Source organism: Phaseolus vulgaris, chromosome 1, assembly GCF_000499845.2.
Source record: "Phaseolus vulgaris cultivar G19833 chromosome 1, P. vulgaris v2.0, whole genome shotgun sequence".
Lineage (NCBI taxonomy): Eukaryota > Viridiplantae > Streptophyta > Magnoliopsida > Fabales > Fabaceae > Phaseolus > Phaseolus vulgaris.
In genome coordinates, this window is record NC_023759.2 from 33,980,756 (window position 1) to 34,052,844 (window position 72,089).

A 72,089-nucleotide genomic window follows, 5' to 3' on the forward strand; every position below is an offset into this window, starting at 1 on the left:
CCAGGTTCAAATCTGATCCTCTATGAGTTTTGTCTCTGTTATTATTGCTCATATAAACTGCATACTAACTTTCTTTCTAGCTGGAACTGTCTATCAGTGAATAGGTGTTGATAACAACTGATTAAGCAATGACATCCTCTTCACATAGAAATAAGAAGTCCAAGGAGCAATCTAACAGCAGCCAAGGCATTCTGGAAAATTGGTTTGCTGGAGATTCTGAAGCTATGACAAGGTTCATTCATGAGACAAGCAAGAAGCAAATCAATGTACCTAAGGTGCTGGAATTCTCATGGCTGAAGGATGAAAATCTGACAGAAGCAAAAACCTTGCTCAAGCATCAAAAGCTGAAAAACTTCTTGGAAATGACTGGAAATATATATCTAGATCTAGTGAAGGTGTTCTATAGAAACCTTGAACAAGATGGCAAGAATTTTGTGTCCTATGTGAAAGGAGTAGAGCTGAATATCACTAGAGAAATCTGGAGCAGTGTTGGTGGAATCAAATACTCAGGGCTGAAAGTGAGCAAAGAGGACACTCCTGGAATTCAAGGGTTCAACAAGATGCAATTTTATAGAAGCTATGTGAGGAATCCTACTGAACCAGTGGTTAGGTTTCATGTAGGTAATTTGACTTTAATTCCAAGACTAATAGCTCACATCATTGTTTGGAAACTCACTCCTAGAGGGAGCAATCATGTTGTTCTTCATAAGGAAGATTTGATACTGCTTTACTGCATAATGAATCAACTCAAGGTAAATTGGGTGAGTACTATGGTGGAACATATGCTAAAAGTCACAAGGCTCCCTGATTATCGATTTCCATTTGCAATATTTGTGTCCAAACTAATTGACTATTTTGAAGTGGATACTACAAATGAAAAATGATACTATCAAAGCAGCAACTGAGATAAACAATTCCACTCTCATGAAAATGAGATTTCATAAGGAGGAAGATGGCTGGATTTTCAGAAGGAATGCTACTCATAGAGCCGAGCAAGAAGCTGCTCATCATGAAGATGGAGAGGAAGAGAATGCTGGGATAAATAGAGAAGATGAAAATGTGTAGCACATGGACGAATCACCTATTCACTCTTTCATGAATGAAGATGTTCCTGCCACAAACAACAATGCACTGGTTGCATACCAAGCACCTGAATATAGAGGTGAACCTCTATCAATGTTTGAAAGATAAGTGCTTGACAGGCTGAACACATTTACAGATGAACAAAAATCATACTTTGAAATGACTCAAGCCAGGTTTCAACACTTAGACTATCAACTTGAAGGGGTCTAGGAGCAATTAGTGTTGGGTTCAATATTGTCAAAGTTCAAGAGGGGGGGGGGGGGGGGGGTGAATTGAGCTTTTAAAACTTTCACGCAGATTCAGATTTTATCACAGTACACAGAAAATAAATCGATTTATTTAGCAATGAACAAATTTATTTTTACACTATTTATGTATCAAAATCATTTATATTAGTTAAGTAATTCTTGATGTTAAGATTAATTCTCAAGCTACACACACATTGATTTTAGAGATGAAACTATGAAAAGCAAAATCAGTAAACTTCAACTTCTAAAGAAAGTGATAAATGTTCAATTACTAGCTTGACAATTAATTGGGTAACCTTCCACAATCAAACGATTCCAGTTGTATTTAACAGTTCATATACCTTTTTAAAAGAACCAAATAGATTTTCCAGAAATCAAGAACAAAATGAATAAGCTCGAAAAGAACAAATTTATTTTTAATTGAACAAATTCAATTTCTAACAGATTAACAGATAAAGCAATAAAATAGTGCAGGGATGAAGAGAGATTGAACACACAACGGTTATACTGGTTCACTCAAATGAGCTACATCTAGTATCACCTAATCCAAGGTGAAATCCACTAAACAAACGTATCAAACACACTTACACAACCACTGTTCTTGAACCCTACAAGAAACTTGGCACACTAGCTGAAAAACATTATTCCAGCACACACACACTCTTGAAGAAAGACTATCAAGAAGAGTTCACAACCACACTTTACAAGAAATTGAAGTATGAAACGAATACACCTGATAGAGAATGCAGAAATCTGCCTTAGACCAGTAGAACAGATTTTTCACACAGTGACAACACCTCTAACCAAGCCTTAGAACCAACCAAGAACAAACACACTTTGTGATTTGGAAAATCTTTCAAGAACACGTTAATCCTCTAAAAATTCTTATTTCTCTGTTGTAAAACTTGTTTTCTCAATTGTATGATCAATCTTTAAACGCAGGAACAAACTCTCCTTTTATAGAAAAACATCTTATAACAGATTTTCAAAAAACAGTTAAAGTTGTTATAAAAAGAACATATTGAAAATAAAATGAACTGATTTATTTTCAAAAGCAGTTAGAGAATTTGTTATATGTAGAAGGCTTAGTCAAACTCTCTGGTGCAAGGATAAACCGTGAAAAGCCTTTTAAGAGAACCAAGGCACCAGACTTAAAAAGAATCTATTCATTTACAGAAGAACATATTCATTTTCAAAACAATAACAGAAACTTCTTAACAAGTGAAACACAGTCATTTTGATGGAATGAAGACTTAGTTAAAACACTTGATGCACAAAACATGATTTTCAAAAACATTTAATCAAGGCACCAGCATAAGAAAATAATCTATTCATTTAGAAAAGAACAGATTCATTTTTTATGCAGTAAGGATATTTTTGCAAAACATGTGAAAAACAGTTTTAGAAAACTTGTGCTTGCTCTTATCACATGGTCAGGGGTTAAGAGGTGAGTTACCTAGCAAAAAACTTACTCTAAACAACCTCTAAACTATATCTAAGACATTCTTAAAGCAAAAGTAAATACAAATGAAATTTACACAAATGGATTCATCTAACACATGTCTTGAAGGGGCAACATCCATCTTCAACAATTAGTTGAACGTTACTACAAGCACATGTGATCCTTTCCAAATCTATTTCTGTTATGTCCTGTTGAATAATTTGGTTTCTTATTTTCTGCACTGGTTATGTTTGTTTTCTGATTTGTAATAGAACTTTATACTGGTTTTATTTTGAATTATTATGTATGACAATGGTGTGTTCTCATTCTGTTTGATGAATCCAAAGGGGGAGAAAAATAGCTTGATACATGTTTTGTTAGTTGAAGAATACTTCATATAAGTTGCTGATGTGATTCAGACATCAAATCTGCAGGGAGGTACAACAATACTCAAATCTGTTATGTTCTGTTTTAACATCTAAAGGCTCTGGAATCTAGTGTTGTACAGGTTTTTGATCCTGATCTTTATTCAAAGGTATGCAAAGCAAAGAGGATTTGTCTCCATCAAACAGGGGGAGATTGTTGAAGATGGAGGAAGCTTCTTCTCTACTTAATCCTTGTGTGTGTTTGATGAAGAAAATAGCTAGTTTGCTTTGAAGTTGTAATGGGTTTAGATGATCTTGTATTTAGGCTTGTGTATGTGTAAGGTTGCCTTTTGCTACAGGACCTATCCTAGATGCCTAATCAAGCTTATATCAAGCACATGAAGTGGTTAAAAGTTTTTCAAAAAAACTTTGTAGAGTTTTCTCAAAAATCAGGATACTGCACAAAAATAAATCTGTTTGCTTGAAAAACAATAGATTTATTTTTGTTCTGCTAAAAGGATTTTCGAAATTCTGTTAGGGCACCAAAGGTACAACTCAGTCAGTTATTTCAGTTAGCTGAGTTGGCGGTTTTCCTAAAATAAATCTGTTTGTTTTTAAACTGAATTTGTTGTTTTCTTAACAACTTTTCAATTGTTTTTTTAAAACTAGTTAGAAATTGTTTTCTATATAAAGAAAGGCTTATCTCACATGAAAGGTTGTTAAGCAATCACGGTTTTAACAGAGATCAATCATTTTCTGTGTGAGAAGAAGGATTAGAATACTTTTTGTGAAACTTCAAGTGTGCTTGTTCTAGGAAAACCTTGATCTTGGTGAAGGTGCTGGTGCAGTTCTGCAGCAATTGAACTACTGGTTTTGAGTTCTTGCATCTTCTTTCAGGTGTTATCTTTCCTTTAGGTGTAAGTGTTAGTCACTCTTTCATAGGGTTTCTTGGAGTGCAAGGTGTGCTAAAATAGGGTTTTTCAACTTTGGTTGTATTGTTCTTGTAGGTTTCAAGACCTGCTGTGTTGTAATTGTTTGGAATTGGTTTTTAGTGTATTTCACCTTGGAGTGAGGTGAAACTAGATGTAGCTCTTTATGAGTGAACCAGTATAAATCGTGCTTGCATAAATCTTCTCATCCTGCACTCGTTTATGGTTTTTGTTTAATCTGTCAAGAACGAAATCTGTTCATTTGAAATTAAACCTGTTAATTTTGGGCTTAATAAAAACTGTTATTCTTGATCTAGAAAAGTTATCTAATCATAAACAAAACTTTTGAATATAAGTTTGTAATTGGTTTAAGGACGAACAATTTTCTTCATTAAATCCTTGATAAAGATTCATTGTCTTTGAAGTTTTGTGTTGAATAAATTTGATTGTTCTTTTGGAAAATTCTGTGTTCTTCAAAACTGTTAAGAGTGAACCAATCTGGTGTTATTTTTTTTCATTGTTTGATCTTAATCCTAATCTGGATATGTTCTGTTTGTGTTAAAGTGGTTTGAAGAATCAATTTGTTCATTCTAAAAAGAATTTGTTCTTTTTCTTTTGTTAAACTGTAAAACAGTTTGAGTTTCCGAAAATTTTATAAGTTCAATTCACCCCTCCCCTCTTGAACTTAGACACTAATAGACCTAACAATAACCTATACATTCCATGATCAGTGTAGAAAATTTAATTAAAATATTTTATTATCTTATAAGAAAAAAGTTTTTAATGGGGTTTATTTTAACATTACTCAGGGTTAAAATTAAATTAAGTCATTTATCCAGGGTTGCAGTTTCTCCTACTAAACCATCAATGGGGAACGTGTTTCCTGGGGTTTTTTTAAACCTCAGGAAAAGCCTTTGAGAACCCCTGTTAAAATTCATGGGTTTAAGAACCTTCGTAAAATCCCATGAGTTTCATAACTTCCGTAAAATACCATTAGTTTTAGAACCTCCGTAAAATACCATAGGTTTTAGAACCTTCGTAAAATACCATAGGTTTTAGAACCTCCGTAAAATACCATGTGTTTCAGAACCTCTTTAAAATATCATGGGTTTTAGAACCTCTGTAAAATATCATAGATTTCAAAACCTCCGTAAAATGTTTTCGAACCTCCATAAAAAGTACCACAGGTTTCAATCAAAACTATGAAAATTTATATTTGTATTCATTTATCATTTAGGGATTCATGTGTTTTTTAAATCACAATTATTTACATCTATTGTATTTATTTATCTATGTTTGTTAAAAGTGCTTACATGACCATCAAATTTAACTTCAAACTTAGCCTTCAAAATTATTACACAAGTAAATTTAATGATAATTGCAATATAATATCAATTAAAACATAGGAAAATCCAAAAATCAATTACTTTAATGGTTTTCTTAAGTAGATTTTCTTTGTAATATTTGGGAATCTTCCTCCAACTTTGATAGCTAATAGGACTTGGATTAATATTTCTTGCAACACGACCTAAAAACCTCTTCTACAATGCTCCACTATCATCAACTGGTTGGTTCTCGTTATTCTAGTTCACAAGAATCCTCTCATCAACAGATAAAAACCAAACATCATTCACTGTTAATTGTTTTCTAACTTTTGTGCCTTCATTATTTGTCAAAATTATTGTTAGTTTAAGAGGACGAACATAAAAAACAAATACAATGTGAGCTTGCAATGTTATTGATTCAAGCTTACCAAGTACATCAACAAGCCATGATCTTTTACGTGATACATGCTTTGATTGTTCAGTTTGCATCTCAATACCCACATTTTCTTCCTCTTCTTCATCAGATTGTAACCTTGGTGTAGGTTTATTTGTAGATTCATGGACAATTTCATTTGTATTATCAAATTGAATTTCAAATTCAGGTGCAAAATTGGTTACCTATGAGGTGCACGTGGGGGAGGAGACTTATTATTATTCTCTATAAGATGAGAATTCACATGAGGTGCTGCATAATAATTAAATGAATACATGTGAAAATTAAGATGTTTTTAAAGAGAATGCCAAATTAAAATAAAAGTACAAACATCTTACTAAATTCATATGCAAATTAAGGTGTTATGCTAGATTGTGGTACAAATGGAAGTTGAGAATGAAAAAAGGAAGACAAAAATTACAAACCTTTAGATTCAACCATGTCAACTTTTGATAATTTGCATTTGGTCGACCTCTGAGTATGTTATATCCACGTCATGTCCTGATTAATACAAAAAACCTTGTTAGTAGACGTTTAAGTATTATACGCAATAAAATTTATAATGTAATTACACATCAACTATTTGCTTCAGATGTGTGGATGGTTTCTCGTGCAGTGAACAAAACCACACAACAACGTTATCCACTCCAGTGACCCATACATCATCCATGAAAATAGTTAGTAAATATTTAAAACATGAAATACTAATAATTGACGACTTATAATTGAACTTACTCATTAATATAAGGGCAAAAATATATTTGTTTTCCCTCTTCACTCAGAGTGTTGGTGATGTATAATTGGGTTTCAGCTTTCTTTGCTCCAATTGGATTAATCAAATAGGAATCCAAGAATCTATAGGCATCTTGATTCCCGTCATTAATAGAAACTCCAGACAAATACTTACAAGTTATTAGTTAAAGCATAATCAATAATAATTTACCATAAAGTAAATTGAACAATAATTATATTGAGCTCCTGGTTTCGAGATAAAAATTCTAACACATCTGACATGTATATGTACAGGGGGATATCAATGTTTCTTACAAAAAAAGCATCATTCCATGGAACCTCGAGTGGGTTTGTACCAATATCCTTAGCCGCTGATAATAAAGAAGCTATAGAATCGTTAATGGAACCGAAGCTTCTTTTGTGGACTTGGTTTCCGACAATATTTCTACAAATAAAGAAAATTTGTATTAAACTAAATGTAATACATAAATATAATGAAATTAAATTCTTACCAGAGGTTCTGCAATAATTCGAACAAGGTGTCTAGATCAGACTATGAATGTCTGAACTGCCTCGAGCATAGTAGTTACCTCATCATTATATAGTGGAACACGAGCATTAACAACTCATGTTTTATCCATCGTCACCTTCACCACATTAGGGGAGAGAGGCACATTATGTAAGGTAGTGGCCTCTTGAAAGACTTTTCCAATGGTCACCACCTGAGAAAAGATGTCGCTCTCTATAAGTAACTCACATTGGCTTATCTCGCTAATAACATCCCCTGACGTTGTAGGAGTTGCACAACTCCCCTTTCTGCTCCTAAGAGTGGGGGCAACAAGCGGCTCAACACAAAAATGTTGCGATAGAAACTTTTGTTGTAACAATCGATTTTTTTCCTCAAACTCTAGCCGCATTCGCTCACTCTCTTGTTTCAGCTTTTGACTTACATCCTCCATTAAGTCTTGGCGCATCTTAGACACCATTTCTTCTTTGGTCTCTTTGGCGGAGGAGGAGGATGAATTTCGTGGTGCAACTCCAAAAATATCGTCGAATTCTAACCCCTTTTCTAGTTGCACATACACGACCAAGGTGCTTAGGTTGTCCAATAACTTCAAGTAGGATATCTTAACGACCTTGATGTATACTTTAGGAGCTTTACTCAACCAAGGAATCCTACAAGCAACCAAAATATAATTAATGCTTGAAAATAAATGCAAAAGTAGATAAAAATAACTAACATTTTTTTATAAGACTATTCGTCATTGCTCAAAACTATATATACTTGATTTTTTCATTTGAACCATCTTCCATTTTTTGTGGCAGGTGGTTGGAGATGGAGGTTCGTTCATTGATCCCTGTATCAATTTCAGAAGCAGTCCTCTATCTAGATTGCTCCTTCTAATTTATAAATGTTTTTTCAAGCTTACGATACCCCGAACGAGACAATAGGTGTGGGGTCACATTGTTAGATAAAAATAACTTATAATTTTTTCAAAGACTATTTGTCATTGCTCAAAACTATATGTACCCGATTTTTTTATTTGGGTCATCTTCCATTTTTTTTGGCAGGTAGGTGGAGATGGAGGTTCACTAACCCCTGTATCAATTTCAAAAATAGTCCTCTATCTCAATTGCTTCTTCTCATTTAGCAATGATTCTTCAAGTTTACAATACCTCGAGCGACACATTAGGTGTGAGGTCACATTCTTGGGCGTTATGTCTTGAGCTTTCTTCCTACGACCCTGTGATAAATAAAATAAACAAAGTGAATCAAATAATATTAAATAATTAATGTTATGATCCATAAATAAAATAATTAAGTAATTTCACTTACCGTCCACTCTTCAGATTCACAACTTTCCACAAATGATTGAATACGGATTTTGGCCTTTATAAGGTCCAAAAACATATTTCGTCATCAATTGTATAGGATAGATTGACGGAATTTAATGGCGATATAAGATAGAACCTTCGATCTTAGACTCTCCACATTAGGGATATCAAAATGCGTCTGCAAAAAAACATTATGAAATTAAAATTGATCAATTAATATTAAAAAGAAGTAACACTAATAATATATACATTACCAAGACATCCTCCAAAAGCATGTTCTGGTCGACCTCAATCACATCATCCAATGAATTTTATCAATATGGAGATCCTCTCATGAGTAATGACTCTAAGATAGTTGCTGAAAGTATCAACATTAGGACAAGAAGCCACTCCGGTGCTGACGTCAATGGTGACTGGTTCCTTCTCACCACTAGCATGTTTCAATGAGAGACACCTGAGTCTAGTAAGTTGGTGTGAATGAACGGGGGTCACCATTTTCAATATTAGACCACTCATCATCAATAGTCTCCCCTTGTTTTTTCTTGTGTAAAACAACATACCAATGTTCTGACGTAGGATCTTTGACGTTGAAAACATGAAATGCTTGTTCAAACATTATAAATGAGTCATCTCAATAACTTATCTTTTGAAAGTCCACTAACGTGAATCCCAATCCATCAATTTTTACCCCACTCTTATTGTCAACTCATTTACACTTGAAAACTAGAGCATAAAACTTAGTATAGTCAACCTCCCATATCTCTTCTATAATGCCATAGTATGCCATTTATCCAACTACATGATTTGTATCTTTTGAAGTGGAAAACTGCATTGACTCGACTTCAAGAGTAACACCACAATTGTGAAATGTACTCTTTTCATCCATAGACTTCGTGTAAAATATAAAATTGCTCACTTCGTAACCTATACAAGAAATGACATCAAACCTCAATCCAACAGCCAACTAGGTCAAAGTCTCTGATATCGTTGAATCCTTTAAGATTTCGTCTTTAAAACAAGGCATGAAAGTTCTATTATGTTCCATCAAGACCCATTTCTCTGGTTGTCTTGGGTTATTTTCCTTCACAATGGCTTTATGAGCATCTATGTAAGGTATAACCTCATTAGTGTTATTTAATATATACAAATGTGCTTGCAAGACTTCTGATCGAGATTTTCTTACCACATGTTCACCATGTAAACATTTACTTATAGAATGCATGTGGTGCCATGAGTTGGCTGGAAGACCTATTAGATTTTCTTTTGACATGTACTCAACAAAATTCAATACTTTCTTTAGCTATGTACCTTTCAATCGTTGAAGCTTCTGGACGATAATGATTTTTGACATACCCTTTCAAAATTTTCATATATCGTTCAACATGATACATCCATCTTAAGTACATTGGTCTCCATAATCTAACCTCTCTTACCAGATGCACAACTAGATGAACCATGATGTAAAAAAAGGATGGAGGGAAAAAGCATCTCCATTCACACAAGACAACAACAATTTCATCTCCAAGTTCATCTAACTTTACTGAATCAATGACTTTACAAAAAATGGAAAAGAAGAATGAGCACAAACGAGTTATGATATGTTTAACATTTTTTGGTAAGATCCCGTGAATAGTTAGTGGCAACAATTGTTGCATCAAGATGAGACAATCACAAGACTTCAACCCAATTAGCTTCAAATCTTGCATTGATACTAGGCTCTTCACATTTGAGGAATGTTCCTGTGGCACTTTCACACCTTTTAGAAATTGACAAAATCTTTTTTTTCATCTTTTAACATGGTGTAACAGGCTAGGGGCAAATATGCACACGTACCCATTTGTATTCGTTTCAATTTCCTCATATGTTCATCTCAATCAAATCTAAACGAGCATTTAGATCATCCTTCGTCTTCTCATTAATGTTAAGAAGTGTACTAATTAAACTATCAAACACATTCTTCTAAACATGTATTACATTTATACAATGTCTGACTTCTAACTTCGACCAATACGGAAAATCAAAGAAGATTGATTTTTTCCATATGTTTGTCACAGATGATTTATTTGTTGACTTATCAAAGGTGTGATCTATGTTATTTACCTTTTCATAAACCTCAACACCAGTTAATGGAGTTGGTGGACTGCCAGTCTTTTGATGTCCAATAAAGACTTTTTTCAACCTCTGAAAAAGATGATGACTTCCAAGAAACCTCTGATGCTGAAGATATATTGTCTTTCTTCCATGTTTCAATTGTTGAGAAACGATGTCTTCTTCGCATATTGCACATGCTTTATGACCCTTAACACTATACCTTGATAAGTTACGATATGCCGAAAATTCATTGATGGGGCAAAATAACATGGCATGCATCTTGAAAGTTTCATTACCAAATTCGTGAAATACTTCGTCACTTTGATCCTACATCAACTTTAAATCTTAAATTAGGGGACTTAGATAAACATCTATGTGATTTCCTAGCTGTCTTGGATCGAATATCATCATAAACAACATCATGTATTTTCACTTCATGCACAATCTAGGAGGTAAGTTGTAAATAAATAGTAAAACAAGCCATGAACTGTGATTCATACTCATATTACCAAACGGATTCATTCCGTTTGTAGCTAAACCAAGTCGGATATTTCTTGACTCTTTACCAATCTCTGAAAACTCGTCATCAAATTTCTTCTATTGAATATCAGCTGGATGGTGGTACATGCCATCACATTTCCTCTCATCTGCATGCCATCTATGATTCTTAGCATCATTTAGGTTTGCAAACAAACGCTTCATCCTTGGAATGATGGGAAGATACTACACAACCTTCATTGAGGGTCCGTGTTTTTCCCTCTCTTCAATAGTATCATCGTCTTTTTGTTTCAACTTATAATGTGATAACCCACACCTCAGACAATATTTGAACAATTCAAAATCCTTCTTATATAATATACAATTATTAGGACATGCATGTATCTTTTTACTCTCCATACCCATCAGACGAAGAATCTTTTTGGCCTCATAATTACGATTAGGTATAGTATTTCCCTCTTGAAGCATCTCCTTCAAAAGTTGAAGCAATTATGTGAAGCTTTTATCAGTCCATCCATTTATTACATTCAAATTCATCAATCTTAACATCGTCGGCAACCATGTAAAGTTAGTTGATCTCGGAAATAATAGAGTCTCTATATCGCTTGACATACTTCCATATTCATGTGCTTTTGCAAAAGACTCAGCTCCAACATCATGAATCATGTCCTGCAATTGATCATCATGTACTGCATGATCCATGGTGGAATGAACATATTCTTGGGATACGAAAACACTTGGTAAATTTAATCATTCACAATGTCATGTCTAGGTTGTATAAGATCATAGAAACCCATCACATAGAAGGTGCTCCCTGATTTTGTTAAAATTCAATTCCTTCCGTTTAAACAATCAGCACACGAACACCTAAATTTTACTGCCTCATGACGATTAATGTTGGTGTTATGTTGCGCAAATTGTATAAATTCTTCTACTTCTCTTCTGTACTCATCATTTATGCAAATAAATTTAATCCAATGTCAATCCATTATGTTCTGTAATGGTTATTGAGGTTTTCACCAATGTGTGTAAAATCTCACGTTTTTATTATAGGTATGAACATATCCCATTCAAGAGATTCACTTCTATTATAATTTAATAGTACACAACTTTAATCAACATTCCTTATATTTAACAAAATTTCTGAAGCATTTCGCATTAGTCTCAGGTGGCATGAAATGACAGTGGTGACTCAAAATCTCCACAACCAAATATGCACCCGAAGAACAACACGAAATGCTATGAACCAAAATTATGTAAAATATATTACATGTCAATTACAAGTTACATACTACTAAACTAATAAAAAGTTATTTTTCTTCTCAAACTGTCCACCTGGACAATTCAAGACTGAATACAATTACAGTCACTACAACATCCTCTACTTTTAAAAAATGTTTAAAAAAAATTACAATTGGAGGAGTAGTAGACAAATATATGTATTAAATCTCAAGCGGGAAACTAAGTGTCTTTCATAGGGGAAACAATTGTTGAGGGTCGAACACCCCCAAACTCAATATCAACACGTATCAAAGAATTATAAATATACCTGCAATATAAATCAACAAATTTAATCATATATACAATTCAATAAAGAATATTAATTATAAATCATTAAATTATTTATAAAATAATATTACTTTAATTACAATTTAACTAATTAATAATTCTATTGTAACAATTACAATATTATAAATTACCAAATTATAAATTAATAATAACTATAATTAACATAATATAAATTAATAATAATTACTAAAAAAATACTAAAATGTAAAAATTATAATAAATACTAAATATATAAATGATCATAAATACTAAAAAAAATATTAAAAAAATAAATAAAAACACACCAACCTCAAATGGCGATGGTGATGCTAGGAGCACTAGTGGAGGGCAGTTGCGGCGAACGAAAGCGGAATGTGGTGGTGGAAGCAATAAGCAGAGAAATGAATAATGACAATGGTGATGAAAGCTAACAAGAACTTAATGCAATCAACCAATGGAAGAATGAGCAATGAGGGTGGAGGAAGAATAAGCAGAGAACAAAAGCGGAAGAATAAGAAATGAGGGTAGGAAGAAATTACAAAGGCAATGAGTGAAGAGAGTTGAAACGAAACGAAGAAAGAGCGTGAAGAAGAAGAAATGAAAATGTAAAGAACGAAAGCGTAAGTGGCCCAGGCTTCGAATTAGGGTAATAACGGAGAGATAAACAGCGGTTGTAGGGTAAAACTGTCGTCTATATCTAAAGGCGTTAGAATATACAACGATTTTACAAAAACTATTGTATATTTTACACTAATAGACAATGGTTCTACCCCACAACTGTCGTCTATCCCTCTGTAATTTAAATAAAGGGCAGTTGTATGAGGAATTGCCATGTATACCTTCGTTTTAATTTAAAAAATGTCACCGTATTTTGATGGATAATGTTTGGCAATGAATCCATTGTATATTAGATGTCGTAAATGGGCTTTCTTGCACTATTGCATGTTCATTAAGAATAAAGTTAAATTATAATATATAAGTAGGGTGTAAATTTTACTCTACTAAATCAGTTTTGTGGTGATAACTTAAACTTAAAACCCAATTTTTAATATGGTATCTGAGTCATTAATGTTGAACCAAGTGGTGTTCAAGCTTTGAAGAATCCAACCCTTTGAAGGATGTTGAAGCCTTGGCTGTGTTTGGTGTTGCTGTGTTGGTTTAGTATAGTTACGGGTTAGTTTGAGTATTGTAATCCACCCCTTGATCGAATCTAAAGCATAAGCATCTCAATCTTTGTGAAAGTAAAATGTTTTCAAACTAAGTTAAAACAACTGATTGTTTTGTCGAAACGACCGATTGTTTATACTTAGATGTTTTGAGAAAAAGATTGAAAACTGTTTTTAAAATGGTTGAACTGTTAAGAACCAAAATAATCGATTGATTTAAAGAAACAACCGATTGTTTGTTTTGGGACCATAACAAAAAAACTGTTTTATCTTTGACTGAGCTTTAAATGATTTAACTGATTATGCTCCAGTCATTAAATGCTTTGACCAATATTTTAATGCAATTTAAGAGTTTGTTAAGATTTGATAACAAACTACATCTTTGAATAAATTCAGAAAAACAAATTTGAGAATTAATCTTTGACAAGTTTTTGCTAAGAGTTTTTGAGTTTTTCAAAGAGCTGAGATTGCTGAAAGTTTGTGATTAATCAAAGTTGTGGAATAGGATTTTGCTTGTATTGATTTCAGACTATCTTCTGTAACAAGTTTAATCCTTGTACTCTGTGAAACAAGTTTTGTTTCTGTGTTTGTTGAGATTGGCTGTGTGTTCTTGAGGGGATCAAGATCAACAATCTTGGTGTTGGTGTGTTGGCCAAGAAGAGTGTGTGTCTTGAGGTGTTCAAGGTATTCTCTTGGTTGTTGTGTAAGTGATCAAGTTGTGATTGCTTAGTGGATTTCCTCAGGGTTTCTGAGAAGACTGGATGTAGCTCTGGGTTTGGAGTGAACCGGTATAAACATCTGTGTGCAATCTCTCTATCCCTATCTCTTTAATTCAGTTTTGTTATTTGATAACTGGTATAAGCAACCGATTGTTTCGGTAAAACAACCGATTGTTTTTCCAGTGTTGTGCCTTTGCTTTATGTTTTGAAAAACTGATTTCTTAATCAAGGTTTTCTTGAAGTATTTTCATTCTAGGCTTAAAAGTTTACGAAAATCTCTCTTAAACAATTCACCCCCCCCTCTCGTTTAAGGCCATATATTCTAACAATTAAGAGCATATCTAAGTCAAGATTTGGATTTATTGTGTCAATCACTATCAGGTTCTTCGACTCTTATGCTCGATATCCTCGACGTAAGAGGTGTGTTGGAAATCTCACATAATAAGGTCAAATTAATATATATATATATACACACACACACACATAAGTGAGTATAAACCTCACCTTACCAAGTCTGTTTTGTAAGACTGAGTTAGGCTTAAAATCCACTATGTTAATATAATATCATAGCCTATTCTAGCGAGATTTATTTGTCTATCGTGCCACCCACTATCGGGTTACTATCGAACCACCCACAAATATCTAGTCTCACGTATGTCTTGGCGTAGGGGGTGTGTTGGAGATCTCACATTACGAGATATATGACCAATTTACAATGTATAAGTGAGGATAATCATCACTTTATAAGTCAAATTTGTGAAGATTTTTAGGCTTAAAACTCACTTCGTAATATGATATTAGAGCCTATCCTAGGTAGGTTTGTTGGACCTATTGTGCCACTCGTTATTAGGCCCCCTCGATTCTCACGATCAATGTTCTTGGTCTGAGTGAGTGTGTTGGAGATCTCACATCAACTAAATATAAGGTTAATTTATGGTATATAAGTGGGGACAATCCTCAACTTACAAATTGGACAATCCTCCCATCTCACACACACTATTTGCTATGAAATAGATTCATGAATTTATTATTTTAAGATTTTGTATTGGAGGTATTGACTCTCCATGATCACACTCAAAAACCTATCTTAAAGTTTTACAACAAAAACATATCAAAAAAGATGGGGTACTAGACCAAACCCATGCAAAGAAATAAAATAAAAAAATCTCCCAAGAGTAACCTAAGAAAAATAATACATTGGGAGTTTATATCTATTATGAAAAAAAATATAAGTAAAGACTAAAAGGCAAACAACCATACCAAACAAACTCAAGCCTATTAAGAAAACATAAAGAGACAAGCTTATCAATACATTGATTACCCTCTCTAAAAATATGCAAAACTTTATACTCAATCCTCTTGCAAAATGACAAACATTTATTCCATCTATTATGCATAAACCAAGGAACAAGATATAGAAAAGAGAAAACAAGACATACTAGGGTAGAATTTATATTCAGCCACAAGAGAGATGATAGCTTCCATCAGCTCAGTAAAGAGGGATTGGACCCTAAGAAAGGAAGAAACATTTCCAACAAACTTCCTCACACTCCCTCTAAAACTCCCTACACATGTAGTCAGACCAAGAGAACCTCTAGTAGCACCATTAATGGTAATTGTACCACCCAGGTAGTCGGAAGTGATGACGTGGCAGTAAGCGATAATATAGGCGTGTTGAACGGAACACCTGGCTGACAGAAGGGAAGGAAGTCGGGGAGCTCGTGTAGTCGCCAATCGTTAAGTTGGCGTGCTCCGATCTCTAGCATATCTAAACCGGCGGTCACCAGGTTTGTGTCGTAGTCGCCGGATGCGAACCCAGGCGACCAAGTGATCAGAGATCGCTGAGAGGAGGACATCGCCGAAAGATCAGGAAAGCTTGTTCAAAGCTTTCAAAGGGCACGAGTGCGAAGGATGAAGTTATCAGATGATCATTCCCTAGCTAGCCAGAGGTTGAGGCCAGGGAACAGCTTACCAGGACATGCACGGTGAAGCAAGTGAAGCAGATTATGATGGCGGCCGACGAGACCACAGGGAAGGTGTGCATGGTGACACCCCGTACTCGCCACACAGAAGAGATCGCGCTCCAAGGCAGCTATACACCGAGTTACTCCTTGCATGGGTAACTTAGTCGAACAACCTGAAGAGTAAGAAGTGACGCTCAACCAGAGGACGCTCCAGATGGTGACACGTGTACAGCTGGATGCGAGCCACGTGTTCAGATGTGTAACCGTCAGGAGAGAGAAAGTGCACAGGTATATAAGAGATTCTAACGAACTTCTGAGGTACGCGCGTTTAGAACACTTCTTTGCGCTTGGAGAATACTTGAGTACACTGAGAGAGTTTTTGCACGGTTCCTTGAGTTCTAGCTTTTCTCTCTTAGAGTTTTGGTGGTTTCGTCACTGACTTGAGCGTCGGAGCGCGATCGGCCGCAGCGGCACCACTCTGTCTTTTGCAGGTTCTTGAGGTGAATCGAGGTGTGAAGGACGGAAGCTAGCGTGGTGCAAAGCCGATCCAGAGGAAAAATACCTTTGGCGTGGCAAGGCTCTTGCGTTCTGGTCAACCGACAGGATCATCAGGCACCACTAGGCACATGAAGGTTAAGTTACCGTCAATGGAGGGGGTGGTGATCACCATCAGATCTGACCAGAAGGAGGCGAAGAAGTGCTATGAGAATAGCCTCAAGAATAGGAGGTCAGTAAGTTACATCACCACGACGCCGCCTCCTGGTGTGAAGCCCTAGCCAACAGAATGGCGAGTTCTTGATGCGGTGATGGAGGTGGCCGCCGGAGGCGATGTCACTATGCTGGATGTTGAGGTTGAGGGAGAGAGCGGCGGACGGGAGGAAGAGGCGAGGAACAACCCAGAGGAAGCGAGGGAATTGGGAATCGCCAGGGCGGTGATCGCCAGGGAAGCCAGACCCAAACCCGTCGAGGACTGGCTCGAAAGGGAGATCGGGGTAAAGGTCTTCAAGCTGGGAAGATCCTTGGAGGCTGAGCTCCAAGACCAAATCGCCAAGGAGATAGAACGACATCTGGATGCTTTTGCATGGTCTGCTTCAGACATGCCGGGAATTGACCCCGATTTCTTGTGTCACCATTTGGCAATGGACACACAAGTCAGACCAGTGCGGCAGAGAAGAAGGAAGTTTAACGAGGAGAGGAGGCAGGCGATCAGGGATGAAACACAGAAGCTCCTCGCCGCAGGCCATATCAGGGAGGTCCAGTACCCTGAGTGGTTGGCTAATGTCGTACTGGTGAAGAAGAGCAATGGGAAGTGGCGCATGTGCGTCGACTTCACTGACCTGAACAAGGCTTGCCCAAAGGATTCGTATCCTTTGCCAAGCATAGATTCCCCGGTCGATAGTGCAGCAGGGTGCAAGTTGCTGAGTTTTCTGGACGCCTTCTCGGGGTATAATCAGATAAAGATGCATCCTATGGATGAGGAAAAAACTGCCTTCATGACTGAGAGGTCGTGCTACTGTTACAAGGTGATGCCCTTTGGGCTGAAGAATGCGGGGGCCACGTACCAAAGATTGATGGATAAGGTACTTGCACCAATGCTGGGAAGGAATGTGCAAGCGTACGTAGATGATATGGTCGTAACCTCGCCGGAAAAAAGCAAGCACGTCTCGGATCTGGAGGAGTTGTTCCCCACAATCGCCAAGTTCAGATTAAAGCTGAACCCCGAGAAGTGCATTTTTTGCGTGAAGGCAGGGAAGTTCTTGGGATTCCTCTTAACTGAAAGAGGAATAGAGGCAAATCCTGATAAGTGTGCTGCCATATTGGCGATGAGGAGCCCGGCTACCGTGAAGGAGGTGCAGCAACTTACAGGTCGGATGGCCGCCCTGTCTCGTTTCGTATCAGCTAGCTGAGAGAAAGGCCATCCGTATTTCCAATGCTTGAGGCGAAACAACAAGTTTGTCTGGTCGAAGGAGTGTGAAGAAGCCTTCGTGAAGTTTAAAGAGTACCTGGCGAGCCCGCCGGTTTTGTGTAAACCCTTAGTAGGAACCCCTCTCAGGTTGTATTTTGTTGTGACTGAGAGGGCGGTGAGTGCGGTGCTCGCCTAAGATCAAGACCAGGCTCAGAAGCCTATTTATTTCGTCAGCAAGGTGTTGCAAGGCCCGGAGGTGAGGTATCAGGCCTTGGAGAAAGCTGCACTGGCTGTAGTGTTTTCGGCGAGGAGGTTGCGCCACTATTTTCACAGTTTTACAGTGCTGGTGATGACCGACTTGCCCATCCAGAAAGTCCTGAAGAAGCCTGACGTAGCTGGGAGAATGGTGAAGTGGGCGGTGGAGCTGTCGGAGTTCGACATCAAGTATGAGCCCCGAGGTCCGATCAAGGGGCAGATTTTCGTTGATTTTGTGGTCGAGCTCTCGTCAGAAGCAGCACGAGTTGAAGGGGATGATTTTCGTTGGGTGCTCTCGGTGGACGGATCGTCAAACCAGCAGGGTAGCGGTGCTGGAGTCATTCTAGAAGGGCCCAACGGCGTGCTGATAGAACAGTCCTTGAGGTTTGCCTTCAAGGCCAGCAACAATCAAGCAGAATACGAAGCGTTGATCGCCGGAATCTTGCTGGCCAAGGAGATGGGGGCTAGGGTGCTGATGGCTAAGAGTGACTCGTTATTAGTCACGGGACAAGTAACAGGCGAGTTCCAGGCCAAAGATCCACAAATGGTGGCTTACTTGGAGTATGTGCAGGAGTTGAAGAGTTCCTTTGTCTCATTTGAAGTAGTGCATGTGCCCAGAGAGCAGAATGCCCGAGCAGACTTGCTAGCCAAGCTCGCCAGTTCGGGCAAGGGGGGTAGGCAGAGGACAGTGATCCAAGAAACTCTCAAGACGCCTAGAGCATTTGTGGCAGATCACCTGGTTCTTCAGATAAGCAAGTCGACTGAGAAAGCGGCGAGGAGTCACAGGTCCTTGACTCAGGAGACCTTGAGGTTGCCGAGAATAAGAGCATGTCGGGGGGAGAGGGTGAACATGACGCAGGTCTGTGCCACACATGAGCCAGACACATGGATAACCCAGTACAAGCGCTGCTTGGCAGATGGCCTTCTCCCGCTGGATCCGACGGAGGCTAGAAAGATAAAGAAGAACTCCAGCAAGTTCACCATGATTGATGGCGAGTTGTACAGATTTGGGTTCACACACCCACTCCTGGAATGTGTGCACGGAGAAAAATGTACAAGAATTATGGCCGAGCTCCACGAAGGGATATTTGGAAGTCACGTCGGGGGTCGAGCTCTGGCTGCAAGAACTCTCCGTGCAGGTTATTACTGGCCAACGATGAGGGAGGAGTGCAAGAAGTATGCACAGTGTTGCAAGCAATGTCAGTAGCACGCCGATTGGCACAAGGCGCCTCCAGAGGAATTAAAGTCAATTTACAGCCCTTGGCCGTTTCATACGTGGGGAATTGACATTCTGGGACCTTTCCCATTGGCGATCAGGCAGATGAAGTACTTGGTGGTGGCGATTGAATACATCACCAAGTGGATCGAAGCAAAACCAGTAGCCCAGATCACCGCACACAAGATTGAGAGCTTTGTATGGAAGAACATCGTGTGCCGGTTTGGTGTGCCTAAGCGCCTGGTGTCAGACAATGGGACTCAGTTCGCAAGTCACCTACTGAAGAAGCTGTGCGAAGAGGTGGGAATCCAGCAGGTGTTTGCATCCGTCGAGCACCCTCAAACAAATGGCCAAGTAGAGTCAGCCAATCGGGTGTTGCTGAGAGGTTTGAAGAGAAGGCTGGAGAAAGCTAAGGGGTCGTGGGCTGAGGAGGTACCCCGCATAGTTTGGGCGTACCATACTACCGAGCACTCAGGAACCCATGAGACCCCGTTCAGCTTGGTCTATGGATGTGATGCAATGATTCCAGTGGAAATCCAGGAGAGCTCGCCGAGATTCCAGAACTTTGTGGCGAAAGACTCGAACGAAGAAAGAAGGTTGAATCTGGATTTACTGGATGAGGTCAAGGAGGAGGCAAGGGTAAAGGCTGAGGCAGTGAAAAGGAGGATTGAACGAAGGTACAACTCGAAGGTGATGCCAAGGCAGTTTAGAGAAGGCGACCTGGTGATGAGGAAGGCCCACCAGTACGAGATGGAAAACAAGTTATCGCCTAAGTGGACAGGATCGTTCAGAATAACCGAGGCGCTCGGGAACGGCGCCTACCGCTTAGAAACGTTGGAAGGAGGGGCGTTTCCTCGCACTTGGAATGCCACACACCTCAAGTTATATTACAGTTAAAGCTTTGTAAGTAAAAACGAACATGAAGAGATTTGCAAGCTTTCTGCTAAAACAGTTTGAAGGGGGCACTCTTTTTTCCCTAAGGAGGGTTTTTAATGAGGCCACCCAATAAAGAAGAGTTTTCAAAGTTTAAAGTTTCTAAGATTGCATGCTTGTAGTTTCGAAAGTTTTAGAAAACGACCTTATCACTCGTACGTGATTCAAGGCAAGTTTAAAGTTATGCTGCATGCTTTCTAAGAAAAAGTTTTAACGTCTCCATCGCTTTTCGGCGATTGGCAGCATCAGTTAAAGTTTTTAAGTCCTCATCGTCTTTCGGCGATCGGAGGCACCAGCGACGACTAAAGACCTCAGCGCTCTCGTGCGTTCGGAGGCGAGAAAAGAAAGACCTCCTCGCCCTCGAGCGAGTGCAGGCGAGAAAGAGTAAAAGACCTCCTCGCCCTCGTGCGAGTGCAGGCGAGAAAGAGAAAAAGTCCTCAGTGCATCTAGGGGGGAGGAGATGTACACCCTGGGCAAGTTGAGGCACCAGATAAAGTCCTTCTCGCCGTCGAGCGAGTTCAGGCCAGATAAAGTCCTTCTCGTCGTCGAGCGAGTTCAGGCGAGAAAAAGTCCTTCTCACCTCAGAGTGAGTTCAGGCAAGATGAACTGAAAAGTCAGGGGTGTTCGTGACCTTAAACGGCGGGAAAGGAAGGAAAACGCCTTTCCCCCTTTAAGTGAAACATCAATATTGACTTAGTAAGACCAGAAAAGACTTCCACGCTAGTAGGCGGTGTGAAGGCAGATAAAATCCTTCTCGTCTTGAACGAGTTCAGGTATAGCGTGAAGGGTGAAAGAAGTTTAAAAGATAGCTAAGGTAGGTTAAAAGAGAACACCTCGCTATCCGGCTTATTGTTCTGAAACTCAGGGAGGTAGAGAAGGATCCGAAAGGCGCCTCTACCCCCCAGATGAGGGAACAATAGCCAAGTTATGAAGGCAAAGAAAGCTTACATCGCCAGAACCCTATGGCGATTAGAAGAATTCCAAGCGATGACAGGAGTAAAGGCTAACCTTGCCGGGCAGATCAGGTAAACTGTATTGTGATACCAGTTTAAGTTAAAACCTGCTGCCTAGTAAGTAACTAATTGCCTTAAGTTTGCAAGTTACGTTAAATGTCATCGCTTGAAGGTTAATGAGTTGCTCAAGTTTTACTTCGAGTTAACAGTTCGATAAATTGTTATGAGATTAATGGTTTGCTCAAGTTCAAAGCGCGAGTAAGAAAGCAGATGAAGGTTAAAGAACGCGAAGTAAACAGAAAGACGAGGTGCAAAAAGCAGAAGAAGTTATATAAAAGCAGTGTGAGTTCAAATACATAAGAAGAAAAATTACAAGTAAAGTTCGTACAAACAGAAATAAGCGCTAAGTCTCAAAAAACAAGTGATGGAGGGAGGTGATTAATCTTCAGAGGGCACGATCTTCCCATCCACCACTTCGTTGCAGATGGACACCATGGTCAGATCAAGCTTGGGGTATTGGCTAGCAACTTGCTCCAGGGCGGCGTCGAATCCGACGACAAGGACTTGGGCGGAGCTTTGCTCGAGCTCTTCGGTTTGTTGCTTCAGCTTGTCAGCTCATTTCTTCAGCTCTTCAGTTTCCCCGCGAGCTTGAGCAAGGTCTTCAGCAACCTTTTTGCCTTCGTCCCGCGCCTGGGCCAGCTCTGCAGCAGTTTTCTTGTTTTCCTCTTGAGCTTTGGCGAGCTCAGTCATGGCGTCGTCCCTCTCCTTCTCGACCTTCCCCAGGAGGACCTCCCGATCAGCTGACCTCTTTTCAAGGTTCTCCACCTTGGCCGCATCTGCTTTCATTGATGCCTCCAAGTTGGCCACCTTGAGTCTGTAGGGTACCAGCTTACTCTCCAGCTCAATTTTCTCTTGAGCTAGGAGATGCAGTTTCTGGCGCAGATCGGAGGCCTCCTTGCGTGCGCCCCTTAGCTCAGCGCTCATGGCGTCCTCCAGCCTTGAGTGATCGATTTCTGCCATCATCAGGTTGCAAGACAGTTTTTCCGCCTCAATCCTTATCAGGCGGTTCTCCTCCTGGAGCGCTGAGTTCTCGTCTTGAAGCTTCTTGCTCGAGTTCTTCACAACCTTCATTATGATTGAGGGGAGATCCTCTGGCATCATCTTTAGTTTAGCTGTGAAGGGCCCCCAGACCTCTTCGATGGAGGGGGGAAGGCTTGCAGTTGTTGCCGGTGGAGGTGCTGGAGGAGCTTGGTGCTGACTTTCACCACCACCCTCTTGAGTCTATAGAGCAAGGGGGGCTTCTTGGCGTGGTGGTGAAGTCGGGGACTCTGTTATGAGGATTGGAGATTTGTGAGCACCCTCATCTCCACCTGGTGCGGCCCCAGCAATGGAGGTGGTTGAAGGAGGACCCTCTCCAGCATATACGAACGGCGTGGAGGCGCTTGGAGGGTTCTCTATGAAATTAGGCTCGCTGCCTTCAACCACAGGGGGCGCGACCGCCAAGGGTGTTGCTTGGACTGGCGGTGTTGGTGTTGGGAGAGCGGGTGGTGAAAAGGGTGCCACCCTTGTTCTTTTGGTGACGAGGCCGTCCTCAGTCGCCTCGTCATCCTCATCCTCTTGTACCACTTGAGGAGTTTTCCTCTTTGGCTTCCTCAAGACAAGCTTTTTTCGTTGGGGGGCGGGCAGTGTCTCCGGAGGAGTTGGACCTTGGGGAGGAGATCTGCCCTAAGCAGCGGCGATCTCAACCACCGAGTTGGTCACGGTTTGGGAACCCATCGCCAACTTGTGAGTTCGGGCGATCGCCCTCAATTCAGCTAGTTTGCCTTTGCCCAACATGAGGTTTGCACAAGGTAAAAAATAGATGAGTAAGCACAAAAGCAAAGGCAAAATATACGAGTATATGCACGAATAACGTAAACAAGTCGCACATGAATTAAAAACCAAGACCAGTACGCAACAAACAGGACGCCCAATGATAGATGGTAGAAATGCGAAGTCAGTCCCAACACAAAACGAAAACCTTGGTGTCGAGGTAAGGGCTAACCTATTTGAGCTTCAAGTTGGCCCTCGAGAAACTCGAAGGAGATTATTGAAGCGGTGGGAAGGTGATGTTGGCAGCTGCTACACTCTTCCAGAAAAGCCAGAGATCTTTGTCTAGCTCGCCCATGGTGTCGGGACTTCTGGGCCTCCTAAAGCTTTCTTTGGCGTCTTTGTTCCCCTTGTGTACCCAATACAAGGGGAAGCCGTCGAGCAGGGAGGGATCTTGATCATTTGCGCACACCTTCACGAATTTTCCCTTCCAATCTTTGTAAGATTGCTGGAAGATTGAGAGGATTGACCTCCCAACAATCCCATTCAGGCTAATCCAGAGGCGGTCTCCTGGATTCTTAGCTTCGAACAGGAAGAGGAAAACGTCAACTGAAGCTGGTAGTCCCAAGTGTGCGCACATAATTTGGAACGCCCTTACGAACGCACAGTTGTTGGGATGAAGTTGGGCGGGGGCGATATCGAGCTCGGTTAACCGTTCTCGCTCGAAGCGAGTAAAGGGAAGTCTGAGCTTCACCTTCTTGAAGAACGTCGCGTAGATGAAGCAGAACAACTCGTCGTTGTTCGCTTTATCGTCCGCGCAGATCAGCTCACCCGGGAAGCAGGGCAGCACGGCCATTTTGATGTCGTGCTCCTTATGGAATGTGAGCTCGGATTGGTCCCCTTTCCTTAGTCGGTGCACGCCCAACTCCGTGTTTATTGAGGAAGTCTCTTTTAACAAAGTTGAGGTGGCCCAAGGGTAGAGTCCCTTGTAGTCCTTTGGAGGTAGGGGGCGCCTCCGGCGACTGGCGGAGTTGCCTGAGCGGGATTGGCGTGAGAAGTTGCAGGCCTCTCAGCCTGGAAAGAAGGAGCGCCAGATGCTCGTGGTGGGTTACGCGCTGGTGGAGGATTTGCCCCAGGAGCAACCCTACGCGCTTGGGGTGGAGGGTTTCGCGACGAAGAAGGAGGGCTCGCGGTGGATTTTGTATGAGCCATCGCAGGAACTGCATAGGAAAATGAAAGGGATGAACAAAGGTTACAGAGAACGACTCGATTGAGGACGAAGAAAGGAGAACGAACGAACAGGAGTTCGTTGGGACGAACGTGATGGAAGACGAAGCCCTAAGTTACGAGAGGGGAGAAAAGGAGAAAACAGCCCACAACGTATGCACCAGACAGATAATGGATGATGCGAATCGGTTAAAATGCAACAAACATCAACAGAAGAAGTAAAAGGGGTACCTTTTGATGATCGGATGAGAGTTGAAGAGAGTTGGAGATTGAGAGAGTCGAGGAGCGTCGTGGGATGCAGAGAAAATACTTAGAACTTTTGAGAATGCAGAAAGATGATGGAATAGTAGGAAGTGCAAAGGGTTTTAGGGGTTTTTCGAACGTTTTCGGAAGTGCAAGCGACAGCTGAAGATGACCGTTGATGAAGCCACGTGTCGAGCGATTGGAAAAAGGGGTTTGGTGGAGCGTCAGAAAAGCAGAGGGAACGAACGTTTGGAATTCCGTGCCAGCGCCACGTAGATCGACAGTGATGTGACCTCTTAGTCTTTTCGCTGAACAAGTCTTCGCTTAAGACTGGGGAGCTTGTGTACCGCCCAGGTAGTCGGAAGTGATGACGTGGCAGCAAGCGATAATATAGGCGTGTTGAACGGAACACCTGGCTGACAGAAGGGAAGGAAGTCGGGGAGCTCGTGTAGTCGCCAATCGTTAAGTTGGCGTGCTCCGATCTCTAGCATATCTAAACCGGCGGTCACCAGGTTTGTGTCGTAGTCACCGGATGCGAACCCAGGCGACCAAGTGATCAGAGATCGCCGAAAGATCAGGAAAGCTTGTTCAAAGCTTTCAAAGGGCACGAGTGCGAAGGATGAAGTTATCATATGATCATTCCCTAGCTAGCCAGAGGTTGAGGCTAGGGAACAGCTTACCAGGACATGCACGGTGAAGCAAGTGAAGCAGATTATGATGGCGGCCGGCGAGACCACAGGGAAGGTGTGCATGGTGACACCCCGTACTCGCCACACAGAAGAGATCGCGCTCTAAGGCATCTATACACCGAGTTACTCCTTGCATGGGTAACTTAGTCGAACAGCCTGAAGAGTAAGAAGTGACGCTCAACCAGAGGACGCTCCAGATGGTGATACGTGTACAGCTGGATTCGAGCCACGTGTTCAGATGTGTAACCGTCAGGAGAGAGAAAGTGCACAGGTATATAAGAGATTCTAACGAACTTCTGAGGTACGCGCGTTTAGAACACTTCTTTGCGCTTGGAGAATACTTGAGTACACTGAGAGAGTTTTTGCACGGTTCCTTGAGTTCTAGCTTTTCTCTCTTAGAGTTTTGGTGGTTTCGTCACTGACTTGAGCGTCGAAGCGCGATCGGCCGCAGCGGCACCACTCTGTCTTTTGCAGGTTCTTGAGGTGAATCGAGGTGTGAAGGACGGAAGCTAGCGTGGTGCAAAGCCGATCCAGAGGAAGAATACCTTTGGCGTGGCAAGGCTCTTGCGTTCTGGTCAACTGACAGGATCAGTAATTATGATCCAACCAACCAAGAGAAAACTCCAAATAACCCGGGGAGGTTGTAAGACTTTTCTATACCTCGTTTTAATACCAAATAATTTCAAAACAAAAATGTTAGATACATAATTTTTTTATGGATTTATTAGAAGAGTTTCATGATAATCTGATATAAGTCTTTATGGAATCAATGGTCACAGTCATATTATTTTTTCTTTTTGAAATCTTACATAATTTCTCATCCCGAAAAAGTAACATTAACAAGCTTAATATGCTTAATCTTAGCATAAAAAGAATTTAAAAGTTTAGTTTTTTATTTTTAAAATTTACTTTTTCCCTTTACTTATTTATTCACATATAAACAAACAGAGGAATACGCTAAATTTATAAATATTTTCAATAAAATGTTTGATAAAAAGTTCTAATTATTCTCTCACAAAAGTTTAATAATTTTAATTTTTAGATAAATATATCATTAGTACAAAACATTGATTAACTATGTTCATAACATTTTTTTACTAAAGAACTTGGTTGATCTCTTTAGTAATATAATTTCTTATTTATAATTTTGTTTGAATTTACAACCTTATTTAAAAAATCAAATTCAGTATCATTCTAAATTATAACTTCTTGATAATTGTTCTTATTTGAAAAAATTGTAGATATCTTGAGGTCAAAAATGTATTTTGTCTAGCAAGTCGAGTTGTGACTCTGAGAACTAATCATCAAGTTGTTGAAGACGATGAGGAAAATTCCACCTGCAAAAGATTATCAATAGTGTCAAAGTTCAAGAGGGGGGCTGAATTGAGCTTTTAAAATTTTCAAACAGATTCAGTCTTTTATCAAAACAGAGTAAAAGAATCGATTTATATTGGAAAGAACATATTTATTTTTCTGCTTACTTTAACATAACAGTATTTCAATTATAACATTTCCAGATATTGAGAGAATTTATCAACATGCAATGTATCACTTTAATATGCACAGATGAAGAACAGAGAGTTGAAACAAGATACAATCTGTGAATATTAAACTTCACATATCAATGAATCTTGCCAATTAATGTACTTAATTTTCACAGACCAATATACTTCAATTATCACCAAATTAGACACACTGATTTCAACAATATATTTAGATTGATTTTCCAAAAATCAAGATCAGTATGAACAAACCCAAAAAGAACATATTCAATTTTAACTGAACATATTTATTTTCTGTCAGATTACCACATGAAACAATAAATGAGTGTAGAGATGAAGGAAGATTGAACACCACAAGATTATAGTGGTTCACTCAAATGAGCTACATCCAGTCTCACCTTTTCCAAGGTGAAATCCACTAAGAAACAGTGCAAAACAATTACACTACCTAATGTTCTTGAATCCTACAAGAACAAAGCACACCTAGCTGGAAAACCTTATTTCAGCACTCCTAACTCTTCAAGAAACCCTATCAAGAAGAGTCTTACAACCACAATTACAAAGAATAGAAAGATGAAATTGAATACACCTGGAAGGAGAATGCAGAATACATAAAAGATTTGTAGAACAACTTGCAAAAACAGTGACAGCACCTCCTACCAAACTTAGGTCTCTTAAGAACAAGCACTCATATTTCTTTTGAAAAACTCTTTCAAGAACACGTGCAAATTCTTTTTGAATTCTCTGAAAACTCTTAATCTCTGTTTCAAACTTGTTTTCTCAACCCTTTTTCTAGTGAGTTATGACTTTTTTTTATATAGAGAATGATTTATAACAGATTTTCAATAAACAATTTAAAAAAGCTATTATAAAAATAAAATATTGAAATTATAATGAATAGATTTATTTTCAAAAAGACAAAGAGAGATTTTAAACTATTGCAACTCAATCGTTTTGATAGCATGAAAAGGGTGAGCCAAGTTGCTTGGTGCACAAAACAAAGTTATCAAAAACTTCTAAAAAAAACAAGACACCAGATAAAAAATAATCTATTCATTTGAGAAACAACATATTCATTTTTTGTGCAGTAAAGCATATTTTGGGAAAAACATGAGAAAAACATTTAGAAAACATTGTGCTTGATCTTATCACCTTAATTAGGGTTAAGAGGTGGGTCACGATGCAAAAAGCTCACTTTAAACACACTTTATCCTACTACTTAAGAACAAATACAATCTTTAAAGCAAAACACACACTTTGCTCCATCAAACACTTTGACTTGAAGGAGCCACATCCATCTTCAACACAATGATCCAAAATTCACACCTCCTCGCGTGAAATTGTTTATCCAACTTTCTTTAGAAAGAAAATATGGGTGAAAAGAAAATAGATAGAATTTAAAACAGAAACTACTTTATGACTCAATAAAATATGGGATAGGAACTTTGTTTAACTCAAAATTGTACCCATTTACTCACTTATTACCTTTGAATAATAATAATATATATCTTATTTATGTAATTAGTGTCATCTCACTTTATTTTAAAAACAAACAAAGAATAACTCTATATGTGAGAGATTTCACATCGACTAGATATAAGGACATTTCCTACAGTATATAAGCAGGTGCAAACCTCACCTTATATGTCGATTTTATAAAATTAAGTTAGACTTAAAATTCACTTCTTAATATGGTATCAATGTCATTCATAATCTATCCTAGTGAGAGTTTATTGGACTTAATAAACCATCTGCTATCAAACCGCTATTGGACCACCTATAAATATATAATTTCACGCACAAGTTAGTAGCTTCATCAACGTGAGGGGCTGTGTTGGAGATCCCACATTGATTAGGGATAAAATAACATTTGACAGTATATAAGTAGATCCAAACCTCACTTTATAAATTGATTTTACAAGATTGATTTAGACATAAAGTCCAATTTTTAATAGTCTCCTAAATTCATTTTTATCTCTTCCTTCAAATAATAAAATTATGTTTTGTTATTTTTATTTTCTTATTTTTTTCTCTTTATCCCTTATCTAATTCAATCAAAATATAAAATTTGTAATTATCTTAATCATTTAAAGTGTTACCAAATATACTTTTAAACTCTTAAATAATTGAGTAATATAGGTTCAAGGGATTCCATTCTATGTAGGCTCTTCCAACTTACCTTCATTGATTTCCTTTTGAATATAATAATAACATGCTAGTGGTAGCTAATTAGTATGCACAACGTGGGTTCGAGTATATTGTGAAGGTAAACTTAATGATAATGAAAAAATTAACCAAACCGAATTGTATTATGTACTCAAGAGTTACAAATTTAATACTTGATTTGAATACTATACGTTTTTAATATATAGAACTTTAAAAAAATTACATTACTTGGAATGTTTCTGAATTACTTAATAATTTTCAATTATTTTGTTGGATAATTATATTTTTAATTGAACCTTTGAATTGTGGGTCTTTCTTTCAATTAATTAACAACTACTATCAATTAACAACTACTGATGACTCTCTAATGTGTGTTGACTTTAGATCAATATAATTTTTAAGGGAATTTCTTCTTTCATGTATTTCTTGTAATTCTAAAACTATTATTGTGAATTTGTATTTTGAATTTTATAATTTAAAAATTATAATCTGTATTTAAAAGTAATTTTTGAATTTGGAATACAAAGTTGGTTTTCAAAATTTTACAATTTGAAAGTCATAATATTCGAAAGCCAAATTTTTATTTTGAATTCTAGAATTTGAAAATCATAAATTCGAAAGTCAAATTTGTATTCTGAATTCAAATAAAAAGTTGGTTGCTAAACTTTATAATTCGAAAGTAATTTTTTGGATTCAGAAATGACTTTCAAATTGTAGAATTCAAAATCAACTTTGTCTTATGAATTCTACAATTCAGAAGTCATTAAAATGTATTTTAAATTCTACAATTCAGAATACTCATAAGTCATTAAAATACATTATGAATTTTATAATTCATAATACAAATTTTCATTTCAAAACTGTAGAATTTAGAAGCCATGTTGAGCGTCTACTACCCATTATTTGAGCTATTTTATATCAAAATTCATATCATTTGTGTTCTCTTTATCCTAGGGATGGCAATGCGGATTAGGTTGGCCTGCCTCGCGTAGAATATGCAGGTAACTTTACTGGCCCGTCTCGTATAAGGGTTGACCTACAGATCAGTTCGAATAAAAATACTTTTGTTTATAAATTAATGAAAAATATATTTTTAAATATAAATTTTGAATAAATTTAATTTTTTAATTTATATGAACTAGGTAAATGGTCTCATAATATTATTCTCGTGACATATGCGTAATAAAATATAAGTAAAAATTTTGGAATGTGAAATTGAGAGATTTCCGAGGTTATAGGATTTGGAAGTTAAAATTTGAGTTTCGAATTGTACAATATTCCAGATTACACAATCCAAAATACAAATTTGTATGCTAGATTGTAAAATTTAGAATGAATAGTCTTAGAACTTTTTAGAATATAAGATTGCATGAAGAAAATGAAAAATTATGTAAATTTCATAAAGCCTAAACCCTAAATTTCATCGGCAATTAGTTAATTATGGAATGAAGATTAAAATATAATTTTTAAAAGATATGAAATGCATTATGGAATAAGCTTTTCAGAATAAACTTTCAAGAACATATAAGATGTCAAGAAGAAACTTTCTAGAACATAAGATATGCACTCCATAACAAAATTATTGAAACACGATTTTCATAACAAGCTTTCCAAAATATATGTAATACCTTTTGGAACAAGTCTCTCTCTTTCTCTCTTCTTTTTCTCTTATGAAGTGTAATTAGTAATTATGAAAATGCAGGAAGCAAAAACCTCTGAACTCTTGTTATTGGTTTTTGGTATTCTTCTTAAGACTATTGTTTCCTGCACCCAATAAATTTGCTTCTTGCACTCAATAAATTTGAAATTTTAGAATTGCCCTTCATTCCAAAAATTGAAAATACATTTTAGAAAAGGAAATTTATAATATACTTTTTATATTCTGAAAATGAAATTTCATAATAAAATTAAAAAACTAAAATCCTATTATGAAAAATCTGAAATATAAATAATACATTCCGATATTTTTTTTCAGAAAAGAGATTTCGAAAAACAAAATCCAGAAAGGTTATTCCAGAAAATTGTTACATAAAACCTAATCCAGAAAATGTTCTCGAAATCTAAATCAAAAAATATATTCCAAAACATCAAAACTATAATACATTTTGACTTCCACCTGCACAGATTTAAAAACTAAAGAAAATATTTTTGTCATTTCATGCTAGTGATAAAGTGTTTGTTCAAATTTATTAGGTGAAGGAAGCAAAAGCCTCTTCTTGATCATGTGAGTTTGGCAAGTTCTTCCCCGATCATTTTTAACCTGCACTCAACATAATTTTTTTTTTCTAAAAATTCTTTTTATTCTGAAAATGAAAATCCAAAACTGAAAATAATACATTTCAAAAAAGTATATCCAGAATTCAAAATTCAAAATATCATTCCGGATAAAAAAAATCAGTAATACATAAAATTCGTTCCAGAAAACAAAATCCAGAAACATTTCATAAAGGAATATCCGTAATGTATAACTCTATTTATTTAAAAGTATTTTTTCTTTTCATACTGAAATTGGGTGCAGTATTATAGTGCAGGAAGTAATTGCCTGTGAGTTTTAGTATACCAGCCCAGATATTTCTATTATGTGTTCTGCCATATTTTATTACATAATTAAGTCTTTTTATTTTCTATTTCTAAAATTAATGAAAAAAAGAACCTGTGATTTTGTACTTTAAACTCTTAAATTATTACTACCATTAAAATATTTGAGGGCTGGTGACGGGATTATTAGGAAATGAAAGATTTTAAAAGTGCAGCAAAAATTTACTAAACTTTAATAGAAATTGAAGAATTGTATAGGATGTAAGATTAGGGTTGAGGAGGGAATGCTTGGAGGAGTAAAATTCTAATGTTCTAATCTATGTAGTCCAGATATTGATACGACACGGACATGGATATGGAGATACGTAAAATTTCTAAAATGTAGGACACAGGGACACGGATCTATGTATTATATAATTATGAATTATATAAATTAATAATAAAGATTTATGTGTACAAGTATGTTCCAAATTATATTTTGGAGTAGAAAGATGTTTTTCATGACTGGTTCATAAGGATTTATTTCTTATTTTTATAATCATAATAACAATTTATACAATAAAGTTTGAATTTTGAAAAAATTAATGTATTTTTCCTTTTTAAAATTGTGTTAGAACCGTACTAGAATTGTTAGAAATCTAACAAATACTTTTTGAATTGGATACTTCACGGATACGTGTCCTACAGGTGTCATACGAGTGTCGATGTCCGATACGAGTATCGGACAGCGACACGCCATTTAAGAGGAGTGTTTGAGCTTCATATGTTCTAGTTGGGTGGTTTAGAGTAGAAAATCAATTTAATTGATTAAATTTATTAAAGAAATGAAAACTGAAAATGAGAACTTGAAAAGTTTAAATCACGATTTAAATGAGATATTAGAAAGGAAACCATGCCAAACTCATCCTTACTAAGATAATACTGAAAGAGAAAACATAGTAGGCACAAATTATTTTTTTGCAATAAATACCTTTAACATTAAAGTGAATAATGGAACTAAAAGAAAAAAAAGAATAGAAAATGAAAATGTAATGGAAACAATTATAAAAGATTCTTCATAGATTTATAACCATTCTTAAGATTCTTGCATAATTTGAGTACACTCCTTTTTATTTCCTTCTTCTTCCATTTTTTCTTAAGGCCAATTATGAACCTTTTCCTTTGATAAAAAAAAAGGTTAATAACATTTTTATCGTAGCATAATGGTTTTTGTATGATGGATGCTAGAAATACACCACATTGTATGCAATAGTATCAGAATCTAAGGAATTAACGGTTGAAATTGTATGATTTAATTGATTCTGAGGTGATGTTGAAGCATCAAGAATAGCTTATATATTGGCTAAAGTGGTACTGTTTGGTAATCAACATAAATATATGCCAAGATGCTATACTCTAGCTAATCCTAAGAGAATCTTGTAGGGTTATTATAATACTAAAAACATTGTTTTTAAAAAACAATCCAAAAAATTAGCACTACAACTACCAATATGATATTTAAAAATATTGCATTACTAAACATGTTATAACCTCTATTTTTCTATTTCTTATCAAATCAGTTATATTTTTAAACATTTTTTTTTCTATTTCTCATTTATTTCTAATTTATCAAATAACTATATATTTAATTTTATTTCTTACTTATCTTTCTCTCTTTTTTCAACGTACTTTTACTCGATTCTCATCTTTATATATTTCTCTTCTCAAATCAATCAGACCATTAAAAAGTGGAAGGACTAAAATATTGTTGAGTGAGACTCACCTTTGACTTCTTTTATGTTAGACGGAATTTTTGTAAAAAAATACTAAATTGTTGATCCCGAAAAAATATGATTTTTATAAATAACAAAATTTTATTTGGTTAATAATAATATTATGGAGAATATTTATATAAATTTTGTAGAAAGTGAAGAGCAATATGTTCTTTTTACTAAAAATATTAATTCATTAATGTATTAAATAGGCTAATTAAATAATATAGTATTCTTTTAATATAGGTGCCTGTACTTATTTACACCTATTATTTAATAAAGTGAAACCCAATTAGAATTTTCTAGATTTATATACTCCATGGCGGCAAAGTACTAATGTCCATAAGTATGCCTGAGAAATCATCATTGTACTTGAACCCCACGTGAGACAACTTCATGAAAACTTATAATTGTCCATAAATGTTATAGTTTCCAAAATGCATTTCCAAAAGAGACAATCACTTTTTCTCATGAAAGTGTATAAATCACACAAACAAGTGATGAAACAAATTGAGTTACTAGTTAGTAATGTCCTTCTAATAAATATACCAAGAGAGAACCTATATATATACATATACATACACCCATATGGAGCCATATGTGCAAGCAACCACAAAACATTAAACATGAAATGAAAACTAAAGAGAGGAAACCCCCCTCAAATAAAGGCTGATTTCTGAAATATATTGAACAACTATAACCTACAATACAGATACTATTTCTACATTTTCCCCTTCAACAACTTCTATCTATCATACACCTATATAATCAAATTATTGAGACTATTTTGAAAGCACAGAAAAGCTTAAAGAAAAATGTTGCACCACACCAGCAGTTGGCAGAGTAGAAAATCATAGCATCTAATGTTTATAGCACCAGAACTAGGCTTCTAGAGGAATTCAATACACCACCTTCCATTGAACTCATTTAGTGCACATGACTCAATCATCATAAGTCTTCAAGAGGGTCATCTCATCAGGCTTGAAATAAGACCACAAATGGAGCCTTGCAATGCTTCACTCCCTTGGCCTGGCAAGCCACAGAGAACTCAGGGCTCGCAGTCGCGAGAAATAGTCGCTAATTGCGAGAAGAGCTCGAGCCGATTGCCTGGTTGTTAATATCCGAAGCATTTGTTGTAGTGTTTGCTGTCTCAGATTGTCAGCCTAGCAACATGAAAAGGATAAAATCAACTGATGACTGATATTTGATGAGTGAATCCATCATGTTTGGAATAGTTTAGGTCCAATTTTTATGCATGCATGTCACAAAATACGTTTAGGCTCTCATTTTTAGCATCTTCCACCTAAGGCATGCAAATACGCAATGAACACTGTTTGGAAGTGTGAATATGAAGTCCTGGTAACAGTAATATTTTTAATCATTCGATCTAAATTCATTTTATTTGTCAGTCAGTGGTGTTTTTTTAACACAACTTGTATGCAAGAAGCAACACAACCTCCACATCATGTGGCCATATCGATATCCTATTTATTTATAGCCTTTGTCAGACTTTCTAACAAATAGACAATTCTTTTTCAAAGCTGAAACATAATCTTTCTTTTTGGGAAAAGAAATTGATAGAAGAAACAAGAAACTCCATGTAAAACACATTCAATCAAATAAGATTTGACACATTCATGTAAAATATTTTACAATTAGAGCCTCTTCCTCCCTCGATTCTAAAATAATAGTCTTTTTTATATCCTTTCTTTTCTTTTATCCAAAACAATAGTATTTTTCCAACAATAGCCTTAGATATACATATAATTAAGAACAATTAATGCAGAACCATTAAAATTAAAACAAAGACACCAAAGTGGTTTTTTAATAAATTTGCATTAACTAAATATTTCTTAATGTGTATCAGAACCTTAAAAGACTATTGTTTTGAAAAGAAGTATATAAATTAAACTCAGTTTAACTCCAAGCTTGACGTCTCTTTATAGTTCAAAAAGATAAAAGTTGATAACAGAATTAAACTGAAAAACATATGGAAGATTGATTACCTGGCGAAGAAAACCCTCTAGAGTACCAAGCTTTCCCATAGCCATAGCCATTTGCCCCATGTAATTTGCCACATTTCCTGAGGAACCCGATGAGCTGGGTGAACCATTAGCCAATGTCTCAGACAGTGATTGCTGCAATGCATCCATCCCTTGGGAAAGAGCATCTTCAGCCTGCTGGGATGACTGCTGCAAATTGTATATGCCCATCAATTGTTGCTCAGTTAAAGGCTCCAAATGACTCACAAGAAGCTGCAACAGTGTCAATCCAATCTTAGACAGGCATAACATGATAAAGGTAAATGAAATTTAAAACTCAACATTAGAGTCAATTATTGTCAAGATAAAACTGTTAAAAAATTGTTAATTTTTTCTACAATTGGAAAGTTTCTCTTCAATATCTATTGGTCATATCTATTTTGATTCTTTTGTTGCAGTGAATGCAATGAATGTTAGACCACATATTAGTGAAGCGATTTTCAAACTAGAAAAAAGCATGTAATTACAGAACATGGATAAATGAGAAACTTTTCACCTTGAGGAGTTCAGACGAGCGAAAGCCTCCAATCCACATGAAACACCTCTCAGCTGGAGTCTTCCACATTCCTGACAGAATGTGGAAAACATCAGCTTTTGCTGCAATACCTTTCAGCCTGAAGATATCATCAAATTGAGCCATGAAATTATCAACAATTGTTCGAAGTTCAATATCTCCAGCATGGGAATTTATTGCAGCCCTTAGCTCATTTGTTTGCCTGTTATGCTCTTCTAACCATCGAGCATACTCTACATCAAATGCCATAGCACCTGTACAACGAGATGATTAAATTGATTTAGGATTTGAAACAAAACACAAATTTTGGCAAAACCCTGCCATGACCATCCATGCTATTGAGTACCATGTTGTCAGAGTTCAAAATCACAGTGGACCTGACTTTAGGTGTGATGCAATGAACCACAGCAAATAACACCAAGTTCTATGGCATACAGTTATGCAACCAAATAACCGATGTTTGTCAATGAACAATGGGAACCATCATAAGTGTATCCAACAAATAGATGGTTCTATATCTTTACACAAACAATGGTTTGTTTTGTTTTATGAAAAAGAATCATATCACAGAAAACTTCTTGGAACACTTAAATCAGCCATAGATATTCTGGTTTATAGAAATTCCATGTTGGTTAGTGAACGAAATTTGATATTGTTGTTCTACCAAATTGCCAACGCAAAAATCTACATCTAAACAAATTTCAGGATGCACATATTCTTAATTGAATGTCAAACTATAACTACTCCAAAAAGAAGATAATTTAATCAAACGGAATTTTCCAAGATTGTACAAGATGTTTAAATACCATTTCCACTCATTGACTGGGCCTGATCTCCAGTGCTTGAAATAAATATTCCCTGGAAAAGATTAATAACCAAATTGTAACACCTTATGTAGTAATAGAATCCAATTAATGGAAGCTGACAAAAAAAGGGGACTTCAAATGGTAGGTACCAAATTATTAGAGGACACAGTATAATACAAGTACAAAAACAAACCTGCTGGCGGGCTCGCTGGAGCTCCTGCTCAAGTTGGGTCAGTTTCAGCCTACTGCTCTCTAATTGTTGCACATATGCCTGAATGGATAGAAAGAATAATTTAAAAAAGAAGTCAGGAAATATGTATAAAACATATGACAAATTGTTGGGTCTCAATATAGCACATTGAACAACTAACCAAATCATAATAATTTTACAAGTTCATCTATAATTAACACAAAGGCCTTACCTTTTTCCTCAATCGGCTTTTCCTGGCAGCCTCACGATTTTGAGCAAGACGTCTTAGTGTCTGAATGAAAAATAAAAAAGAAAAATTAATACATAATAACAAAACACTTATCCTATTTGAACACAATTACTGCATACAACCTTTTGATCTGATTTATCTTTAGATCTATCGCTGGATTCACCCCTTTCAGGCTGCCAAACAAAAATGAAGCACCATAATTTAGTGTACAAATAAGCATGCTTTTATATTTATGATAAAAAGTTGGAAGGATAAATTATTCTTAATGTCATAACTCTTGGGAGCATATCCAAATGTCATTAAATAGATGAAGAAACTAAATCCAACGTGCAGAATATACCATATTACACAAGCAAAATAAGTACCAGTTGATTTTTGTCTTCTGTGTCATCTGTTGAAGTATCAGTCCTGGGGCTAGCATCAGCCATGTTAGTCTCTCCCCAATTCTCCCGATGACCAGATGTTGAAGCAAGAGTTGGTTGTGCATCTTTCTGTAATGCCAATGTCTGAGACCCAGCAATAGCAGCAGAGAGGTTTATATCCGATGTTACAATTGACTGCACCTTACATGTAAGAAAAGAGTATGAAATGAGAGAATTCATTATAGTTTGTAACGTGTTGATTCTAGGAAGTAAAAGCATATATACAAGACAAATATTACCTTATTTAAAGCTCCAAATTGAATATCAGCACCTAGAGCTTGGCTATTTGATTTCATTTGACTAAACACTGGATCTGATAGACGATATAAAAACAAAAAGGGCAAATAAAGGTTGGATAAGTTACCAAAAGGAGGATAAAAATTCAATATTGTACATTTCCATTAATATTTTGAAACTGATATATATATATACACACACACACAGACAGACAAGTTTTCTGAGACAAATCAAACAGAGTTCTGTTTTAATGTCCAGCCATTTTATTCCAACCACAATCCTACATCTTGTAATTGGTTTTGAAGGATCATAGTAGAGGAAACAAGCATTTCTTCTGGGAAATGTAGAGAATAAAGATTTTAAGGTAGAAATAATGTGAAGGTTTATGTTAACAACTAAGAGAAAACCATACAAGAAAATATGAATTTCCAATATAAATTATACATCACAATCAAGCACAGAAATGTGGAAAAAGAATACTACACCGTGGTGAATTCACAAAGTTGTGCTTAGGTAAATAAAATTTCACAACAAAATCAAGTTAACAGATTAACTACACAAGATACAAAAAAAATGCTATCCTTATCTTAAAAAACAGCTTAAGGGAAGAACTGAAAAGAATGTCATATTATTCCTTAGTTGGAATACAACAATCTAATTTGGCACCAAAGGCAAACAAATGAATCCTGAGTACTAACTGATAAGTGCATGCAGAATACTACATAAAGTGAGCCGCATCTTTCATAGAAATAAAAATATTACCCCAAGAGGTAGAAGATATAGAATGGTGAACTTAAGTTAGGAGCAAGTCACAAACAACTGAAATCACTTGAAAATATATATTATTCTTCCTTAAATACATAATGGCAAGTACAACAATGTAAGGAATGGGATTGTGAGACAAGATATTAAATTAACAAAACCGCAATTCACAGAAACCATAAATACCACACAAAAATAGAGTCCAACAGTGATAGATCAAAACACAAGCAACATACTTCTGCTAAGATTAATGGTATCCTCAACACGAAATCCAAGAGATTGCTCCAGGGTTCCAAATTCAGAAATGCGGGAAGGATGAACATTAGTTGCTTCTATGCCCCTGAAACCAAAATCATGACAACATGTAAAGGAAGTATCTGAAATGCATAGCCAACCATCCAAGCAAGACTGAGAAAGCTATGGAGTCATTGACAAAGTCCATGTTTCCAAGCTAAAGAGAAGTCATACTTGGATACTCAAGATCTAATAACAAATACATGAGAAAATTCAAAAACACAAAAAGTCATAGTAAACTTTTAAGAAAATATGAAGCCACCAAGAACGGAAAATAAGACCCTACAGTACAGTGTTTATAGTTTCAACTTCCAAGAATTATATAGAAGAAACTATGAGGGATGAATGAATCAGCATAATGAAGTGAACAGGATAATTTGCCTCCACTATAGAATAAAGAATCTCCAATAAACAGATAAATTAAATATAAAATAGTTTTTATTATTTCTGATCTCTGCAACCAATCGGGCCTTTCACCAGCAACACATCACAGTTCCCCCAACAACATGAATAGTTTCAGTTAGTTACATAAGGGTTACACTAAACTAGAAAACATAGGCACCGTGTAAACAATTTACCCACATGAGAATTATAAAACAAAACAAACTTGATCCCGGGAAATTATCATAAGACCAATAAAGAACAAAAATAAACATTAAGCAACAAAAGGGTCCTCTGGAAAATTTACATGGAACTAGAAGAAGGCAATGGAGGAGCGTAGCTTGGCATCCCGTTCACAACCTTGTTGGTGTCCTTACTGGTAACGTTTACCGTTCTACTTCTGCTACCCATCAGTAACCATGCTCAGCACAACGACCATCATATCTCTCCACAAACCTTAACCCCAAAAGACCCTGAACCCATTTCACAAGGCACACACAACTTTAGTCAAACCCACCAAAAGAGAAGAAGAGAAACTGGAGCACACAATCTTCAACAAGAAAGTCACAATTTAACAAGCTTCTAAAAGGTAAAATTCTAGACAAACTAACTTCGTTTGAGCTCGGGAAACAGGAATCAAAACAAAACAGCCACAAATTCGGTATCATAACATTGGAACCAAAATAAGTGTTGGAAGAACAGAAAAAATAAATAAATAACATTGAGACAGCATCACTCTCCGTACGCCGTTTCGAAACAAAGACAAAATTTTGGAACTCAAAACCAAAGCCTCCGCAGCATCAAAATAAAAACCCCAAAAAAAAAAACTAATTTTGAAAATGAAAACAAAAAGGCCCACCTTCTAAAAACAAAGCTCAACAACTACATAAACTTGCCAAAGGGAGGCCCCAAATTTGATGTCAAAAAGAGTAAAAATAAAAAAAGTGATCTTGAACAACCTGGTCGCATGAAAATCGCAAATAAATGAACTTTCCAAGGATTTAAGCAACACCCAGAAGAAGAACCGATGGAATAATAGCCCTGCAAACCCTAACGAATGGCAAGTTGACGATAAATACCAAGACTTTTTGACTTTTTTGATTGAAGGAGTGGCACTTTAATATTTTATTATTATAATATAATGATGTTATACAGTACAATTTCATCTCTAACCCTGGCAAATTTTTATATGTTTTTTTAATAATTTATTCGGTGATTGTTGCTTATGATTGAAAACAAATTTTATGTTTTTATTACCACACCACACACTCAAAGAGGAGCATCATGTGTCATCAAGTTGATCTTTTTGGTGTAATTATAAATATTTTATGTATGGAGGGTGGAAAGAGAGAGAGAGAGAGTGGAAGAAGCGTGACGTTCAGACCATTCCATTTTCTTGCATACGTCCTTTTCATCTGAAACTCTAGTCCATTTGAAAAAAAATATTAACTTGCCTTTTTAAATTCTTCAAATTTCAGTTAACTTTACCGCTTTTTGTTTTTTGCTTCCATCTTCCTTTTTACCCTGCGCTTCTATTTTCATCCCAACGCCATGCCACACCACTCCTCATATCGTCTTCCTTCATTCTTTTTCAAGCAATGCTGTTTTTTATTTTCAATTCAATTTTTAGACTGCAATTCAAAAGGGACTTCTTTTTAGTCTGTTGGAATGAAAGGGGTTGAAAGATAACGATACAAAATCAGAAAATACCTTCCAATTTTTTTTAATTTTCTATTCTAATATTTAATAGATTATGGTTGAGAAATTTAATGGAGACCACTGTGATGAAGTACAGTATCATGTGATTCTTTCAATAGACACTGCATATATATTTATATATAATATTCAAATAATAAATTATTTGAATTTTTTTTATCAGGAATGTAGTGAGAAACAACTGTTCAAAATTACATCACAGTACTTTTCTTTTAAATACAAAATTGTTACAATTCTTCACCAATGATTTGTCACCCATTAAGTAGAGGAATTGTTCACAATCCAGTTCAGTGTTATTTAGCTCAATTGTCTAACCCTTATAATGAGTGATAAGGAGTGACTCAAATAGATTGAATGCACGTTAAATGAGAGAGGGATCAATTGGGCACACAAATATGTGATGTGGTACGAATGAGGATAGTGTAAAATAAGATATTAGTACCACCTTTTTATAGTATATCCCTTATTGTGTGCCTTTTAACAAAATTCTGAAAAAAAAATATGATGAAAAACAAAGAATACTGAAAAGTTCTCTATTGGTGTGATTGAGTATTGTATTGAAACATTTTTATATGTTAATAAAGTGACTAATTCGTGAAAGAAGAATTGAATTGTTTTTAAAAAATCATATTCGATATTTAATGTCTAAGTGTATACAAATGAAGAGAATGGATTGAAATGTGATTTAAACATTTTTTTAGCAAAAATAATAGAAACAAGTAATTAAAGAGGTTAAAGGTAAAATCAGCAATAACCTTATTTCTTGGAATTTTAGCATCTTTTATACGAGAAAAATAAGTTCATTTAAGTGGAGAGGTGTTAGACAAGAGTTGTGTGAGAGACTCATTATTAAAAAAAATATGAGAACAATAAAGAGTGTAGATAGTTAAAATCTTTGTTATTTTAATATACCTATTTGATTACATTTTAATTGTAACATGAAATTTATTCCTACTGAGATCTAGCTAATTTTAGCTAATTTTTGGTAAGTTCAAAATTGGTGATTCTTAATTTCAATGGTTAAATTGTTGATAGGAGGTTTAGAGAGAGAAAGATTATTCATAACAATGATTTTATTTTAAGATTTACATCTTCTTTCTTATTTGTGAACATTGTTATTTGGTTTAATTTGATTAATTGTATGTATTATTTGTAATATGTTAGAGACTCTCGTACCCTTTATTCATCAGAATAGATTTGTTTATTTGGCCTGCATTCATGGTTTTTATCTTTACATCAAAGGGTTGTTCTCGTTAAAAATATTTATCTCTCTTTGTCCTTCAGTTTTTCCTTTTGTGTTCTATATTTATTGATTCACCTCACAATTTTTTGCAAGTTGGGATGAAATTTTATTTTGCTACTTATGTACTAAATTGTTATTAGTCATTTGATACATTCTCATCAGATTTACATAATGGGGGAATGCACTATTTGTTTACTTACTTGAATGATGAAGATACATGCAAAAATGAATTATTTTAAATGAACAAAATATTATTGGTGCAAGGTAAAAATGAAGAACTTGTTATTTGTAAAGAATAAACATATTCTTGTATTTGATTTTAAAAATTTAGATTTCATGTTTAATGAAGAATGGAATTTTGAACACCAGTGTGTATTTGATTTTATTAGACATTTTGAATATGACAATGTAGACAATCTTATTGTTCATGAGATACATGCAAGAACATTAAATATCTATATGCTTCTAAATCAAGGAGCAAAAAATTGTATGTTTTTGAAGAATTTTGTTAAATTAAAGTACTAGTATGAAATTTTATGATGACGTGTTGGAACTATCCCTATTGTTAATTCTACCTTCTCTTTTAAATATTTTTCAAGTTTTCTTAAATTCCCTTGATGGTGATATTTCTTTTGAAATGAAAAATGGTGGTGCCCTTAATAAGGAGATGAGAAAGAAGACACAAGGTAGTTTATCACAATCATAAATGTTTGTTGCTTAAAACAAAATAAGAAACAAGAAGAAGTAATTAAAGGATGATCGAGATAGAGATAAAAGCATAAGCAATTCCAGAAAGCAGTAGAGTATCATTATTATCACAAAAAGAGGCACATACAAATGAAATATTTTTTCTAGAAAAATGGTAACAAAGGCGAGAAAAGCAAACAACAAGCCAACTACCATAATGTTAAGGATTTATGGTTATTTCTACTAGTGATATGGGTGACAAATAAACTCGTCATTGCAAGTATTATTCGAACCTATCCCAATTCTTACAAGGAATCCTCACACTGACCACGTACGAGCATAAGCATGTGTAATACTTGATTTTTTAAATTATGTATGGGGGTGAGGATGAATATGTACATATTCGTCCTGTCCCATCCCCGTCCTTATATCCATCCCTTTTTAAATTACTAAAATAATCTTTGTTAGGTAACCTAAAAAACTTATCTTTATTATTCTCTTTGGTCCTTAGTTTCATTGCATTTGAAAAACCTTTATTTATGTCCTTTGCCACATAACTTTTCATTTTCTCTCTCAATTATTCCACTTGTTCAATATTCACAAAGTTCACTTATATTCTTAAAGTATTTTTCCTCTTATCACAACTTGATTACACATTTTTTTCGCTTGTGTGGTTTCATTATAATGGTGTATTGTATTTTAGGAAACACAACCCAATTTCATTAAATCAAGAATAGTTTTTAAGGCACACATTTAATTATTTATACTTTTTATTAATATTTTTTTTCACATGAGAATTTTAGACTCTCAATTTCAAGTTTTCAATAACATCATGTAACTTTTTTTTTGTAAAAAAATTATTTAATTAATATTTATAATAGTAAAGGGATGGTTACAGGGTATACCCATTACCCGATGGGGATGAGAATTTTTTTTTTGTATTTTTTAGGTATGAGAATGAGGATGTGGATGTGGATAGTCAGACACATACACACCCTGTCTCTCCCATTGTCATCCCTAACTAGTGGATCTTATTATTCTTTATTATCAATCATGGTTCAATTAATTTATATATTTGATATGAGTGTGTGAATAATTGATAATGGTGTTACATTGCATGTTACACCAAGGAATGACTTATTCACATCTTATAATTTAAGTGACTTTTGGAGTTTTAAAATATGTAATGATGATTCTAAGGTGATTGGTTGGTGACGTGTGCTTGCAAAATAAGAGAGTATTGCAGTTGTTGATAAAAGAAATTAAGCATGCTCTAAATGTTCTATTTAATTTGGTTTCTCTACAAGTGTTTAATGATAGTTGGTAATGATATTCTTTTTGGTTTTAGAATGCGAAAAATTGTGAAAGGTAACTTCATTGTGGCCAATGAAGCTTTAGTTGGAAAAGATAGCGTGAATTTTATGAAGACCTCTTTATGACACCAAAGGCTTCATCATATAAGTGAAAGGGGATTAATTATATATTCAAAAAGGATATGCTTTTAGGATTGAAAAATACATATTTAGTGAAGCATTCTTATCGCATTATAGATAAGTAGACCAAATCATCCTTGAAGAAGCATCTTTCCCTAAGAAATATAAGTTGTTTGAATAGTATTCAAACATTTGTGATCCATTAATGATAATATCTTTTAGTGGTTTATGCTACAATATTTTAAAAATTACCCATGAATTATTACCTATAAATCAATGTGGGTTGGTCTGTCTCGTATTGGCTTGCCTTACATTGACCCATAAAAATGCAGGTAAAGTTGGCTCGCCCCGCTTAAGTAATGCGGATTGAATCTATTGATCCGTCCGACATAAGGATGACCCGCATAAGAAAATTAAAATTTTATTAAAAATAAAAAAAATATTAATACACTTGTAATATATGTAGATAATAAAAGATGGAAGAGACAATTTTGTATTTTTTATTAGGGTGTTTCTTCCAGCACCTCATCAATTTTAGAATTTAATTTCCTTAACATAAACTTCAATTCCATTAATGGAAATTTAGAAGAGAAAAAAATATATTCCAGAATAACATTTATGGAATAACTATTTTACCTTCCAGAATCTAGAACAGCTATTTTAGTTTTCGAAATTCGATTTCTGAAATTAATGGGATGCAGGAAGAAATTTGGGGTGTATATAAAGAAACACTTTGTTAGTATTATATGGGTTAGCCCGCCCCACACTTGGCCCGTGATGGTCGTGGGACGGACCTAAACGGGTCATCGGACCAAAATAGAGAGTTTGCCTTGTGTTTTTCATAGTGGACTACGAGTCGACCTGCCTCGCATTATGATGTGAGTTGGTCATCATCACATTATCACCCTTATTACATACATATACAAATTCATAGGTAAATGTAGCATTATATACATATATTATCCACAAATCTTTATTCGTCAATATTGCATAAGGATATTACTCAAATTTTTATTAGTCCGTAAAGTCAACATTACGTACATATTTTTACCTATATACTTGTAGGTAAAATCCAGAGGTAAATTCAACATTATATATAGACCTACATTCATAAGTAATATTAATAACAAAATATTATCCATGGATACAAATTCGCAGGTAATATATCTACAGACCTACGTTTGTAGATAATATTTAATATTATCCATGAATATAGATCTGTAGGTAAATACTATGAAATGAATCGAAGAATTATCAAATGAAATGAAAAAGTTATAACTTCAGATTTTTCTTACGATGATACAAACAAAGGATTCTTAATTATCATTCCTGATATGAAAAGCTTAATACAATGGATAATATTACTAACATTATTTTCTTCTACACCATTAAAAACCTTAAGGGCATAAAATTACTAAATTACGTTTTTTATCAATTACCTAGAGGATTTATTGCTTACAAACTAACTATTTGAAATTTTAATTCAATTGGAACCAAAATACAAAATTAGAATTCAAACCGAGAGAGGTATAATCATTACAAGTCACAATATAAATACAGTCATTACCATAATATGGGTACACACTCTTAAAAAAGAAACAAACTCAAAAGATAGAAAACGTCACTGGATCAACACATCAATCTTCGAAAAATATTTAAGGGATTGAGACAATTATTATTTTATACACACACACACACACATATATATATATACATATGTCAAGTGAGGTGTCTCTAACCTCATCAATTCACTCGGTTTGATCTTGTATAAAGTGTTATTAGGTATACTTCATTTTTCGGTATATTATTCCCTCTATATTTTGTAAAGAGAAGTATTCCTAGTCACATTATTACTTTGATTGGTGTTCTTGAATTTGACTATAGTGTCTTTTTTTGGCTTCACTCTTACGTTTGACTTGACTTTATTTTGAGAATTGAAAATTAAATTATATGTAGTTGGAGGTTCTACCTTGGGGATTTAAGTGAGTGACATTTGATTCAAAAAAAAAAAAGTTTTGGTTGTCATAAGATCATTATTTAAAATAGTGTTAAGAGATTCTAAGGTAAAGGTGGCGAGAATTCCTCTTGTTACTCATTTTAAGTTGATTTCTAAACAACATCCAAAAAAATAAAGATGATAAATTAGATATACAATGTGTTCCTTATGCATTTGTGGTGGTATGATGTATGCAACAATGTACACAAGACTACAAAAAAAAAGAAAAAAATGAATGACATGATAATTAGATTTTTGTCAAACATAGGTATCATGGAAATGTTATGAAATGGATTTTGAAGTATGTCCATTGTACTATTGAATGAAACATTTTTTGTGTGTTAACAAGACATTGTTTCCAAGAAGTCCCTTCGAGTTATTGATTAATTTTGAAAAGGGGTCTATGACTTGGTCATCTACATTGTTTCCATTGTACTATTGAATTTTCAAACTCTCTTCCTATATGGAGAATAAGTTCAAACGTTTAAAGTCAATTTGTCTCACTTATTATGGAAAGGAGTCGAGCTAGGGTTGTATGTAAGAGACTCATTATTGAAAATACAACAACAAATAAAGAAATAAGAGGTAAAATCGTTGTGATTTTAGCATACCCATTAGGTTGTAGCTTTTCAAATTGCAAATGGATTTTCTTTAATGTTGAATGAATTGATTTTTCACCAACGGATTCATAAGTGTTAACTCTTCATTTTTCAACAATTGGACCATAAATTAAAGATACTAAGAGAGAGACAAATAATTTGTAATTAGAACTTTGCTTTGGATTTTTCATCTTTATTTTTGTTAACATATTTAGTTTTTCTGTTTTTTTATTTATTTATGAGGATTCTTGTTTAGTATGTTTTAACTAATTATATGTATTTTTATACATTTTTTAATGAATTATTTGCATAATTTATTTATCATATAGTACATTTGTTCATCTGTACAATTTATTTATCATAGTATTTTTGTTTATCTGTAATCTGAAAGATATATATAAGAAAATGATAAAAGATGTAAAGAAGAAAAGATGTTTCTTATTCTCTTATGTGTATATTACATCACTCATGTATAGGAAATATATAGGGAGTTTCTCTCTCCCAAATTACAATCTAATTAGGTAGGATACTAATCATGAGATTCTATAATTATTAAATTAATTGCATATAATTGGGTACAATATCGTCAAATATTGCATACAATAATTGCATATAATTTGATCATTATTATTTCTTTAATACTCCCCCTCGGTAGGTGAAGATCAAGAACCCCCAACTTGTGTCGTAGCGTCAAAAATCGTTCTTTGCCCAATGCCTTCGTAAAAATATCTGCGAGCTGATACTGTGTCGGTACATATGAAGGACTGATTATCCCAGCTTGTAATTTTTCTCGCACAATGTGGCAATCTATCTCAATGTGTTTTGTGCGTTCATGAAATACTGGGTTTGCTGCTATATGTAATGCCGCTTGATTGTCACAGAAAAGTTGAACTGGCAAGTTACATGGCACCTTTAAATCCTGCAACAGATATCGCAACCAAACTATCTCCAAACAAGTATTGGCCATTGCGCGGTATTCTGCTTTCGCTGATGATCTTGATACGTTTGTCTGTTTTTTTGACTTCCATGAGATAATAGAGGAACCAAGAAAAATGCAATATCCAGATACTGATCTCCGAGTTGTCTGACAACCTCCCCAGTCTGAGTCACAATAAGCTGTCAATGTCAGATTGTTTTCGGATGGCAATAGTAATCCTTGTCCTGGTGATCCTTTGATGTACTTTAGGACTCGAATTGCGGCATCCCAATGAGGTTTTCGTGGATTCTGTATATATTGACTTAGGGTCCGAACCGAAAATGCTATGTCAGGTCGAATAACCGTGAGGTATATCAGTCGTCCCACGAGTCGCCTGTATTTGACTGGATCCTTTAATAACTCTCCATCGTCTGGTGTGAGTTTTAGGTATTGTTCCATTGGAAATTTGTCTGGACGAGCACCTGTGAGTCCCGTATCCTGCAAAATATCAAGCGCATATTTTCTTTGGGACATGTAAATACCAGCTTTGGAACGGGAAAATTCAATCCCTAGAAAATATTTTAGGTCTCCAAGATCTTTAATGCGAAATTGTTGTAATAAACAATCTTTAACACGCTGAATTTCTGTCAAATCATTTCCTGTTAGAAGAATATCATCCACATAAATCAAAAGGGCAGTAAATGATGAGTTATTCTGTCTTGTGAATAGAGAGTAATCTGTCTTGGACTGTTGAAATCCTACAGATTTAATCACATGAGAAAATGTTGAAAACCATGTTCGAGATGCTTGTTTGAGACCATAAAGGGATTTGTTGAGTCGAAATACAATGTTCTCCCCCTGTCGATGATGTCCGGGTGGCAAGTCCATGTAAATAATTTCATGCAATGTGCCATGTAAGAAGGCATTTTGCACATCTAGCTGGTGAGTAAACCAATTTCTGGCTGCTGCAATGGTGAGGAGACACCTCAAAGTTGTTAATTTTGCTGTTGGTGAAAAAGTTTCAGAATAGTCGACACCTTCAATGCCTTATATCTGTCGACGCTACCATCTGAGTTGTACTTTATTTTATAGACCCATTTGCATCCGATGGGTTTCTGCCCAGCGGGTAACGGTGTTAAGGTCCACGTTTGATTTAGCTGCAAGGCGGAAAGCTCTTCGTCCATTTCTTTTTGCCAATTTGGATCAAGGATAGCTTGAGCATAAGTGTGAGATTCTTTGGTGGCTGTGATGTTAGCAAGATATGCACTATGTGTAGAAGAAAATCGTGAATTAGAAAGAAAATGATGCATAGGATACCTGGTTCCATTCGGTCGGTCTTGGGCAGTGGTCGAATAATTGGCTTGGGATCCCGTTACGTAGTCTTGAAGCCAGGAAGGTTGGGTTGATGTGCGACTGGATCGTCGAACAGGAAGGTCGGTTGGAGAAGGTTTGGTAATGGGTGGTAAACTTCTTGGCATGGGAGAAGAAGGTTGGTCTACTGGAGGTTCAGGTGTATTGTGACGAGTAGGAGAAGAGAGTTGGTTTGATGGAGGTTCAGGTGTATTGTGACGAGTAGGAGAAGAGAGTTGGTTTGATGGAGGTTCAGGTGTATTGTGACGAGTAGGAGAAGAAGGTTGATCGAGTGAATGTTGGACAAGAGTAGGTAAGTCAATGTCAATAGTGGGCAAAATACCTTGTAATGGAGGTGAGGATTGTGTCTGTGACTGTTGGCAGAATGGGAAAATAGTTTCATGGAAGATGACATCCCGACTTGTAAAAAAAGTGTCTGCATCTATATCAAATAATTTGTATGCTTTTTGACTGTGAGGATAACCAATGAAAATGCATTGTCGGGCACGCGGATCAAATTTTTGCTTAGGTGAAACAACAGTTGCGTAACAGAGGCAACCAAAAGTTTTTAGGTGAGAAAGTGAAGGTGGTTGATTATACAGTAGCTCAAAAGGTGATTTATTTTTTAGTAAAGGTGATGGCAAGCGATTAATGATATATGTGGCGGTTAAGACGCATTCTCCCCAAAATTCTAATGGTAAATTGGACTGAAATAGGAGGGCTCGTGCTGTGTTTAAAACATGTCTATGTTTGCGTTCTACTACTCCATTTTGTTGAGGAGTGTAAACGCAAGTGCGTTGACATTCAATACCTTTTTTGAGAAAAAAATCATACATTGAAATAAATTCCAGTCCGTTGTCAACGCGGATGGTTTTAATAGATGCCTGAAATTGATTTTGTGCAAATGTAATGAATGACTCTAAGAGATGTTGGGTTTCAGATTTGTGATTCATAAGAAATAGCCAAGTACATCTAGTATAGTCATCGACTATAGTGAGAAAAAAACGTTTTCCAAAATGAGTTGGGGTTTTGTGAGGACCCCAAATGTCACAATGCAATAGATTAAATGGAGAATGAGATTTTATTGTGCTTAAAGGAAAGGGTAGCCTTGTCTGTTTAGCTTTGGGACAAATACTACAATGATTATGAATGGGAATGAGATTTTTACTGATAGGGATAGGTAGTAGGGAAGATACAAGCTGTAGACACGCCGGAGAAGGATGTCCAAGGCGCTTGTGCCATAAATCAGGATCGGTTGATATTTGAGATGCGTGGGCTTGGTTTGGAAGAGGGGACATGTAGTATAAGCCTGCGTGTTGTTTACCCGAGCCAATCATCTCCCCGTAGCCAAGTCCTGTAAAACGCAACCATGTGGAGTAAAAACGACACAACAATTTAGTGAACTGGTTATCTTACTAATGGACATGAGATTTAAATTAAAAGAAGGAACAAAGAACATCTTTGAGAGTGATTTTGTCATTGAATTTAATTGTGCCTGTAGATGAGATGGGCGCAGTTGAGCCGGTGGGCAAATTAACATTTGAAATAAATGATGATGAGGTGTGTGTGAAAAATTGTGAATCAGATGCAATGTGATCGGTTGCTCCGCTATCCAAAATCCATGGTTTCGTAAAAGCAGAATTAGAAGAGGAGTTATGGGCAAGCAGACCTGCAGAGCTAACAAACGTGTCACTTTTACCGTTATTGTTGAGCGAGTAAATAGCCCTTGCCAATTGCTGAATTTGCTCGGCACTGAAGCGTTGTACGAGGTTTCTATCGGACTCGTTACTGGTGCCTTCTTTACAAGACATGATTTTTTTTATTTAGGGGATAGAAATGGAGAGGCTGTCAGGGCACCAAGATCGGTGCTCTGATACCATATAAGAAAATGATAAAAGATGTAAAGAAGAAAAGATGTTTCTTATTCTCTTATGTGTATATTACATCACTCATGTATAGGAAATATATAGAGAGTTTCTCTCTCCCAAATTACAACCTAATTAGGTAGGATATTCTATAATTATTAAATTAATTGCATATAATTGGGTACAATATCGTCAAATATTGCATACAATAATTGCATATAATTTGATCATTATTATTTCTTTAATAATATATTTAATTAGGTAATAATTTCTTTCCAAATGACAAAAAAAATGTTTTATTGGAAATATTGTTTTTAAAAGATGAAACTAATTGTGAGAAACATAATGTTTTCAGCGTCATATTTCTAGCAAACTAATTAATGCTTTTAGCCTTACATTTTCATAAAACCATTTTTTTCCCTCTCTAGTGTTAATATTACAGCTGCATAATTGAGTAAAATGTTCATGATTCACTACGTATGAGTTTGGATTTGTTAGTAAAAATTTTAACATGAGATTTTTATATTTGGCCCGCATTTTGCATTACCAAGTTCAATTTAACAAAAAAAATTAATCTCTTTTACTTTTATTATTTGTGCTGTTGAATGAATTAGGTAAATTGTTGTTATATAAATAAATATTTAATTATTTTTATAGTTATAGATTAATTTGTTTACCTAAAATTTTGTGGAATAAATAAAATTTACAAAAATTAAATCCATTTAAAATATAAAATACATATACACACACAACTTTTTATTATGCAAATTTATATAAATACATATTTAAAATGGAGATCCATTCACATAGTCACCTCTAGATCTACATAATATTGTTAAACTCATGAGAAGTAGAAAAAAATGAAAGATACTATTATTTTAGAAGTAAAACAAAAGAAAAATAATAGTTTGAAAGGCTCTTCAGATGAACAACACTCACTTGAAAACTCATATTATAATAATATAATAATATGTATTATAATGAAAATAAAAAATAAATTAAATATAATTAAAATATTATTACTTTTAGTTGTTAAGTGAGTATTTATCTTTTCTTGAAAAACCTGAGAGCAGATAATTTAAAATCATTGTGTAGATATGTGAAGAAGTGAAGAAGATTTTAGTATGAGCATGCATGATGCATATATAGTGGTTGAAAGAAATAGGTAAAATAAAGTGAAAAGATGTGTAGACTTTTGACTTTTCAGGTATAGCAATAACTCATAAGTACAACATTCTCAGCTTTATACCAACAATACTACCCAATAGAATCACCATTGACTCCAACTGAGGAATTACACGTGAGTTATTATTACATCAAAATTGCTATTAATCTATACCTCTTTTCTCATCTCATCAATTTTCATGCTACACTACCATCACTCTCTTGTGATTTTCTATATACTAAATTAAAAAAAGGGGCAGATTTGTATAATTATTTATTATCTGATTCGATATATTTATGTTTCTCATTTAGATTTATAGAATTAAAATTAATACAAGAAGAACCAAATTCTAACATTTACATATGAAAATTGATAGTAAATTTATATACACACACAATAAATTAAAAGCTCTTTACGTTTTTAAAACCAAATAAATCACATAATAATTTAACACATTCAATTGATATGGTTTACTTTCTAAAAAGTTCCATTGATGCAATGTAATGTATATATCTTAAATACTAAGCTCAATCATATCGAATTTAAAATATTGATTTGCCATGATTTACTTTCTTAAAGTTTCTATTAATACCAATAATGACAACATCAAACTTTATCTCAAATGGGAACACCACGAAGGAGCCATGCATATATGCAATATTATTCAATCAAAACCAGCTTCCCCTTTTCCAAACATTTTAATTTCTTTTCAAACTTGCAAATGGATGAGACTATAATGTAAAAATTTATTTGATTTTTTTTTTTACTTTAAGTGATTCTTATTATTATGGTATATTATTTTTTATTTTTTTAAAGTTTTTTCATGACAATGAGTCTTATAAAATTCATATTTTTATAATTTTATTTGTATTTCATTCCTTTATAAATTAAAAATATATATTTTATTATATAATAAAATAGTTTTTACTTTCAAAACTCAGCATTTGATATAATATCAAAATCTTATATTTAAAACTCTTACAAAAATTAATTTATAATATCTAGATTTTAAATTTAACAACAGTTAAAGATTATCTAACACAGAGAAAAGGGCAAAAGTGTGTGCAGAAAATGATTGGGCTGCCTCGTGTGAACGGTGAAGGTCCCAAGTAATAATAGGAATATAGTATTATTGGTCAGATTGTTCCTCTTCATGTTTTCGAGTAGGTTTGAGTTTGGAAAATTAATTCAAATAAATTTTTTTAATGATTAAGATTGGTTCAACTTTTTATTATTTTTAATAATTTAAATTAGACCAATTCAATTATAAATGAATGAACTCTGTTTGAATATTTTTGTTTACAACATCTAATCATATAAATTATATTTCAAAAATACAATTTCATCCAAATATGTATAAGTAATTTTGTTATTAAAAAGAGTAAACAAAACATACTCATTATCACTTGCTTTAACTACAAATCCAATATTCTATCTTGAGTCAAACTTTAAGAAAAATACATTATCGTTTTTCTCATTTAAATACAAACAAAATTTAACTATCTAGTTTAATGTCATTATTTAAATAAGAAATATTTCCAATAAATATAATTGAAAATAATTCAAAAAAATATTAAATAAACTTAAGTATTAATCTTAATTAGTATGAAATAAGAGATGCTTTATATCTAAGTTTGGAGGCACTACCTGCATTTATTATTATTAGATTTGATTATAAAAAAATTTCGTTTTTTATTTTAAGTTTTACTTGTTTCTTCCCCATAAAGATATTGAATAGAATGAATTATTTTTTGTTTCCATTGAAATTCAAAAAAATGAACGTTATAGTCTCATTAGATTAAAAATATAAACCAATTGATTGAATTTGATGTTTTTTAGATCAATTGTATTAATTATAAAGATTTAAAAGGCTAAATGTTATAGTTAATCCTTATTTAGATTTTTAGCAATTTTACTATTTAGTATATTAAATTCTGAAAAATACTTAAATTTTTTAAAATATTCATTTTTGAATCCCTTTTTAATTTAACAAGAACGTTCTAATTAATAAAATAGAATTAACTAACAACACGTGTTAACTTATTTAACATTTTAATTGAAAATAGACTAAAATAAACAGTTTTAAAAACAAAAATACCAGATTCAGAATTTTAAAATTTAATATAGAAAAATATAAAAACATAAAAATAACATTTAAAATATTGAAATAAATCGCAATTATATAAAATTATATGGAGTTTTTGTTCATGATTATATGTTATGGTCCCTCACAAACTACACTGCACTCTTCCATGCACGATAAATCATCGCAGAATGACAAACAGTGGCATTTCCGTGATTTGAGGAAACAAGAGGGGCCTTTGTGTTGGCGTTGGAAACAGTGAGACAAAAATGAATCCGAGGCACTTACGTTCTTTCTCCACCGCGCCGCCTCCTTTGAAGGATGCCATCGGAAGTTTCGCTCGCCCTGTGAAATGACAATCTTACCCTGAAAAAGTCAATGAGGTAACTTTGACTCAAAGAAAAATAAAATGGAATTAATTGACCACCCACGACCTATTACTAGTGACCAAAATAGTATTTTGCTTTTCTTTTATTGAGAAATTGTGTTTTTATCTATCTATATGTTATTCATAAAATTTAAGATTATATTTTAATTGTATTTTGTGTATCTTCTAATTTTAAAATAACAAAAATATATTTATTGTATGATATAAAATAATTATTATATTTTTCTTTTCTACAAAAACAACCTTAAAGGAACAAAGAGAGTATCTTTTTAACAATTATTGATTGTGTGATTACTTTATCTCCAATGGGTCAAAAAGCGCACTTTTTTGTTTTTTTTTTGTTTTTTGGTTACAACCCTGACATTTAAGTACAATCACACCAAGTCACATGCTTAGGGATGAATCATAATTATTATAGGGTAATTAAGAAGATAAGCACTCATTAGCGGATCCTTCAAATTAAGTAGTATAATTTATTTTATTTTAATAAGTGCCATTAATAATTCTCCAAATTATTAAATTCATTTTTTACAACTCCCTTCTCGTTAATAAAAAGTAATTATACTTTCTTTTTCAAATGCATGACTTAAATTCTATTTAAAATTATTTTTTAAATAGATAAAAAAGAAAAAATATAAATAGAGTATAATTGTTTATTCTTTCTTTCATTCAATTTTATTTATCTAGTATTCAATTTTTAAAACTTTTTAAAGTTTAGAAAATAATTAAAACTTTATTATTCTTTTATATTATAATGTTGAAGAGATGTTTAGATAAGGATCAAAGTAAACCGATTAAGATTAAGATTAAGATTACGATTCAGTTTGTACTAAAGTTTGTATTTTTTTTCTTTTTTTTTGGTGGTTTATGAATAAGAGATATAGACACTTGGATGTTTCACCTAGAGCCTTGTTTTGATTTTTGAAAGTTTTGAAGGGCAATTTTGTATGTAGACACACTCCCTCTAGGTAAAAGGAGTTAATATTGACATGTAATAAATAAAATTGTTGTTTATATATGTGGAGAATAATGTGGTTGCATTATGTTACATTTGGAAGTTAAAGTGTATAACTTTGCATGTGGTTTGTGGAGTGGAAAAAATATATGGGTTATTAGCAATCTCGTTGGAGGTTGTTAGCAATATAAACGATGATTTTGAAAGATTTGTGTATGGTACGGTTATGATCTTCGTTGTTGGTTTACCTATAATTTGATAATAGTGTTTTAGAACATGATATCGCTCAAGCGGTGTGTAATGATTATTTTCACTACTCATTATTGTTCAAGTGATAAGAAGGACAACTCAAGTGAAGGCTTGTAACTTGAGAAAGAGAGACAAATAAGAACCATGGTTATGGTGCATGAATTATTGAATATTGGAGACCATGCATCTATGTTATTATGTTTATATCACTCAAGTGCTAGTGAAACGATGGATTGATGTTCTAAAAATTGTTGGAAGATATCCAACTAGTACATCACTTAAGTGTTGTGAAAACATTTAAGTGAGAAAATGACATTTGAGTGAGGAAGAGAGAATCCAATTCTTCTCTCTCTACGTATCTCACTCAAGTTTTATGAGATTGCAAAGCAAGAAAGACTTCATCAATTATATGAAGCAAAGTCATTCCAACGATACTTAATTGTGATTATCTTAAATATATATGATACTTGTGCAATATATGTCCTTTATGAGTTTGGTCTATCGTGGGTTTGAGGTAAAGAATATTTGGGTTGGTATCAAGCTCTAAGGATCAATGTATTAAGCATGAAAATCATTAAGGAAATAAAATATCTTGTTTTTAACTTAATGATCTGATCACATAAATTGACATATCATGTAGTGAGAAGTTAAAATAGGTGTTAAAATAAGTTTATGCACCACGCTTGAATTTGTATGTGTATGAATTACCTTGTCATAAGAAACTAAAGTTGATTTTACAGGTGGTGTTTCTGATAAGTCAAATGTTAGTTTAAGCTGCGATGGGTTAAATACGTGTATTTGAAAGACATCGAGTAACAAATTACATTGTTCATTTTGGGATGTGAGGATTCCTTGATTCATACTTTTACATTTTGATGATAATAAAAACGTTTTGATTCATATTGGAAGATTTAAACAGTGTTTCTATAATTGAATTCATTAGATGTCTAATAGACGACCTGAGCGTTAACAATATGATATATGTTATGAGCATCTATAACATATATTCCTTAGACTATTTGAATGTGTTATTTGTGATCTAACAATATTTTATACAACTACAACATGTATAAATTCTCTTAAGTGTCTACAATCTTTGTTCATGATAGACAATTTAAGGAATTATTTATGTTGGATGGTCTTGCTAGACAATCTAATGAATAAATTGAATGCGTAATAGTGTTTTTATTAAAAAGTTGAACAAAATATTTTATATATATCCAGACACACACGTTCAATCAAAGAGATTTTGTACCAAAAAACTTGTAGACTTGAAATTTTGTAATGTCTCTATTCGTTCATATTTTTTTGGATATCTTTAAGATTTATCTTTTATGAAATGAATTTGATCAAATTAACTTTTGCTATTATCTTTTATCATGTTTGCAAATATATCTTAATATTTTATGAACAAAAATATTTTGAAAATTTGAAATTCTTTAATGCTTTATTTTAATGTTGCGAAAAATTTGGAACGAAAAGATTATAAAGTTTTGATTTATTTTCCCTAACCCATATTGCAATTACTTTCAAATTAGTTTTGTTAAAAAAGTTTTGTAGCTAAAATAAATTGAATTTTTTTTAAGCCAAACTTTCTATTAATTTTTAAGATCGCGTACCATAAAAATGAAAATAGAAGATTAACCAATTTGAGAATCAAAGGTAAAACTTTAAAAGATATTCAAAGTGTAGAACAAAGTGAAACAAGTTGAGCAACAAAAGCAATATTAGTGATCTTGTTGAAAAGATAGAAATTTACCGTGAACGTCTTAGTTATTGGAGTATTTAGTCTTTTGAGGTGTGTGAAATCATTGTAAGTGTTCACTTTATTAAGTTATACTTGTGAGTTTTTTTTGTGCTTTTTTTTAAAGTATTCCTTATTTGTTTTGATAATTTTTAATCTCAATGAAAAGTAAACAAAATAACACAACCTTTTAGTTATAAAATTGGTTTGCAATATATAAAGAATGAAAGCTTCACAATAAATAAATAAATCAAAGCTGATAAGAATGAAAGCTCTATCTACTCTAACTAATACCAGATCAACTGTTGAAGAAAGAAAGTAAAATTTGGATGAAGATACGGTGATAATATTCAAAATAATTAAATACCCAAAATGAGTGCATCAAATGTAAATACATTTTAGAAGAATATCAAGAAGAACAAATATAATAAAGAGAATAAAATATTCAAATGTTAACGATTTTTAAAAAGCTGATAAAAAGAGAATTATTGTTGAATAAAAAATTGATTTTAATTGTTATCATTAATTAATTTTAAATGATACCAAAAACAATTTTGACCCGTTTAAATAATAAAACATGTACTAAAAAAACCAATCATCCTTAAAATTTTTACAGGAAGATCTACATTTTTAATTATATATATATATATATATATTTATTTTTTATTATTATCCTCAATGATGGAATCTAAAACCTTATCCGAAGAATTTGAATACAATTTGAAAATTACACTTATAAATATCACACTGAAAATCTGAAACTACACAGAAATAAAAACTAACAATCATTACAGATGATTTAGTCACGCAACTAATGATCAATATTTGATCTACACTGGCCCTGTGAATCATTAGAGTGGTTATGGCTCTACTTTGGTAAATACACCAAATCAAATATTTTCTTCAAAATCCTAGTTTTGTTCACATCATCATCTTTCTATGTTTTTTCTTTACTTAAGGAACTCATTATTATTCACTATGAAGGATACAATCTGATATATAATGACAAAAAATAAGAACTATTATAAAATTGAGCTGCTTTAACCAAATAATAAAACAATTAGTTTATTTTCTAACAAGATTAAACTTAAAATCTGTTAAAAATCGTAATTTTTAATGTATGTTAAATTTTATTCTAATGAGAACCACAATCTCTAGTAATTTTCATTTAATAGTTTTTATACACATGATGATAGCTTCAGTTTCATCTTATGTTTAAAGTTGACAATGGGGTTGGGGAGGGGAAATATTAACAAGGTATTTAAAGTGATTTTTGTTGGCGAGTTTTTATTTATAAAGAGTTCTTAAGTGGCATCACATGTTTTGAGATATTGAAAATAAAATTGCTACCTCCTAAATTTTCATTAAAAATGTGGAATTAAACAATAAAATCGAAACAAGAGAAATTAGGCAGCTGAATTGAAAAGGAAGGAAAGTAAAAAATATTTAGTACTCAAATTGGTTTGACTTAGTGAATGATATCGTATTTGTGTTTTGTCTTTTCATTTGATGCTTTTTTTGGTAGGGCTTTGAATGATTGATGCTTATTCACTTTGAAATCCCTTTATTTTAGTGGTCGAAAACTGGATCCAAATTTAATTAACCTACTCATTATCACTATGGAACGTGAACGCATGTGTAGGTAAGTTTTTTCTTCCTCTTCTAATTTTTTTTAACATTTTTTATAACAATAAATAAATAAAATGAAATAAAATATTTAAAAAATATCCCAACTTTTTTTTAACATTATCCCACTTACTTAGTATCATATTGGTTGCCCTAGCATACCCACTTTCTCTTTTCCTAGTTTTACTGTCTCACAATTCCCAACTTAGTCCTTTGGTTTGGACAATCACCTACTTTTCAAAAGGTGCACTTCCTTCGTCAATATATGTATTATATTTATATGTTTATGATGCTAATCAGTTAAACATTGTTAATAATGTTACTAAATAGCTGTAGTTTTCTTATCTACATTAATTTATGGATCAAATAAATGTTTCAAAAAAATGGCGAGAATTGGTTGTTTCTCTTAAGCATGTGATAATGCATTCAGTCTCAAATGTGTACGCATACAAAAATATTTGATAAAAAAGTTTATCTTTGAATAAAATTTAATATCTCAAAAAATTACTAAAACTCTTGTTTTAAAACAGTGGTCATTTTATGACCTTATTGTTAATGAAAATATACATTACTTTGATATATGTTCCAATTCACGATCTCTGTTGGAGTAATAGATGTTTTAGAATGTTGGGTAGTTATGGTCTATGTAGCATAGACACTGATATGATATGGATACGGACACGAATATACGTAAAATATCTAAAATATAGGATGTGGAGACACATATCTATATATTATATAATTATGAATTATATAAATTAACAATAAATATTTATGTGCACAAGTATGTTCTAGATTATTTTTTGGAGCAGAAAGATGTTTTTCATGACTGGTTCACAAAGATTTGTTTCTTATTCTTATAATCATAATAACAATTTATACAATAAAGTTTGAATTTTAGAAAATTAATGTATTTTTCCTTTTTAAAATTGTGTTAGAACCGTACTAGAATTGTCAGAAATCTAACAAATAATTTTTGAATTGGACACTTCACGAATACGTGTCCTACAGATGTCATACGAATGTATCGGACACCGACACACCATTTAAGAGGAGTGTCTAAGTTTCATAGGTTGTGATACACTTTAGAGACAGTTTGAGTTTGAGGGTGTTGAAGACAAGATATGGGTATTATAAAACCTTAACATTTTATCTGGAGAACAAATTTCATAATTTTAAGAAAATTAAAATATATGTTACCATTAAATACAAATATCTATTTTGATATTAAATAATATTTAATGATTTAAAAAATAGTTGATAATACTTTCAATTGAGATTTTATTTAAACTGACAGTTATTTAAGTTTTTTTTTTCAGCTAGATTTTCTGTGACCTTAGTTAGTTATTTTTCGTCATTAGTCAAAGTTATTTCTTGACCAAAAGTTTCCCTAATGTCGTTCACAAAATTCTCTTAACTAACGTTACTAAAAATTAATCATAGTCAAGGTTAATCGAAATTTTTTCACATCAGTAAATAAAAATTCTATTGGTCGAAAAAGTTCTGATTAACATCGACCGATAAATAACTCTAACCTATATTAGTAATTTTCTTTTATCTTAATAGTATTAACAAATAATAACTCTTATTGATGTTGTAAAACACAAAATAGAAGTACAATTCTGTCTCTAAAATATTTTTTCATTCGAGAGGAGTTCATACAGTTTTGTATTAATAGAAAGGAAGTATACCTAGAGTTTGATTTGTCTGTAAATGAAGAAAACAACCAAATTAGTGATGGTTTAATATTATGTTTTATTAAATAGAAAACAACCATTCAAGATTATTTAAAATAATTTAAAATTGATAAAAAATATTAAAAAAAATATTTTTTTTATTCTAGTTTATCTCAACGTGTAGCATATCTTGTTATAATACCTAATATATCATGTAGGTAAAAGTATATTTAAATATACATATATATAATTTACATGTAAGATATCCATTTTTATAGAGATTTTTAAATATATACTTATGTCAAAACAAATCATTTAAAGAAAAGGAGTCTTCTTTTGCTTATTGTGAAGTTCTACATTTTCAACATTCTCTTCTCCCAAATTTTAAAAAGCAACAAACACCAAAAGAAAATAGGATAACCTAGAGATTTTTAAATATTTCAATATAACTTTAGATTCAATGAATACAATCATGAACATATGAATCACCATATTTGATCCATTTTCATGTACTAAACAATCAAGTGTCTACAAATATCTCATGTTTAACATCACTCATACCATAAATTTATTGAAATCAACATATAGAAACTTGACTTAACTTCCAAAAGACTTGCACGTTGATTTAGACTTAGAAATCTACACTTGTCATACTACTCCTGCTAGGGAATCTCTCCACACAACCACATATACATATGAATCAATTCAACCTATGACCAGGTTAATCTATATGATCTACTTTGACCACTTATTTTTCAAATCCTAGATTCAATCATATGAACCTTTTTCGACTTTCACCACTTGATAATCTTCATTTATATGTTTCTAATATAGCAATAGAGTCAGGATATCTCCTTTTAAATGAATCTCCAATCAATGCACATCCTAACAATCTCAACACAATATTTTCTCTATTGAAAATACTATGTCTCGATCACACATCCACTTAATTCACAGTTAATCTTACTCATCAACATATGATTCAATCACACATAAATTTTTATTTTTAAAACAGTTAAAAATATAAACATTAACCACATAATATTTAAAATTTCTCAAATCAATTAAATATATAACTAGTATTTAAATTAAATTTTGATAAATGTTAGATCTACTTGTTTTAAACACTTAAGTTGCATGAATCTAATCAAATATTGGCGTTAAAAAGTTGGAATCAATTATAATTTATAAAATGATAGATAAATTTAAGAAGATTTAATTAAATTTCATGACTTATAGAAAAAGAAACAAGAGGTAGTTGAATAAAGATGAGTATTGCTGAGAATTTAGCTCGAGCTCAGGTTCTGGTGTTGAGTGCAAGGTGCTGGCGTTGGGCGAATTTAGGGTAGAGATCAAGTATATCTTTTAAATAACAATTTGAGAATTAAATCCAAGACTTAAATTTCAAAACACATCTCACAATCAATCTAAATAGTAAAAAACTTATCAAATTATTTAAACTTCAAACCATTTTCATCAAACAACTTTTATTTAAATCAACAAAACAACCATGTAAGGGAAATAAGAGAATCGTGTCCACGCAACCTTCAAAACCGTATCCTCTAACAAGTTCTATGAAAGATGAAACTATTTTTTCTTGCCTAATTAGAAAGATGAGCACTCACAAAAAGTTCTAATTTCTAAAGAAAACAAGGATAACCTAACCTACACCACAAAGTCCTGATCAATGATCTGAACACATAACTTGGACCATGAACTAACAGAGATTAGTCTTGAAGCCACAGATACTTCATGCATAGCATGTCTACCCAGGTGAACAGAAAACTCAAAACCGACTTAAAGGAAAAATGAGCATAAAGGAACTTACTTTAAACAAAATTTTGATAGGGAAACTGTTCCCGCCGGCGACCCAAATGTCTTCGTGCACCTCTGATTACTCCGCATCCAAGAACCCCTGTCTCCGCGTTCCTATCCCTCCTTGAACAAACACCTGCAAGAAAGAGATCAAGGGCGCCCTCGCGGCCATTTGCACTCCGACGCTCAAGTCAAACTCTCGGGCAATGAAACACCAAAGAAAAACTACTAACTCTCAGTGTTACTTGCATTAGAAATGCGTACCTTGTTATGCTAGTTGTTTCCCTTTATATACCTTTTAGTGTCTTTGCCCCTTTTGCTAACTGTGACTTAAGCATACTGTAGGTGCGTCTTAGCGACACTATCACCTAGTCTTAGGGCTATTTAGTGCGTAAGACTACCTTGCCGAAGCGCAACTGGTGCGGGATGACCGCTTGGATGCCAACTCATGCACCCAATCTCTAAGTCATCTGCCCTGGGAGTTCCTTGTCTTACTCACGTGCCATGCATGCAGATCACCCCTGAGACGTGACCCTTACGAGTTGTCTCTTTCCCAGTGGATCTTTAACGGTGGTGCGTACTACCGCATTTCCTACACCCCATGCATGGACCCCTCGTGATCTAGGCTTCCCCTTCCTGGTAACTGGAGTGTGGCTTGGAAACCACCTTTTTTGGTCCATCTTTTACTGTCGGGGTGCTGAGGCCCGAGGCCTCCACGCCCTGCTTCGATGCCGCCCCCTCCTCGGCTCCCCTTATCTGTGAGACTAACGAGACTCCGCCCTGTCCTGCTGACCTCCCAATGGACCCAACCTTCGGGGCCCCACCATGACTTTGGTCAACGCTCGAGACCGAGGACCGGTCAGTACACAAACTATACTTTCTCACTGTCAGGAGTCCTAATGTGGCCTTCGATCGTCAAACTAATGAAGGATGGAGTTAAAAATCTAGAGAGAAGGTAGAGGAGGAAAGAAAAAAAGTATTTTAGAGAGATGTTGATTATTTTAAAATGAAACCAAAATAATTGATTTCTTTATTTATATGAACTTTTCACTTTAATAATAACACATTCAAGTGTCATTTTAATTGTGCAATTTCTACTCTAAAACTATTTTGTAGGTCATTACATAACGTGCAACTATATCCAGTTATTGAATATACCTCTCGTTCTTCTTCAAGTTTTATGATATACTTTTCTTTACCAGAGACATTCATTGAAAAATTAATAAACAAATGCAATAAATTAATTCTTAATACTTTAATAAGTTACAACCAACACACAAATCTCGACAAAAAAAACTTAACTTCAATTAATAAAAACTAGTTTCCCTAACATTGTTAAAAAATGATTTATATTGATTGAAAAATAACCATGTTAAGAATTCAAGAGAAAACTTTGAGTAATATTAGTTGACAAATAATCTCAACCGACATTGGTTAAAAAATTAATTGTAATACACATTAATCAAATTCAAATATGACTAATATTCATTAATAAAATACTTTTGTTAACACCAATTGAAGAAAAATCGTGTTTATAATTGATTGAAAAGCATAAATGAAGGAAAATATTGACTAATATCATATAAAATATAACAATGATCTACATTGATAAAAAATAATTCTAGTAGTATTAGCATAATTAAACTAAATCGAATTGAACTTTAATAAACAATTATGAAAAACTCATTAAAAAATAATAAATCTTATTACTGTATATGTTCTAAAATGATATTTTCACAAGAGTATAAAATTAATTATGAAAATAGAAACTTTTATGCAAACTTTTGCGTTCTTGAGAACAATTTCAACACTTCCCACTTTTTAGAGAGTGCATGGTGAGATCTTGATGTTGTTGGTGTTAGACATCTCAAGGATCCCAAAGTGTTTGATAAAACCATAATTAAAGTCTTGAGTGAAAAATTGTTGCCTTATGTGTTTAGGTAGCTTAGGTTTTATTTTGGTTGTCTTGATTTATCTTTTTTTCTTTAGGAATGATGAAGGGTCCAATAACAAATTAATTTTTCAACTGGTTAAATTGATTTTTAATTGGTTAAAAAGGTTTTAATTTTGTTTTCTAGAAAGTTATAGTTTTTCAATGTGTTATCTTTCAAATCAATTGACTAAAAATACTGAAATATTTTAAATTTTTATGTAATGTGTTTTACCTCTAAAAAATCATATTTTAATATGTTATATATAAATTATTTCCAGTTTAAATACTTCCCTCTTTAAGAAAAATCAGTTTTGACACAAACTATTTGTTTTGAGTAAAATCAACAAATTGTTTTAATTTTTAACTGGTTGATTTTACTGACAATACCCTTTTTTGTTTTAAAATTGTTTTTGTTTTAGCTTCTATAAAATGGGGTTTGTTTGTTTTTTGAAAAAAGGTTCCAAATATTGTTTACACAAAATACAGTTTTACAATTTGTGAGAATTAGTCTTTGTTGATCTTTGAGTGCTCTTGGTACCTAATTTTCATCATCCAACTAAAGATTAAATGATGTGATTCCAAATAGAACTAGTAGTAGAATTAGGAATTTAGGATTACGGAATGAAATCAATTAAAAATAATAACAATGAAAACTTGGAGAAAGGGAGGTGCCACAAACAAGGTTTGATAGCCTAAGGATGATTGCCACAAGAATTAGTGAATTCTTGATAAGATCAGAAGATGTAGGGAAGAACCCTAGCATAAATATATTCTCTCTATTAAATTATCGAAACATTCATCATCATTCTGTTTCCAAAAGTGTATAAATACAAATTTAGTTATAGGTATTGTCTACTTTGTAAGTAAATAAAATAAAAATACAATTCCTATATTTCAAGAAAGGATCATTTGTCATAATTGTTAAGTTGATACTTTCTAATTGGTTCTAGGTTCAAATCCTAACTTCAAGCAAAATAATGATATTTTTTTATTCTAATGCTCCGAGCATGTTGTGCATATAATCAACTTAGTCTTTTTAAAGTGTGGGTCATTCAACAATTGGGCCTCCAAAAGATTAGTCACCTTGTGCTGCAATGTCTCTTGGGCCTTTTTAAGCCTTCCTCTTATCATGGGTCCACCTAAGTCTGTCTTGGTCAAGTTGCTCCTCACCACGCCCCTGGGCTTGTATGTCCACACCATTCCCTTCCTCTTGAAAAATACTTGAAGTTAAGTCCAAAGCTTCACTATCTGCAGTAAAAGGAGACATATCAAATACGTTAAAAGTGCTACTCACATTGTACTTACATGGAGGATCAATCTTGTAGGCATTGTCATTAATTTTTTCTAACACTTGGAAAGGTCCATCCATTCTAGGTTGAAGCTTGGATTTTCTTTGTTCAGAGAACCTTTATTTCCTCATGTGTACCCAAACCTGATCTCCAGGTTCAAAGATTACTTTCTTTCTTCCTTTGTTAGCTTGTTTATAATAACCTTAAAATTTTTTTTTCAATTTGTGCTTTAACCTTTTCATGTAGCTTTCTACATAGTCATCTTTAGCCTATGCATCTTTATGCTTTAAAATATAAATGTTAGGCATAGGTAACAAGTCTAATGGAGTTAAAGGATTTAATCCATACACAATTTCAAATGGAGAACAATTTCTTGTGCTATGAACAACCCTATTGTAAGCAAACTCAATATGAGGTAAACATAATTCCCAAGCTTTCAATTATTTTTTTCAAAATAGTTCTAAGTAAGCTATCCAAAGTTCTATTCACTACCTCTGTTTGTCCAATTGTTTGGGGATGACAAGTAGTTGAAAACAAAAGTACCTAACTTACCCTATAATTTCCTCCAAAAGTGACTTATGAATTTTGTATCCCTATCACTCACAATACTTCTTGGTAGTCCATGAAGTCTTACTACCTCCCTGAAAAACAAGTCAACTACATGGCAAGCATCATCAATTTTTTTACAAAGAATAAAATGAGTCATTTTGGAAAATCTGTCAACCACCACAAAAATAGAATCTTTCCCTCCTTGAATCCTAATTTTATGGTAACCACTTCTTAAGTCAATTTTTGAAAATATACAAGCACCATATAGCTTATCCAATAAATCATCTAACCTGGGAATATGATGTCTATACTTGATGATAATGTTATTTAGTGCTCTACAATCTGTGCACATCCTCCAAGAACCATCCTTTTTAGGCACCAAAATGATTGGAACAACACATAGGCTTATGCTCTCTTGTACCCATCCTTTGTTCATCATTTCTTCAACTTGAGTTTGGATCTCCTTTGTCTCTTGAGGGTTACTTCTATAAGCTGGCGGCAAATATGCTCCTAGAAAAAGGTCAATGTGGTGTTCAATTCCCCTTTAAGGTGAGAATTCTCTAGGAATTTCATTTGGAAACACATCCTTGAACTCCAACAAAAGACAATCAACACTAGGAAGAAAATTATTTTGATTAGAATGGTCAACAACCAAAGTTTTGTTTTTGCAATAAAGTAAATAAAGAGGTTTGCTAGAAAGAAGCAACTTCTTCACTTCATTCACTTTCAGTAATCCACTCATTTTTCTCTCATGTGTTTCTCTCTTTTCAGGTGTTTCACTCTTGCTCTATTTAGGTGTTTCACTCCTTTTTTTCCTATTGGACTTTATTTTCTCTCAATTTCATTTGATCCTCACACACCCCTCTAGGAGATAAGGGTTTGAGAATGATCTTCTTGTTATTGTGCATGAAAGAGATTTTATTGGTAAAAACATCAAGGATAACTTTGGTGTCAAACTGCCATGGCCTCCCAAACAAAATGTGAGTTGCCTCCATTGGAACCACATCACACAAGACATTGTCATTATATTATCCTATGGATAGGTTCACCTCCACTTGCTTACTTATTATCATTTCTCCATCTTCACTAAGTCATTGAAACTTGTAAGGCCTTGGGTGGGGTTTTGTCTCCAAATTCAATTTGGTAACTAGTCTTGAGCTAGCTAAATTAGTGCAACTTCCTCTATCAACTATGAGTGAACATATTTTCCCTTGAATGAAACATATAGTATGGAAAATATTTTTCCTTTGGGTTTGGTCCAAAGCTTGCATTTTGCTTCCCATAAGAAACCGAATCTTCAACAAATCACCCTCCAATGCATCAAACTCCATGTCTACCTCCTCACTACAAGAAAATCATGAAATAGAAACCAATTTTTAGAGACCAAAATAATTAGTTACAATAGAAACTAAAATAGAGACCATTTTAGAAATTAACAAAAAAAATTGATTTCTAAATTAGTTTCTATTATTTTCTATTATTGTTAAATAGTTTCTAAATTGGTATCTAATTAGCAACTAAGGTTTTAGATACCAATTATTTAGTTTCTAAATGTAGTCTCTAAAACCTTGGTTGCTAATTAGATACCAGTTTAGAAACTATTTAACAATAATAGAAAATAATATAAACTAATTTAGAAACCAAATTTCTTTTTAGTTTCTAAAATGATCTCTAATTTAGTTACTATTGCAACTAATTATTTTGGTTTCTAGAAATTGGTTTCTATTTCATGATTTTCTTGTAGTGCCTCCTTCTCTTCTTCACTTGAAGGTTCAATGTCTATTTGTGTTAGAATGTATGGCTTTAAACTAGAGAGGGGGGGGGGGGGGGGTGAATGGTTTAAAGAGGGTTTTCGCAAACTTTTTAGTCTAGAATGAAATTCCTTTAAGAAAACTTGATTCAAAATTCAGTTTGCCAAAAAACACAAAGCAATTTAGCACAACACCAAAAAAACAATTGGTTGTTTCGCAGAAACAATCGGTTGTTTATACCAGTTAACAATATAAACTGAAATTAAAGAGTTGAAGGGATAGAGAGATTGCACACACAGTTTATACTGATTCACTCTTAAACCAAGAGCTACATCTAGTCTACCCAGAAACCACTGGGGGAATCCACTAAGCAATCAAACCTAGATTACTTACACACACCACCAAAGAAGTGACCTTGATCCCCTCAAGACACACACTTCCTTTGGCTCAGCACATACACCACCAAGAATGCTGATCTTGACAACCTCAAGAACACACATCACTTCTCAGCCTTACACAACAGAGTTTACACAAAGTACAGAAGGATTACACTTGTTACAGAATGATCTGAAATCAATACAAGATGAAAATCCTATTCCACTCTCTCTTGATCAAAGCAATCTCAAAGCAATCTTTCAACTCTTCAAAAGAAAAATCAGTGAAAAACTCAAATCTGTTTTTCTATGATTTAATCTTAGTTGTTTGTTACAAAACCTTAACAAACTATTTATTGCTTTCAAAGACTGGTCAAAGCATTTAAAACTGGAGCGTATTCAGTTATAACATCATTTAAAGCTCAATCAAAGCACAAAACAGTTTTTTGTTATGGTCCCAAAACAAATAATCGGTTGAATGCTCGAATCAATCGGTTGTTTTAGTTTGACAGCAAGTCAACTATCAAAAACAGTTTTCAACCTTTCTCAAAACACCTAAGTATAAAACAATCGGTTGTTTTGACAAAACAACAGGTTGTTTTTCACTTAGTTTGAAAAACACTTTGAATTAAAAAGGTTTGAGAATGCTTAAGCTTTGGATTCAATCAAGAGTGGATTAACACAAATAATCTACCCGAGATCCTATTCTAAAACACCTCAGCAACAACAAGCACATCCAGCCTTCCATCAAACTCAAAGGATTTGGATTCTTCAAAGCTTGAACACACTTGATTCAACAATTTGTCCATTTGATAACATGACCATATTCTTTTTTTTTTGGAAATTTTGAAGCATAATGTCCTCTTTCCAAACATTTGAAACATTTTAACTCACTTGTCTTCCTTTTAGGTGGTGAATTATTATACTTATTAGGTGACTTCCCACTTGAAGATGTGGTTGAACTTGAGAGAACTCATTTATCCTTCATAACCTTATCCTTCCAATTGCAATTATTATTATTGTTAGAACTCCTCTTCATGTTTCTCTTCCTCTTGAGTTGTTGTTCTATTTGGTTAGCCTTGTACAACAAATCCTCCATGTCAACATACTCTTGCAGCTCCACAGCATCCCCTAATATCATGGTTCCATCCATTCAAAAACCTGGCCATGGTTGTTTCATTTTCTTCATTCATTCCAGTTCTAATCATGGTCAACTCCATCTCTTTAAAGTACTCTTCAAAACTTCTATTCCCTTGATTCATTCTTTGAAGTTTGAGTTGCAAATCCCTTTGATAGCTTGCTGGAATATATTTCTTTCTCATAATCCTTTTCATTTCACTCCAAGAGTCCACCATGGGTTCCTCATATCTAATTCTCTCCCTTTTATATTTATTCCACCAAGCTAAGGCATAACTGAAAATTCAGTTGTTGCCAACTTCATCTTTTGCTCCTCATTATACTCATTGCAAGCAAACACATGTTCTACTTTGATCTCCCATTCCAAGTAAGCTTCATGATTACTCTTCCATTTGAATGTGAAAATATTTAAACTTATCCCATCGAATCTCAATTTTCTTTATTCTCCTTCATTCTCTCTTCTCCTTCTTCTATCTCCCCCTCTATTTTCATGATTTTCTTGTTATGCCTACTCCATTTGATCCAACATCTCATGGAGTCCATCACTTTGTTGTTTCATTAGTCTCTCCAAATGTTGTGTTAAGGCTTGCATTTGTATTTGTGAAAGTCCACTATTTGGTGTTTCCCCTGCCATGCTCATGTAAACAAATTAAAAATAACAATAAGTTTAGGCCTCACACCACTTTCTTACGTGTTTGCACTCCACACCCGTGTTTGACACAACAAGACTTTTCTTTAATGATCACATTGCCTTTTACCACTCTTTCCCTAACTTTAGGTTCTTACAAGAATGAAGAAGGTAGAAATCACAAGCTTAAAATAAAATTTTGATATTTTAACATCGATGAAAGAAAATTATTGAAGAACAATTTCACTACCAACAATAAGCAATACAATTACAATATATAAAGTGAAATAAATGTAGACAGGACACTAGAAACTTAGGACTTTTAACAAATACATTTTTCCTCTTTTTTTTTTCTTCTCTATTTTTACTTCTTCTTCTTCTTCTTCTTTTTTCTCTGTTTTTCCTCTATTTTTTTTATAAAAAAGATGAATAATACGGTGAACAACACCGTGAGTAGTGTTGTCAACAGTACCGTGAACAATGTCGTGAACAGTGATGAAGGAAAAAAAATAGGATGCACAATTGTATTATCATTCAAACCTTTGCTCTGAATACCAAATGACATGATTCCAAATAGAACTAACACTAGAATTAGGAAATTAGGGTTACAAAATGGAATCAATTAAAAACAGTAACAATGAAAACTTGGAGCAAGAGAGGCACCACAAACTAGGTTTGATAAGCCTAAGGATGATCGCTACAAGAGTTGGTATAAGATTGCAAGATGCAAGGAAGAACCCTTCCAGAGATATATTCTCTCTATTAAATTGTCAAAACATTCATTCTCACTCTGTATTCCAAAAGTGTATAAATAAAAATTTAGTTATAGGTTTTGTCTCGTTTGTAAGCAAATAAAATAAAAATACAATCCTTATATTTCAAGAAAGGATCATTTGTCCCATTGGTTAAGTTGATACTTTCTAATTGGTTTTTGGTTTAAATCCTAACTCTAAGCAAAATAATAATTTTTTATTTATTTTAATACTCCAAGCATGTTGTGCGTGTAATTAACTTAGTCTTTTTAAAGTGTGGGTCATTCAACAATTGGGTCTCCAAAAGATTACCCACCTTGTACTGCAATGTCTCTAGGGCCTATCTAAGCCTTCCAATTGTCATGGGTCCACCTAAGTCTAGAATTATGTATTGATCAAGTTCCTCCTCACCATGCCCTTGGGCTTGGATATCCACATCATCAGAAGTTCTTCTAAGTGTTACTATGAATTGGAAAATCCCTTTGTATTTCTTGATTCATAGTCAAGGTGAATTCGTTCTTTTAAATTACAGTTATGTAATTCTCTGTGTGTAAGTGCCAAGATAGGGTTTTATTTTGCGGAAATCACAGTTGTAACAGGGTGTTGCAATGAGTGGTTGGTTCTTGTAGTGTTCAAGAACTATTTTGTTGTTCTTTTTGTAAAAGAATTTTGGTGATTTAGTGAATTCCCTCTTGACGTGAGGTGA

The 72,089-nt window shown here is 33.9% G+C and overlaps 1 protein-coding gene across 8 annotated transcripts; it reads right to left on the minus strand.

The window, feature by feature from the left end:
• Window positions 1-34,064: 34,064 nt before the first annotated feature.
• LOC137813967 (transcription factor TGA2.3-like) lies at window positions 34,065-40,763 on the minus strand. 8 transcript variants are annotated; one of them, XM_068616469.1, is made up of 12 exons: window positions 40,424-40,763; window positions 39,772-39,937; window positions 39,026-39,129; window positions 38,030-38,103; window positions 37,734-37,925; window positions 37,491-37,541; window positions 37,351-37,410; window positions 37,122-37,199; window positions 36,929-36,980; window positions 36,105-36,376; window positions 35,573-35,821; window positions 34,065-34,729 (listed from the first exon to the last, which is right to left on the minus strand). In XM_068616469.1, exons 2-12 carry the CDS (start codon window positions 39,873-39,875, stop codon window positions 34,583-34,585), a joined length of 1,383 nt encoding a protein of 460 aa, XP_068472570.1. In that variant the 5' UTR covers window positions 39,876-39,937; window positions 40,424-40,763; the 3' UTR covers window positions 34,065-34,582. The 8 variants fall into 8 exon arrangements, with proteins under 8 accessions (XP_068472570.1, XP_068472566.1, XP_068472571.1 ...); XM_068616465.1 differs by having other exon boundaries at window positions 37,734-37,931; window positions 40,424-40,643; XM_068616470.1 differs by having other exon boundaries at window positions 40,324-40,552.
• Between the last annotated feature and the right edge of the window lie 31,326 nt (window positions 40,764-72,089).

Bases quoted from the DNA above. Each gene is read 5' to 3' on its own strand.
- LOC137813967 (XM_068616465.1), bottom strand. From the start codon at position 39,875: ATGGGTAGCAGAAGTAGAACGGTAAACGTTACCAGTAAGGACACCAAC. The intron at 36,981-37,121 runs GTTTGTTTTTGT...AATCTTTTCCAG, and splicing joins TCCAGCGAGCCCGCCAGCAG to GGAATATTTATTTCAAGCAC. The intron at 35,822-36,104 runs GTGAAAAGTTTC...ACACTGTTGCAG, and splicing joins GCTCGTCTGAACTCCTCAAG to CTTCTTGTGAGTCATTTGGA.